General features: G+C 44.2%; 2 protein-coding genes and 1 long non-coding RNA gene across 3 annotated transcripts in view; all 3 read right to left on the reverse strand.

Annotated features, from left to right (window-relative positions):
• LOC114603887 (kynurenine/alpha-aminoadipate aminotransferase, mitochondrial-like) overlaps window positions 1-5,411 on the reverse strand; it is a 22,487-nt gene extending 17,076 nt beyond the window's left edge. Inside the window, exons 1-2 of the mRNA XM_028743342.2 lie at window positions 5,311-5,411; window positions 506-635 (exon numbers count right to left, since the gene is read on the reverse strand). The gene's annotated coding sequence lies outside the window, so the exon portion shown is untranslated. The remainder of the gene's footprint in view (window positions 1-505; window positions 636-5,310) is intronic.
• A 5,803-nt stretch (window positions 5,412-11,214) lies between these two features.
• On the reverse strand, window positions 11,215-31,516 carry LOC114604287 (kynurenine/alpha-aminoadipate aminotransferase, mitochondrial). Its single transcript, XM_028744292.2, has 13 exons — window positions 31,444-31,516; window positions 29,816-29,984; window positions 29,221-29,353; window positions 27,257-27,331; window positions 22,761-22,970; window positions 20,973-21,038; window positions 19,301-19,383; window positions 18,330-18,426; window positions 17,212-17,273; window positions 15,579-15,643; window positions 13,981-14,087; window positions 13,753-13,854; window positions 11,215-13,228 (listed from the first exon to the last, which is right to left on the reverse strand). Exons 1-13 carry the CDS (start codon window positions 31,508-31,510, stop codon window positions 13,187-13,189), a joined length of 1,278 nt encoding a protein of 425 aa, XP_028600125.2. The 5' UTR covers window positions 31,511-31,516; the 3' UTR covers window positions 11,215-13,186.
• A 3-nt stretch (window positions 31,517-31,519) lies between these two features.
• LOC144328881 (uncharacterized) lies at window positions 31,520-37,979 on the reverse strand. Its single transcript, XR_013394232.1, has 3 exons — window positions 37,730-37,979; window positions 31,875-31,947; window positions 31,520-31,538 (listed from the first exon to the last, which is right to left on the reverse strand). It is a non-coding gene; the product is annotated as an uncharacterized LOC144328881 (long non-coding RNA).
• Between the last annotated feature and the right edge of the window lie 33,930 nt (window positions 37,980-71,909).

The following is a 71,909-nucleotide window of genomic DNA, read 5'->3' on the forward strand; positions in this document are numbered from 1 at the left end:
TCAGCTCCACTCTGCCCCTCTGATGTATAGTTCCAGGAGTGGTCCTACTCAACCAGGTACTACAAAATGAGCATGATAATTCTACTAAGTGGAAACATAGTTGAGCTAAGGTGAGTGTAATATTTTCTAGACTAGCGATGTGGGTCATCGTAACCAGCCAGGAATTCATTGCTTCTCTAAGCAGGCAAATCATTTGCGGATGAGAATCATTCAGAGTGTGGACTGCTGTTTTTCAAGTGGCAGTTTGCCACCACTGAAGTGGCAAAATGTTTGTTCACCGCAAAAGAGACGGGCGATTCCCTCTCCCCTTGACAAAATGTGAACTGGCTAGGGGGGATTATGTCTCTCTCCCTCCCCCCCCCCCCGTTTGGTGTGTCCCCAACCTATTTTCATGGGGAATAAAGGGACATCCATTTGGCTTAGCCTTGATGTAAATGAAATCAATATTGTTAGTTTCTAAATAAATCTTTAACACAAAAAAAATTAATAAAAGTATGAAACTTACAGTCTGCAGCTTGATAAAGGAAAAAAGGGCAGGAAGACCAAATGCTCCAACAATAACAAAAAACAACTTTTTTTCTTCAACCCTCAGGCACAAAGAAAGAATAGTAGCAATGCCGAAAGCTGTTCTTCTCCTAAGGTGAATATAATATAATTGTGTATTTCTCATAGCTTCCTTCAAAACCATAAATCTCTAGCAAACTTTGTCCAAGTACTTAATAATTTACCAAGGAAAATCAGTTATGAAAATTTAGACTCTGGACTTACATCAGGAATAGCTCAGCCTTTCTCCTTATCTCCTCTCAAAAGCTAGTTGGCTCCAAGTGTGAAACAGCAGCCCCTTCAAGCTCGTCTACCCAATAGTTCACACAATCTCCACAGATAAAACTGACCCAATGCCTATACATTGACTAATAATGGCACCAATTAGGGTGCCATTGCAGAGAGAGAGCCCTTTCTCTGACTGCTGAATAAGAGATAGTTCTTTTGATGCAAAACAGCCAGGCAGACCTCAGCTTCAGATCTTAATAGACAGACAGAACTATGTGGAAGGAGCTGCTTCTTTGAATAAGCCCCTAGTTGTTTGGGACTTTATAAATTAGATCTTCATAATACCTTCTGAAAGACAGGTAAATGACCATGTGTATTCCTGCATATGAGGGACGCGGGTGGCGCTGTGGGTTAAACCACAGAGCCTAGGATTTGCTGATCAGAAGGTCGGCGGTTCAAATCCCCGCGACGGGGTGAGCTCCCGTTGCTCGGTCCCTGCTCCTGCCAACCTAGCAGTTCGAAAGCACGTCAAAGTGCAAGTAGATAAATAGGTACCGCTCTGGCTGGAAGGTAAACGGTGTTTCCGTGCGCTGCTCTGGTTCGCCAGAAGCGGCTTAGTCATGCTGGCCACATGACTCAGAAGTGTACACCAGCTCCCTCGGCCAATAAAGCGAGATGAGCGCCACAACCCCAGAGTCAGTCACTACTGGACCTAATGGTCAGGGGTCCCTTTACCTTTACCTATTCCTGCATACAAAGGTGCTCTCCTCATTCAACCCTTGAAAAGTGTTTCCCGCTGCATTTTACTTAAAAAAGAGAGAGGAACTTGGCATCTTGAATGGCCAAAGCTATGGAATGTTAGCTTAAACATACTGTTAGGATCCTCGGCGAGGTACTCTCCTTAAAGGTAATGAAATAAGCTGGGTGGCAGTAAGAATGCAGATCTCTCTCCCTTTTTAAGCCTTCAATGTATTGCTCTGCATCTTAAATAAGGACAACCAAGAAATCAGTAAGCTTTTAATGATGGTTCTTGATGAATTAGTAGCTTTTCTGAGAAAGAATCCAGTACCACCCCCCTCCCCCGTTCTTAAAACAACAACTTAGTTCTTTGCTTCTCTGGCAAGAGAAACCACAGCCTATGCTGTATTGAACTGCATGTTCTATAACTAATTAATTTGCTGAGTTCTTAAACAATTACTCTGTCTATCAAGCGCGAAACATGGCTGTATGCCCAGTCATGACCAACCTTTGATTCAATACTACTTAGCAATCATTTATTTGCTTTCTTAAGGTGTCCCAGGGGCCACTGAATAGGTCAGGACCTTCCTCCAATGCCAGGGATCCATTATCAGAACCTCCCCCTCCAATGCCTTGGCTTCCAACTTAGGTTGGCACTCTAACATCAGTAGGGCAAGATTCTGGGTAGCGGCGGGCGAAACAGTCAATTTTGGTTTCATCCCGTTTAAGTTAAATTCCCACATTCCCACCTCACTTTGCAAATCTTCAAAATACAAGAAGTTCCCATAAAAAGGTCACCTGCATTTTAGTGCAAAATTCTCCTAATAATGCATTTTTTTTTGTTTTCCCCAATATACATATTTTTGGCAAATTAATTTTCCCTAATAAAATTCATCTTTTGTATGTTATTTTCAAAAATATGTGCATTTTTAAAAATACACTTTACCCTACTATGTGCATTTCTGTACACATTACATGGCTGGGGAAATCAAACTGTAAAATTCGGAGAAGTGTGAATTTTGAAGGATGGCTGTGTTTTGGTTTGTGCATTGTTTTGGAAAGTCTAAAACAGGTAAGTTTCCCTTTAAATGAAAACTGAATCTACCCCCCTCTCCCCATCCTTGTGTCAAGGCCATTCCAGGTCATTCCAGGCAGCAACTGTATCCAAATACTGCCTGCCAAACTTGGAGAAAATTTAGACACTTGGGCTGCCTAAATCTTTCCCTCCCCTTACCTATTGTTTCCAATGTGGCAACCCTCCTCTTCCCTCACTCCCATTCTGCTAGCACCAATCTAGCAGAGATGGAGATTAAAGTGGTAGGTTCACCTTTGGGTTTCACTACACACCCCACTTAGCATTGCATTGTTACCATGTAATTTATCCCACTTTTCAGACAATTGTTGCTTTCCAAAGTGACTCGCATCAGTTTTTAAAAAGGGAAAGGAAAGAGAAAGATCCCTGCCAGCCAGCCAGCTTGCAAACCAGAAAGACGAAGGTATACAAGGGGTGGTGCACTTTAAAATGTTTGACATTTAAAGAAATGAGCTTTTGAGGAATGACAAGGAGAAAGGTCAAGCGTGCTACATGTTGAATTAATACATATCACCGAAGTGCGAGGGTGGGTGGAATATCCTATCAGACAATAAGTCCAGGGTCTAAACCAGTACAGGCTTACCTGCCTAGCCTGTATTCAACCTTTTGTGCTGCTTAGATCTTGTGCTCCAGTTTCCATTATCTAATCACTCAGATTCTGTAAATGAATGTTGCAGCATTGGGATGCTGGCACACATGCTTAGTTTATATCATTTATTATAAACTGGACGCATTTACAGTATTTTTTATAGTGGACATGTTTCTTTTCTGCTGTTTTTGGAGTCTCCTATTTTGATAAATGGGGATAAAACACATGAATCGCTACAGAACAGTTGAAGATGGGAAGTGTTGGATATTGTGCAGTGAAGACCTTGCTCATCGCTGCCCCTCCCCCACCATATCTTGTTTAGTACTAAATGCTGTATTATAAAATGTTTCAAAACTTTAGCTGACCTTATCTGGGACAAAGATATGGTCCACCATCAATCCTGATTACAGGACAACATTGAGAGAATTGCGGTTATACGAAGTGTTAAAAGTTAAAAGCCATCCATTAAAGTCCTAGTTTTTCCCCAGCAACAAAACATTACTGATTTCCTTTCACATAGTGTGAAAACAATGTTTTATGTTGCAACAAATCCTAGTAAAAAAAAATTAAAGCTATAGTAAACATGTCACGGAAATATATCTTCCTTGGGACAGTTGTTTTCCTGTGGACAGCTAATATAAATCATTTTTAATTGGATCCTGGATACAAAAGAAATACCCAGGTAATATTTATCTATCAGAGTTTTGACATGGTTAACAAATTTGTGGAAGGTCTAAACAGATAATATAGCATAAACATCAATACATAAAACAGTGATGGATAATGCTGTCTCAAGTGAGTGAATGTGCCTATTAAAATCTGAAGATGTTTGGATAATGGAGGCTACCTGATTGTCAATGCTTATTTTTAATTTGTTAAAACACACATCCCATTTGAATTTCATATACTGTATTCAGGCTACAATTCTATACTCAGTGATGTGTGAGTAAACACTATGGAACTCAATGGAACTTATTTTGAAATCAACTTCTGTAGGATTTCATTCCAAACTATGGAAGGGTAAGCTTTTGGTATTGCATGTTGTGGGGTGTAAGCTGCCAGGGCACTAGCAGCCTAGACCCAACTGCAACATTTGGTGCACGTTGCCAGAATAGGGTGCTGTTGGTCTCTTAATGTGGTTAGAGGCCACCACTGCTGATGGTCAAAAGGAGGCACAGTAGCTACTAGCTCATTAAAGGCAAAAAAAGTAAAGGACCCCTGGATGGTTAAGTCCAGTCAAAGGCAACTATGGGGTTGCGAAGCTCATCTCGCTTTCAGGTTGAGGGAGCTGGAGTTTGTCCACAGAGAGCTTTCTGGGTCATGTGGCCAACATGACTAAACTGCTTCTGGCACAACGGAACACCATGACGGAAGTCAGAGCGCATGGAAACGCCGTTTATCCTCCTGCAGGAATGGTACCTATTTATCTACTTGCACTGGCGTGCTTTTGAACTGCTATGTTGGCAGGAGCTGGGACAGAGCAAAGGGAGCTCACCCCGTTCTGGGGATTCGAACTGTCAACCTTCTGATTGGCAAGCCCAAGAGGCTCAGTGGTTTAGACCACAGCGCCACCCGCATCCCTATTAGCTCATTAAGGATCAGCTGACACAAATGGCCAATGAGATTCTATTTGGCATCATAATACCTCCAGTTCTGGCTTGCTTCCTTAGTCTAAGCAATTTATTTCAGGTACAGAGCAAGCTGTAATTGGACTATTCTAGCTGACCTCTCTGCATCCTCCCCTCCTTGTGACTCTGCTCTTCACTCATTAGCTTACCAGCTTACTTGGTCACCAAGCTACTTTCCATCTCATCGGTCTGTCACTTGCTTTATCTCCAAAATAACTACCTGCAGCAAATAGGAAGGTTCATGGAAGTTCAAAGGGGTAGATCAAATGGTACAGAACAGAAACGATGGACAGGTTACACAGCCAACGACTAATAGATATGGTTATGGTTACGGTTGTTGTTGTTGTTGTTGTTGTTGTTGTTGTTGTTGTTGTTGTTGTTATTTCTGTTGGGAGCCACCCAGCCAGATGGATGGGTAAATAAATAAATTTACATCTGACCCCCACCTACCACTGAGATGGGAATATGGCCCTATTGTTGAGAAATCTTACCTGTCCCCCATGAATAGTTAAAGGCTCAAGAGATTTGCACCAGGACAATGACATCTCATCATCTCATGTTGTCCTCTCCCATTCAACTTCTCCACCATCATTGCACCCTTTATTGCAGTCTGTTGAAACGTAGATTGCAAGCTTCTCAGCATACAGAGTTTGGTTGCTACTGCTGTTGTTGCTCCTCCTCCTCCTCCTCTGTAAAGTACCATGTACATTGATGGCATAATAATGATGATGTTTTGAGTTCTGACCCACTTTTCCCAGTGTTCCTATAGTAACCATGGCACAAGATTGGATCAGAGCTTTTCCTTTACATTGTTTTGTGTTTCTAAGTTCTGGAGAATTTGGTTTGCTGAAATACCTTCTTAACAACGGCATAAAAGTCCTTCAGAAACAACCGTACTCAAAGCAGCCAAAACATGATACTATCTGGTAAGGTGCAATCAAAATCCAGACTTTATTTAGCACAAGCCAATGATGTAGGCAACTGAACATGATGACAACCACCACTTGCTTTTGGAGACACTTCCCGTGGAAGCCAAAAACTTTTAATTGCTAATTATAGCAATGTGAATCAATCTTTTGCGATAAACATAGCAGAGCAGTTCACTCCTGACTGTGGGATTATTTAGTTTTCCAATAATAGGAGTACAAAACACATGCTCTCTGCCATTTCTCAGCACCAATACTGAAAACAATGCAACTAGAGTGTAATATAGTGCCTTTTATTTGAACTCAAATAAAACCTTACAAGCAATGGGAAATTGTACTGCGCTAAAATCTGTCCTCCATTTTCACAAAGGTTGTTCTCCCTTGCAAAAAGGGCTTCCATTTTCCTGCCCTGTTCTTAGGGAATTTTGGTGGGTGTGGGGTTTTGAGCTTACCTTATCATTGTGAGGTAGCTGTGTTAGTTTCTGTTATCACTGTGCAGCTGCGTGGAGTCACAGGACTCTGTTTACATTCCAGAGACATTCCATACTATTGGAAGTCTCACGGGAGAGGAGACGGGATGTGACGTTAGTGGTTTCTTGTTTCCTTTGTTCCTTTGTTCAGTTGCTCCCTGCTCTCACAGGGAGAGGATGTATATTTCTTTGCTCTCTACGTAGCTAGAAAATAAAGCATAGCAATGTAGCTCATACTATCTCATCCTTCCGCGTGCTGTTTTGATGCTCTGCTGGGACGGCGTGCCTGAGGCCTTATCAAAGGATCAGGGCATCAATTAATCGCCGGGAGGCGATTCCGAAGATGAGCCTTATCAGCTCGGTCGAACGGAGATTCCGACAAGCTGAAGGTGGTGTGTGGCTTAATTTCCATTAAACATTAGTCTACCACTCTGCAGCTTGTCTTGTAACCTGCATTTTCTGATCTGAAAAAGCCCCATGAGAGGAGTTGCCTCCTGATATTTTCCCTTGTGCTTTGACCGAAGCATGGCCTACTTGGAAAGGCTGCAGGGTGTAGACTGCTGGTGAGGTGATTTGTACAATGAATGAAAGGCCACAATCTTGACCACCTCAAAGTAAGGTAATCCCAACACCCATGAGAGTCTCACCCAAACTTTTATCTTTCCCTTTGCTATTTCTAACACAATTTCTTTACTCATTGATGGAGAACGGTTAAAAAATGCAGGATAATTTTTTGGGGACAGCACTTGTAGAAATTACTCTCCTGTAGTGTGCTGGAGCCTTGCACTAATGCTGTCATATCATGTCCCAGCCGACATGTCGCAACTGTGCTTGGTTGTGTCAAATGTCCAAAGAGTCAATCTGCAAATAAGTAAACAAATAATGCCTGCATGAACACTAAACACAACTTTTCTGTCAACACTTTCAGTCAAAACCTTTGTTTCTACGTGGTATTTCTTAAGGAAAAGGGAAACAGATCGCCCTCAAAGGACACGGCTCAGAGCGTTTTCACAAAGTTGCCTCTGAGCTTCTGTTGCATTATTTATGTTAACATTTGAGCGCTGCTCATGCAGGAAACAAAGCCGAGAAGGGGCATTTGTAGTGCGAATCAGTATTCTGGTCAATGTGTTTTTTTATATTGGCATTACAAACTTGAATGATACAAGAGCCCTTTAAGCCTCGTATGCAAGTCCAGAGGTGAAAAGAACAGGAGCAACTTAAAAACATTCAAAAGGCACGACTGCAGAGAACCATGGAAACTGGTCAAACGCCTAGGAAATGTAGATGGTGAATATTTACGTTTTCCCTCTCCAATGCATTTTGGGAATGTTGGAAACAGGCTGATTCACAGAAGGACCAGAGTGGGAATGTTGTGGCACAAAGCATTATAGCCCCGGCTGCCTAACTAGGGTCTTAATCCAGAATCAGGTTCTGCCACAATGGCACTGTGTGCAAACCTCACCTCCATTTAAGGCACAGCTATAGGTGTTCGGGCATCTGTCTGAATATGCAGACACCAAAGCGTGTGCTTTGGCAGAGCTTTGCATGCTCTGCACTTCCCCTCAATGTGCTCATGAGCGTGTCCCTTCAGTCCCCCGCCTTCTGCAGTTTCTACAGCAATTGTGACAATGATAAAAGCAGGGTCTCTGATCACACAGAGAAGTCTACTTCGTAGAAAACCTCTTCAGGCCTTTCCCAAGCAACACGGGGATGACTAGGGATGGAGGGAACCCCCACAATGCACACAAGGAAATTGGAAGGGGAGCCTGCAGGCACACACGCCCAGCTCCCATCTACACTTTCAGCGTTCTCATGTTGAGACAAACATCTGAATATGCTTTACGGAACTCTACTTTGACATATGTTATAAATCACGGTGAAAATGTTTGACTGCACATGTGGTGTGTCCCAAGGCATTTTCTTCAGTGCAGATCACATTTAGAATGTGGGGTTTCACTCTTAGCATTAAAAGTAAAGTTTGCAGATCATGCCAAAGAACACTGGGCGAGATCCAACCCTCTGGCACAAGTGGAGATTGCATGCCGGAGGAGAGGCAACAACGTCTCAGAGCATCCCCTCATGCTTTATGAGTTGCTGTTCTCCTCCCTGGCCTTTTGAGAGAGCTTTCAGCGGCCACCATTTGGAATGGGAAGCTCTTGAGCCACCATCCACCAGCAGAATCACTTGTGCTGGGTGAATTTCTGATCATATTATCTTCCTATCAAGCTGGCATTTTGCAGGCCAAAAATGTCATACAAATACACACAATGTTTATCATTTCGAAGCTTTATTCTCTTTTTATGGGATACAACTGTTGTAACGATTCAGCCCATGAAAGGGAGATTACAAAATGAGATCAGTTTAAAACAGATCCAGTTCTTTAGTCTTAAGTTCAATATTGCTATATGCAGGGTGCATTTTGATAACATAATAATTTATTTAGTATTATTCTTAAAAATTTCTACACCGCCCTTCATTCAAAGATCACAGGGCAGCTTACAATATAAAAACACAAAATTAGATAGCACAATACCCTCAAAGTATTGTTATTAATTAAGGGCTACAAATAATAATAACCAAACCCCAATAATTTGATAAAAACATAGCATGCAATCTATGCTATCATCTGTCAATAAAACTATCCACTACAAGCTCAGGAAAAATAATGAGGAGCAAACTTTGTTGCAAAGGCACATTTTCAGTTCAATACATATAGTTTCTAGTAGAAATATTTGCAGATTCCACCCCAAAACAGTGTCAGAAAGTAAATGTTGCAGGTTATCAGCTTGTGCGATTTTAGCTAAATTTTCTGCTCCATCCTTCTCATTAGTTAAAAGGAATGCCCCCATAATGATTACAGTGGTACCCCGCAAGACGAATGCCTCGCAAGACGGAAAACCCGCAAGACGAAAGGGTTTTCTGTTTCGGAGGCGCTTCGCAAGACGAATTTCCCTATGGGCTTGCTTCGCAAGACGAAAGCCCATAGGGAAATCTCCGGGGACCTGTTTTAAATTGCTGGCGGTCGGGAGCAAAGACTTTCGCCCACAGCCGGCCTTCAGAAGAGGTCCTGGACCTCTTCTGAAGGCCGGCGGGGGGCAAAAGTCTTTGCTCCCCCCCGCCTGCCTTCCCGGGACAGCGGAGACTTCTCCACTGCCCCGGGCGATCTTAAAATGCTGGCGGGCGGGAGCGAAGCGTTCGCTGCCGACCCCCAGCATTTTAAAATCTCCCCGGGACAGCAGAGAAGTCCCGCCCCGCTCGGGATGGCGGCGCAGAGCTGTCTGCCGTCCCGGGATCAGCGCAGCTCTGCGCGGCCATCGGGAGCCGGGGGCGAAGCCCGCCCCGCTCCAGATAGCCGCGCAAAGCTGCCTGCAGTCGCGGGATTGCAGGCAGATCTGCGCCACCATCCCGAGCGGGGTGCTAAGTCCCGCCCCGCTCGGGATGGCGGCGCAGAGCTGTCTGCCGTCCCGGGATCAGCGCAGCTCTGCGCGGCCATTGGGAGCCGGGGGCGAAGCCCGCCCCGCTCCAGATGGCCGCGCAAAGCTGCCTGCAGTCGCGGGATTGCAGGCAGATCTGCGCCACCATCCCGAGCGGGGCGCTAAGTCCCGCCCCGCTCTGGATGCCAGCGCAGAGCTGTCTGCCGTCCCGGGACTGCAGGCAGATCTGTGCCGCCATCCCGAGCGGGGCGCTAAGTCCCGCCCCGCTCTGGATGCCAGCGCAGAGCTGTCTGCCGTCCCGGGACTGCAGGCAGATCTGTGCCGCCATCCCGAGTGGGGCGCTAAGTCCCGCCCCGCTCTGGATGGCGGTGCAGATCTGCCTGCCGTCCCGGGATCAGCGAAGCATTCGCTGCCGACCCCCAGCATTTTAAAATCTCCCCGTGTCCCGGTGAGATTTTAAAATGCTGGGGGTCGGCAGCGAAGCCCTTGTTCCCCCCCAGCCCCCCCCAGCCTTCAGAAGCCCTTGTCCCCCCCCCCAGCCTTCAGAAGAGGTCGGGGGAGAGACTGTCCCCGGACCTGGTCTGAAGGCGGTTTCCCTTGGAACGCATTAATTGATTTTCAATGCATTCCTATGGGAAACCGTGCATCGCAAGACGAAAAACTCGCAAGAAAAAAACTTGCGGAACGAATTAATTTCGTCTTGCGAGGCACCACTGTATTTCAAATTGCAGAAAGCTTCTTTTGGAACCTGAGAAGGATCAGAGCCTTCCATAAAGGGAAATTTATAATGTCAGTAAAATACTTTTTACGGTCAGTAATACCAGTGGGGTTGATTTGACGTTTGATAACACAGACAGTTCGGTCTGTGCCAAGACCTATTTTATTCACTTTTAAAATATTTTTTTTAACTACCGCTAGTTGACTATGTCCTCTGTCTGCCCCTGCCTAGAAAATAACATTTATGAATCAGCACAAGCTTCCCAGATGTAGTCAGTCAAGACAATTCTTTCAGTAGACTGAGAAGATTCTGCTCTTAGCAACAAAACTGAGTCTCTCTTTGCTTCCTTTGAAAGAATTCTAATCCAATAATTGAAAATGCAAGAATAAATGGATTCCCAAGTCTATAGGAGAAGAATCCAATGAATATTTTAGGGGCACCCATAATTGCTCTAAGGATTCTTTTCTGAGAATTTTGCAGATCAGTTGAGATCAGAGGGGCCCCAAGGTTGCACTTTAAACCATGATCAGTTAATTATTGTTTTTATATTTCTCACTCACCCTTCACCATAAGGTCTCAGGGCTGGTTATAGCAATGAAAAATACAGTATTAAAATCAGTTAAAACAGTCAGAGATTGTTTGAGGACTTCGATATTAGGAAAGAACTTTAGGACCCCACTGGTTGCCTGTTCCGCCTTCAGTCTAACATGCTGAACATTTACTTTCCAATTGCAGATTTCAGGAAAGCAACCTCCCAGATAACAGATATAATCAATCCACTTAATCATGTGATCATAAATGCTTCATAAAGGCCTTAGATATTCTACCAAGAGAAGCGACTTTTCCCTTTTCAGAGTTAATATTAAACTTTTTATTAAAAACAACAACCATGAGACAAACTCACAGGCGCTTCTGGAACATCAGAAAATAAACAATGTCAATCTGTGTTGAGTAGTAAGGACCATTTGTTCTTGGCAACTGACAAATCATTTTAGTAGTGTGGCCATCATATATATTATCATCAAAAAACTAGTAACATTGAGAAATACTTTTAGCACGGTGGTTATATATTATGTAAAAAAACTGAACAGAAAGAGGGACAAATATGATGGCTATCATTACTGTAATCTGTATCATGTGGTTAGCAGAAGTAGCTTTCATCTTCATTTTTGTAGTTCAATGGATCTCAAACTTTTTTTGTCTGGGTCAGAATAAAAAATTGCTCATAACACACTGAAATTTTTATTGATAAGAAATACATTGGAAAACAAAAAGTAACAACTTCTAACACTGCTTGATTTTGAAAAAAATATCTATCCATAATCTGCAAATATAAATAATAAACAAATTATTTAAACAAATTATTTTGATAGTACTGTATACTATACCATACTTAAATGTTTAAATGTTTCTTTGATCGTCCTTGAATCTTCCCGCAACACTTGCCATCCTCTCCTGCCACACCAGTGAGAACCACTGATATAATTTATAGTGTAATCCTTTACATGTTTACTCATAAAGAAAGTCCTTGGCCCAACTTACTTTTGCCATTCCCATTTGGATTTCAGGGATTCACTGCCAAGTGGAAAGAGTTCAATCTTCTTGCTTTCCTTAGACAGATATCAGGTTTGCCATTCTGCATGGAGAGCGCAGCTATTTATTTGGAAATGGGTATTTGATCAGTTGAATGTAAATTCTGGGAGGATGCCATGAAATGGTGGCTGCAGCTACGCTTCTTGGCAGCTCCTGCTACTTCTCTCCTTATTACTCTCAGACTCTTTTCTTTGTCAGTGGATGAGAGATAGAGAAGATGCAGGGCACCTCTACTGAAGTTTGTGGGCTATAATGGTTTAAAAATAATTTCTCATTAAAATCTGGGGAAAACATGTTGATACACAAAAGGGGGTGTTGTTTTATAAACTATTTCAATCTAGCAAAAATTAGCAAGGCTCATTGAGGGCAACACTTCCGCCACAGCTTAATTTAGATCTTCCTGAATAACAAGAGCCAGTGTGGTGTAGTGGTTAAGAGCGGTAGACTCGTAATCTGGGGAACCGGGTTCACATCTCCGCTCCTCCACATGCAGCTTCTGGGTGACCTTGGGCTAGTCACACTTCTTTGAAGTCTCTCAGCGCCACTCACCTCACAGAGTGTTTGTTGTGAGGGAGGAAGGGAAAGGAGAATGTTAGCCGCTTTGAGACTCCTTCAGGTAGTGATAAAGCGGGATATCAAATCCAAACTCTTCTAACCAACATTCCAAGATGTCAATATACAGCCTCGAGCAGCTGATGTGATACTTTAGGAGTGCTGCTCCCCTGTCCTCTGTCTGACTGAGTCACTGCAGCACACTGGGATGAAGAGAGGGAGGTTTGTGTGACAGTGGCCAGGTTGGTATGGTGAATTGGCTCCACTGGAAAATTTACACTGCACCAACCTTGCCACTGTATCCCTCCCGCTCTCTGCAGCGACTCCGTTGGATGAAGCTCAGGTGAATACTGCAGCCCCACCTTATGATCTGCTATGGACAACCTGAAAACAGCACCACCACCATGAGGGGAAAGGTGTGCATTTTACATCATAGCATACTCTGCAGACCACAGATAGCCAATGGGATGCCCGCCAAATGTTGCACTACAACTCCCATCATCCAAGGAGCTATGGTGACTGGAGCTGATGGGAGTTATAGTCAAACAACATCTGGAGGTCCCCCACAATGGTTCTCCCTGCTGTGGACAGTTGGGAAACCCCAGTGTGTTTGAAAAAGCCGGAGTTTCTACCGTAGATTCTTTAGCTTATCAAGGATTTTTCGTTTGGTAAAATCATAAGGCTTCTTTGATGAGCTCAGCCAACCTCTGAAAACCCTGCAATAATAAATAAGAATGATAACTGGTTAGGATTGGAGCCATTCAAGTGTGGGTTCAGGGTCTGCCACACAAGTCTCAACAAGGCCCTATTTATTCTTTCTCTTCTGCCTATTTTGGCTCATGAGCACATGTGAGGGCATTACATGGGCATTCCAAGGAATGGGAAGATGTGCACTTTCCATACCTCCCCATCTCTATCTCTCATGGTCCAGAGCTAGATATAGGAGGTGTATACAGACCTTCTGTGGCATGATTTTGATTGGATAGGGACCTTACTGCTTTATTTCTAAATTACCTGATTTGGCAACATTCCTACACCAAACAGGAATGCTTTGAGCTCCTTCCTTTGAAGGTCAAACCCTTGGCCACTGTTCCCAAATGTCAGCTCCCAACCCTTCCTCTCTCTGAAGGGCCAAGTCTCCACAGACCTCAGGGGAGTCTGGCCCTAGTGACAATGATGACAGGAGGCAAATCTGACCAAAGAGTTGACAAGCTGGCAGGCACAGCAAGACTGCACTCACCTGATCAATCTGGCTTGGAGAAGAAAGCGAGAAGGAAGCTCTGACGTAAGAGCTGGGATCGGAGCTGTTAATGTTAAACGCTCTTCCAGGAACCAGCAGCACCTAGAGACAAATCTTTCATGTTCAGTTCATAAGCTTATTCTGCCTCTTCCAATATTAGACACTGTTAAAACTATTCCCTCTCTCCCAACATTATTTTAGGCCTAGGATAGTATAGATTTTTCATACTTGTTTCTCCAAAGCTTTCTTCATTATCAACTCTTGTGTATCAGAAACTCCCTTGATTTTCATCCATAGAAACATTCCAGCTGCAGGTGAATGCCAGTCTGCTAGGCCTTAAGAGACAGAGAGAAACAGTCAGGGAAAGGAAAGATGTAAGAACATAACTTTCGTGCCATAACGAAACTTTTCTTCTTTAACAAGTTTGGGTTTCTTTTACGTTCTGTGATGATTTACTGTAAGACTTATGAGCTGCTCTTAAGCCATCTGCTGTGCACATCTTATGTACTTCTCTGAACAAATGAGGGAAATTATGGACTTCCACCCTGTGTTACCTTCCTTCTGGCAATACACCTCTATCACATATAGAAAGGGTGATGTCAGATGGCAGTGGTAGTGCAAACTATTTACAGTGCAGAGCCACAAGTTCATGTCTGCCTCAATCACTAGCAGAATCCGGGAGTGGTTGTTTCCTGGATCTCCCCCAACATAAAAGTCTCATTACTTCCAGCCTTTTCCTTCCCTCTTTGCACCTTAGACCTCTGTGCAGGGTGGGCGACGGAAGGGGCATGCTTCCCTCCTGGCCAGCTTGGCCAGGAGCAGTGCTAAGGCTCCCCGCAGCATCCTCAGGTCCTTTTACCTCTTCCCCACTGGAGGTGGGGCTTTCCTCATCACCGGAAGAAGAACTGCTTCGCAAGATTTTCGGAGGCTCCCTGTAACATGACTGCCCCTCTGTTTCCTGTCCCTGTTCCGATGGCAGTTCCCTGACAGGTGAGGGACTTTTTTTCCTGCCTGAGGGCCACATTCCCTTCTGGGCAATCTTGTAAGGGCCACATGACACTAAGGATGGGACATGAGGCAAAAGTGGGCAGGGCAATGGATATAAATTCTACCATAGGCTAGTACAACGCTGTACAGTAGGCTAATACACTCACACACTTTTTCCTATCCCACCTCCAGGGAATGAAAGAGGCATTATCAGAGTTGAAGGACACATTCCAGCCAGGTATAAACACCCGATGAAGGTGCAAAAAGGGCTGCGGAGGAGTGTGGCCTGGAACATATCCAGCCCCCAGGTCTGAGGTTCCCCTACCAATGGCATCAGTGCGGGATTTACGTATAAGCTAAGCAAGCTATAGCTTGGGGCCCCACTCTCTTGGGGCCCCCCCAAAAAATTTAAAGGGAAAAAACCTGGATGCACATTTCCAAAATTTAAGCTAAAAAACAAATAAAATAAAACCTACATACAGCAACAGTGTTTTGTGTTGTGTAGGCACCTATGATGTAAGTAATGGGCCCCGCCTGCTAGCCTGCTCCCTAAAATATCACTGGTTTGCTCATTTCTATATCAATTACTTTGATAAAATACATATTTTGTTATGTGCAAATGGCTTTAGATACCTATTAGGTCCATAAATTACCATATAGCATATATTCAACACAAAAACCAGTGATAATTTGTTGTTGACAAAGGACAGCTGGGTGTATAAAGGGCCCCATTACCTTCAGTAGCTTAGGGGCTCATCAAACCTAAATCCGGCCCTGAATGGCACATACAGGAACAAAACAATTGGTTTACAGTTCAAATATTACTCTTGTCTTCAAACCTTTTAGCCACTTATCTGCTGCCACAAGCATCACATCCCGCTGCTTTTTGTAAAAGTCCACCACACTGGAATACAAACATCATTGGGGGAAAAGCCATTTCAACAAGAGAACTTTTGCATCATTAAAACTCTGATGGCAAAAACGAAGAGTACGAGTTTATAAATGAAACAGAAATCTGTTACAAACCGAGGGCTGGAGTGTACACAAAATGGCGACTGCAATGTGGAAGCTGGTTTTAGTCCCTCGCCATTCATCTGCGTGCAGTGGCTTATCACACAAAATGAAATTTCTTGTCAGTGCTTTTTAGGGGCAGGCAGGTGGGAGATAGTGGTGATTTAGAGAAAAATCCCTAAATCCAGTGGTGAGTGACATGTAGAGAGTCCTCATGGGGCACATATGTTAAAACTACATGGCTGGTCTTTGTGTATGCATATCCTCTTTGGTGCCATAGATTTCAATAGATGTAAATAGCGCATAGGTACACATCACCGTTTTGAATGTTTAATGTTCATAGCATTAAGTATGCAAATACTGGCGCCATGTAATACTGTGCTCACACTCCACCCCCATCCCTGGTAGGTCCCTACATATGCTTCTCACTATAGTATGCTATTAACAAGTGTGTGTGTCTGTACTGGGGCAAGGTGAGGCTCTTCCAATGGTACTATTAATTGGCCAGTTGTAAAATAATACAGTGGTACCTCGGGTTAAGTACTTAATTCGTTCTGGAGGTCCGTACTTAACCTGAAACTGTTCTTAACCTGAAGCACCACTTTAGCTAATGGGGCCTGCTGCTGCCGCCGCGCTGCCGAAGCCCAATTTCTGTTCTTATCCTGAAGCAAAGTTCTTAACCTGAAGCACTATTTCTGGCTTAGTGGAGTGTGTAACCTGAAGCGTATGTAACCTGAGGTACCACTGTACATGTTTTATGTTTCCATGGAAGTTTTATGTTATTTAAGTATTTTTATCTTCCTCTTCAGCAAAAAAAGGTTCCCATGGCAGCCTATGTAAGATTAATAAAAACAGTAACAAAAAAGGCAACCTTGCCCGCAAATAAACTTACAATTTAAAAAGACATGACATAAAAGGAAGGGGGGGAAAGAATGCAGAAGTTGGAGGACACCGTCAGTTCCTGGAGTTACAAAGCTCTTGACCTGGCCAGCTCTAATGGAAATTCATGGATAGATAGAAAGGAAGAGCCAAATGAAGCTGGTCTCGCAACACAGCTACTGGAGTATATGCTCTTCGATGCACAAAATACAGAAAGTAGGACCAATGAAGTAATTATTTGCCTGCGCTAGACACTGCACACAAATTGCTTTGTGAGGCAAACTGGATGACACTAGCTGTCTTAACATCCCTAGCCTTCTTGGCAGTTCCACGGTTCCTTAAGTTTATAATTAGCCACTCATGGAGTGGCTTATTTCTTGCCCTCGTTCCAAAGGTCATGATGTACAGCCCTGCCTGGTATAAAAAATGCAGCAGTTCTGTCTGATAATGTTAGAAGTAGAAGCCTGATTCTAATCATGTTTCCTTGAAAGTCTTAAGCATGGAGCCTTGGGCTACTGGAAAATAGCCCAACGTGAAAACAAAATGACAACAACATAGTAATGTAAAATATACATGCATTACCCATCTACGTGGTCCAGGAAACCTTTTTGTCCCCACTGTTGAAGAAGCTGGGCTATCATAAGCTATGGAAGTAAAGCTTAGAGTAAATATCTCATCAAACAGAGACTAATAAACAAGCTAGAATGCCTAGATATTAGAAAACCTGCATGCCGTGCAGTGAAATCCTTTGCCAGTTTACTCAGAAGTAAATCCAGTGGGCCTTACTGTCAGGGAAGTTACGTAAGATTACATCCAATATTCCCTTTAACCTCTTTAATTTATTATTTAGTTATTTATTGCTTCACATTTATGGCTCACCCTTCTTTCCCAAGTGGAGCTCAGGGAGGCTCACACCAATAAAACTACATAACTCCGAACAACATTATATTACAGAGATTAAAGCCAGCATGGTGAGCCTGTTAGCCTGATACAGCTATTCTTATCTCTCTCCAAGGTTTTTGATCTCTATAAATCTGTATGCCCAGTTCTTAAGGTGTTCCACAACTACAGAATAACCCTGTCAAAGTGATTAGGCCCAGTGCTGCCGTATAAGTTTTAAGCAGTGTTCATTTGCCCAGAAGCAGAGACTGCATGTACCGCTCCCTTGTGTGTTGCCATTTCCCTTTCCACCCTTCTCAATTATGCTGCTAACTCAAAGGAATAGAAATTGAATCGACAAGGGGCTAGTTGCAAAAAGCTCTAGTTCCCATAACATTCTGTGTTGTTAATTAATACCACAGATTCCAAACGTTTAAAAGGTCTTTTTAAATTAAACTCAACCCTCTTAATTCATAATTACTTTTAATAATAAATTAAAAGTAGTGCTAATACGTGACAATTACACTTATTTATCTACACACACGCATGTGCAAACTTTGTGAAAATTATGCTGAAATTACAAAAAAGGTGGACAATTTTACATAATGGTTTTCTCATTGGTTGGTATCCAATTTGTGCAATGTGAATGTTCGGTCAGCGTAAGGATTTCTGCTTGCACAATTGCACAATGGAATAGTCCCCCCTCTCTCCCAATGCACCCCACAAATCTGCACCCCAGGAGCTGCCCCAACCCTCATGTTGTTACAATGACGCTTTCCACAGTTGTTGCATATACTTTTAGAAACCTTGTTGGCTTTTACCTGCGTGAAAGTACTGGTATGCATTGTGGAAACCTGAATATGGAGAATAACTCTGTCGATGAGAGGCTTGGGACCAGTTAGAAACCCTATCCTTAGTCTATGTAAAAAAACAACAATTAATTCAAATTGTAACATTTCATCATTTAAATATGTAATTACAATTCAATGCATTTGTGCTGGAATATCTTCCTTTGCTCCTGACATTTATCGTGACTTTCAATACATAGAAGAGAATTATGAGAGAGGAAGTAGAAGGAAAACGAGACAATACTACAGAAACTGGAGAAGAACCTAGGAGTTCAAGCACCTATAGCTAAGGAACTTTTGACAGCTCAGGTGAATGCTTAGCATTTGCTGTACTTGCACTCTCTAGAAAAGAGCAGAATCTAGTTCTCAGTAACTGACAAGAGGGAGGACAGAGTGGCAGATGGGGGGGGGGAGTAAGTGAAATAAAATTAATGGGGAAGGCAAGAAGCAGTCTTTCTTTTATGGTTATAAAGGTAAAGGGACCCCTGACCATTAGGTCCAGTCGTAGCCGACTCTGGAGTTGCGGCACTCATCTCGCTTTATTGGCCGAGGGAGCCAGCGTACAGCTTCCGGGTCATGTGGCCAACATGACTAAGCCGCTTCTGGCAAACCAGAGCAGCGCACGGAAACGCCGTTTACCTTCCTGCCAGAGCAGTACCTATTTATCTACTTGCACACTGACGTGCTTTCGAACTGCTAGGTTGGCAGGAGCAGGGACGAGCAACGGGAGCTCACCCCGTTGCGGGGATTCGAACCGCCGACCTTCTGATCGGCAAGTCCTAGGCTCTGTGGTTTAACCCACAGCGCCACCCGCATCCCCTATGGTTATACCAATAGTTTAAGGTTCTTTCTGCAGTCTGTGGCTGGAAAACCCAAGCTCAGAACCCACATCATTGCATTTCCATTTTGGGGCATATGGTCAAGAAAGGAAAAACCGATATTACCCAGATGAGAGGATCTTAGAGAAAGAGTCTGTCCTGATAACTCGACCATCAATATCCATGGAAAGAAATGTTGGTGCCCAAGGCTTGTGGAAAGAACACAAAGGTTAGTTAGTAAAAGTTAACACAAGAATTCCAGTGCTTTATAAGCAGAAGTATAAGAGGGGTGTATAATACATTGTGGAAGGTTAGTTCTACTAAAAGTAGGCCCATTGAAATGAATAGATCATTACTAGCTTAAGTTTATTCATTTCAATGACTCTACTCCAAGAAAAAATTAGTTGGCTCCAACTCTTAAAACGTACACAGTTTTTAACCTATTTATGCAGCAACACAGACATGCCCCTGATGTCAGAGTCCCACATTCTTTCTCATGCCTTCATTGTCAGAAAGCATCTTGTTTGTCTGCATGAGAAATGGCAACGTTTGAAGTGACGGCATTTCCCAGCTGCTACTATGGCCATTTTGCTTTTCACCACTTGCCAGAGCCATTGAATTCAGTATATGGTTGGAGATTTCTTCTTTCCAGTTGTCAGGAGCCAAAAATAAGGGTTGTGCCAATGGTGAGAAAATCCCAAATGACTGGGCACTGACTGCAAATACCACCAAGCCATGGGCTTTTTGTTGCTAGAAACCACTTTGGAACACGAGGATGGACAAGTTTTACCCATGCAGGAGAGCTAGTTGGAAGACTGAAGCCCTTTCTGTCAGCTGGGTGGAGGATAAAGGCAACAGAGGGATGATGCCTGTCTGTCTGTCTGTATATCTATCTATCTATCTATCTATCTATCTATCTATCTATCTATCTATCATCTATCTATCTATCTATCTATCTATCTATCTATCATCTCTCTCTCTCTCTCTCTCTATCATCTATCTATCTATCTATCTATCTATCTATCTATCTATCTATCTATCTATCTATCTATCTATCATCTATCTATCTATCTATCTATCTATCTATCTATCTATCTATCATCTATCTATAACTATCTATCTATCATCTATCTAATCTATCATCTATCTATCTAATAGGATAGATAGGTAAGGAAAAGGCAAAAGACACAAATGATGAAGAGAGAAAGGAAGGGGACCAGAGGAGGCAAAAAAGTGAAGGATAAGGAGAAGAGGAACTGAGGAAGAAGAGGTAGAGAGAGATCCCAAACAGGATGTGCTCTAAGCTTAGACAGGAAATGGTCTGAGCCTCAACAGGAAGGAAGGAGCTAAGTATTCTGTCACGAGTTCTGAGTGTTTCTGTCTGTGAGCTGCAGGAATAGCTGTACTGCCCACTTCAAGACCTCTGTCATCCACGGGTGAAAATATGTGTATTTTGTATACAAAATAAAAAGGCTCAAGAACGTGAATTTGTGCATTTCAAAAAATGTTTATTGATGTGTAAACAAGATGGAACAGGCTCATGAATAAATGTATGTTAAGCTGATATGAACCAGAAATGGACTGATCTGTCCATCCCTACTTCCAAAAATGAGGCACATGACATCCTTTTATTTTTGCACTTTTGCAAATGCCATGATGAGAACATAACTTTCCGCTTAGTGGGGAAAGAATAGGGAAATATCATTTCAAAATACAATCAGTAATGTGGTATCAGCAGGATGCAAGTTAGAAGAGATAGCAAAATCTATGCTAGCGCATAGCAGAATTGAAAACTCACCTTATCAAACTGAAGGAAGTAATATGGATCATCTTCTATTATGAGGAAATCATATTGTCTTGCAAGCTGAAAGGGGGGAGGGAACAACAACCCACTGACACATACGTGCAATAAAATATTTAATCAAATCAGAAACATTCTGTTCCCCAAATGGTTCCCCTTTAAGCCATTACACCATCACACAAAGTAGTCTTCAGGTGTGTCAGGTGAATCCAAACTTTGTTTCAAATGGAATTATGAATAAGCAGTGGAGATTTTTGCCCTGATCCTAAGATCTGTGTGCATTCTCACATGCACCCGCATCTCTTGAAAATGCTGGGATTCTAATTAATTCCAATGGAGAGAGGGCATGCAAAAGCATATGGATGCAGGTTAGCACTTTCCATGGAAGCTAATTAAGAAAATTGGTCTGGGTAGCAGCAATCCATATACGCTTTCAGGCTCGAGTGGCTGGAAGTGAGGAGGATCAGAGTGCAGTATGCCAGACTCTAAATGAGTGTGTTTAATGCTTTAATCACAGATTTAAAAGTATATCTGTTAATTGGGCAAGTCATTAGCCACATGCAACAGATTTCTTCTAAAAATTGTATTTGCTAGAGTACATAAATATGGAACTTAAAAGAGGGAAAGAAAACCCTTTTTACATCTCAACCACATTGGCGCCACAGAACATGCATTTCATATATTTCTGTCCCATCTTTGAGGATGATCCATCACCAGGCAATTTACAATAAACATGTTAAAACCAAAAACAACTGAACAAGTGTGTGTGTGTGTGTGTGTGTGTGTGTGTGTGTGTGTGTGTGTGTGTATATGTATGTAACGGATTAAAAGCATATATGGGGGAGGGGTCAGCAATAAGATCAATACAACTATTGGAAAAAGAAAAGTTTTTAGGGACTGTTTAAAGGCAACAAGAGAGGGAACCAAGCACAGCTATTGGGAGAGGGAAATCCACAAGTGTGGAGCCACTGCTGAAAGGGCGCTGCCCCTTGCACCTGCCAGCGTGGTTAACATGGCAGGCCAGAGAACGACGTTTCTCAGTTTGATCTTCAGGCCCAGGCAAGTTCTTATGGATGTGGTGGTGGTGGCTGGGCTTCAAATGACCTAGTCCCAAGGCATTCTAGTCTTTAAACACATTACGTACCTTGTTGAACTCTCCTAGAATTAAGAAACTGATGTGTTTACAATCATGACCAAACAACACATCTACTGGCAGCACTGCCACTTTTATTACTCTCAGAAATCACATTAAGTCTTGGAGGGTTCATTTGGGGTCTGATTTCCACATAGATGGATCTTAGCAGCAGCAGCGGCGGTCAGCAGTGCTTTCCTGACATGACATCACATCACGGCTGCTGTTGTGGCTTACTGAGAGGAAGGGGGTAAGACAGCAGGAAGATTGGCTTGGTGCAAATGCCCTGGTGGAACCAATTGGTGGAACCAATGCATATGGCATTCCTATGAGTGCATTCACTGCACTGATCTCTCTGCTGCCCCCCAATGCCAGGGATGGGAGATCAGTTAAGTGTCCCTCTCCACCCACCAACCACTACAGATGAGAAGATTTCTGTATCTCTGTGAAGAGAATGTACCAAAATCCACTGACCTCTCCCAAGAGTCCCTGTAATATAGAGGTCTGTTCTCCACTATGTTCTTTATTAGTCAATATTTTGCTAGTACCTGAGACATAATATCCAGCAGGTCCGTGTGATATGTGTGAAACCACCTTCCCCACTTTTTTTTTTGCTAGAGCAGTGACATTAAATGCGCATTTAATGAATATACCTGATAGATATCTTTTTTGCGGTCTGTCGTCAGTGAGGCTCCAGTAGGATTGCCACCGTTAGGAATTGTGTAGAGAAATTTGGGGAGGCTGCTGTTAGGTTTTTTGGCATCTTCTGGGCTCCACCTGGAAAGAACTTCTTTCAGGGCTTTTGGAATAATGCCATGTTGGTCACTGGGAACATTGACAATGTTGCAGCCCAACGGCCTCAGCTGGTTTATAATAGAAGACAACAAGAATGAAGAGCATTTACTTAAGCAAGACATTTTGCATCACATGCAACTACTCTTGCTACAGTATTTTAATGGGGCCTATTTACCATAAATTGGGGGTTGGGAGCATGTGGCCCTCCATATGCTGTAGGACTCCAACACCCATCAGCCCCAGCCACCATGGTCAAAGACCAGAAATTTCTCAAGGGCCACAGGTTCCCCATCCCTGCCAATCAAAAAATGATCTTTACACTGCCTAATTCCCATATCCCACCAGCTGTCATGTAAGGGAAGCCTATCTTTAAGAAAGCAGATTAATTAAGAATCACTGACAGCTCATTCTTGACTAGCTGATCACCTTTCCGGGTTTACATTTTCCCTCTTTTCCTCCATCTTTTCACAGCTTGATCACACAGGGTATCACACTCTGTTTGCTGCATATACACTTGGTGTTGGGGAGGAGAACACCATAAAGCAGGCAGAGGCAAACTCCAGCCCTCCAGATGTTTGGGACAATTCCCTTCATACCTAGCTAACAGAAGCAGTAGTCAGGGATGATGGGAACTGTAGTGCCAAACATCTGGCGAGCCGGAGTTTGCCTATGCCTGCCATAAAGTATATAGTGAAACCGAGGGTTTAAATCACATGGAACAGACCATAAAAAATAGGATGGCATCCTGTGAAGTAGTTTCACTAGAGCAAGGAGTTTAAATCTGCTCTGGGGGTTCCTTCAGCCTTCTGGCACAGATTTGTGGATGGCACAGAGAGTGAGCAGGGAGAGGAGGAAAAAGGGAAGTTCTCTTGCAGAAGCAGAAATCCTTTGTAGCACTTTGTGGTTTTGTGGAGCTTGAAAACTTGTTGACCCGTTCATGAGCAGAAGTTGGTCCAAACCTTAATCTTTAGCTTACCTTTTGTAATCATTTGTCCATTTAAAAAAAAAAAAATCAGTGTATATGGCAATACACTTCCTAAGCAAAAAAGACACAAAACATTTCACACCCCCACATCTGCTTCCCTTCTAAAATATTACTGTGGAGTGGTGGGAATGAGAAAAGCAGCGGCAACAAGAGACCTATGTGAGCAAATGCAGCTTACTGAGATTTTGTTGCATATGGGGTGTAAACAATGAAGTAGGGGAATCACAGAAATTGTGTTTTGAGGAAGCAATTGGAGAGACATAGAGATGGTGCTACATATGTATTCTGAGAGGGCATCCCTGGAATAAGGTGTTGTGAGGGAGAATAGACAGAGATCGTCAAGAAACAGGAGATCTATTTAGAACAGTTGAAGGTGCTATGCAGTGGTGAAAAGTCTGTCTCGCTGTGTTCAGTGGGGCTTACTCCTAATAGATGTGCACAGAACCGCAGCCAAATGTGTTCATGTATCACGGAAGAGCTAATCTGCATGCTTACTGGCCTTTCTGAGCATTTTAGCATATCCTGCTATACAACTGATTTGCGGTCTGGTCGTACTCAGTTTCGGAATGAACCTTGTACCACCAATTTTTTTCTATGCCCAAGAATGGAAGCTTTTATAACTAAAAATAACAAGCTCGCCACCACAGTAGTAATGAGAACATCTATGAAACAAATGAGACAGGGGTGAGACACAGAAACAACATAAGGGTTGATTTACATGCCAGAGCAACCATATAAAAATCTCTATATAAACAAACAAAGCACACCAAGCAGTTCATGTGGAGAGGTTCCCATTTCAGGTTTTGTGAGTTTTATCGCATCCCTTCCAACAATTGCAACAACATGGAGACGCAACTGTCACACATAACCTGGCTTGTATGGTTGTGCCACACTTTAAATGTTATAGATTGGCACAGGGAACCTCAGGTCTTCTAGGCATCTCTATCTGGCCCTCAGAACATTCCCTAGGCCACAGTTTGGGCCTGTCTGGAACATGACCTTGAATTTTAATGCTTCTTGCTTGTCTGGATGGAGGTTAGACAGTGGTGTGTGGCAACTGTGTGTACAAACCTGTGTCCATACTGCAAAGGTGAAATTTGCACGTTACTTCATTCACTTTTGCCTCTGGCCCTGCTCACCTCTGGCACCCATTATAGATGTATACTTAACACTTTTTAAATGTACAACTTAAGAATGCGATACACAAACGTAAGAGACAGCTGAGACCCAGAACCGGACGCAGTTTCCTCTTAAGTGTAAAGTTTGGGAGCAAAGCTGGGTTTTCTATCACATAATGTGAGGAGCAGCTCATAGTCTTATCTCTCATTCCCGATCGGGTGAAACTGCCGGAACCATAAATAACTTGCCTCAACAAAAGAAAGGATAATTGCTCCAAAACGCAAGGTATTCAGAAACAGGCCTGAAATTTCAATAATGCTAATGGAGCAACCAGAGGAAAATACAAAGGTGTGGGCAGTTATAGCTGAGGTTTAAAATAAAGAGTCTGCAATTTCTCTTTCTGCACTAACTAGCCCTTCATTTATTAGGCCATAAATGAAATGCAGCTGCATTTAAGTTTTATACTGGGCCCCCCCCGGAATGGATAATGAAAAAATATTGCCAACAACACACTAAGTCGAACCATAAATCATCCAGACACCACAATGATTTGCAGAATCAGGGAAGGCTGAACTGTTGTATGTAATATTGACAGGAACAAGATTTATCCCAGCGTTTCTCTGCATCTACGGCTATTATACATTACTGTATTTCATCTAAACGCATGAGGCACGTGCTTAAAACTACAGAGCCGCAAAGCCAGTTTTTGCACATGAAAGCTCGCCGTTTAGTTATCGCCACACAATCCCCTCCCATGAACAGGAATGTGTGGAGAAGCCAGATGTGATGCTAACAGCATAGGCCTGCGCACATCTACTCAGAAATACCGTATTTTTTGCTCTTATAGACGCACCCGACCATAAGATGCACCCAGTTTTAGAGGAGGCAAACAGGAAAAGAAAAAGTTCTCTCCCTCTTTGCTCAGTGCCTCTCCAGCAAAGCGGGAGGAGAAACGGAAGGGGCTCTGTTTCTTCTCCCACTTCACTGAAGGGGCGCTGTGCAGAGAGGGAAAGCTGCGCAGCGCCTCTCCAGTGAAGTGAAGCCAGGAGCGCAAGAGGGATTGATCCCTCTTTCTCTCCTGGCTTCAGCGAAAGCAACGTGAAGCCTCCTGAGCGCTGCGCTCAGGAGGCTTCAGGTAGCTATCCATGAAGCCAGGAGAGAAAGAAGGATTGGTGTGCACCGATCCCTCTTGCTCTCCTGGCTTCAGCGAAAGCTGCGCAGCCTGCGTTCACTCCATAAGACGCACACACATTTCCCCTTACTTTTTAGGAGGGGAAAAGTGTGTCTCATAGAGCGAAAAATACGGTAGGTTCTACTGCGTTCAATGGGAAGTGGACACAGGCAGGAGGTCTGTGGTGAAATCCCCAGCATCTCTGACCAGGGCTGGGAAATTGCTCTGCCTGGGGACTTCCGGGTTAGCGCCATCGTCTAATGGCGGATCGTCTAATGGTGTCTCCAGTAACCATGTCAGGGTTTTTAAAAATAGTAATAGCAGCCAAAGGGGTAGATTTCACTAGGACTGCAGTGTGTGGCAAGGGGAGGTTTAACCTTTATTAACCCACTGTGAATGTGATGAAATTCTGCCGCCACCACCCCGTGGTTGCAATTATGCCTGAAAGAAAATCTTCCATTGGGATGAATGGGTGACTCCCTCCAGAGGCCAATAACAGCTGCTGGAAGGATTTTCAAAAGAAGTATAGCAGCAATGATGGGGTTAAACCTCCTGATCCTATGTGCTATCGTCTCAATGAAAATTACTGGAGTGGTTTAATAATAATCAATTCCTCTTCCCAGGGTCTGTTGGGAATGTAGCTCTGTGAGGAGAAAGGGACAACTCGCAGCACCCTTAACAAAACTACAAAGCTGTGGCTTTTACAATGTGGTTTCGTTGTGCTTTAAAAGGTTAGTGCAGATGTGGCCCGTGCATCTAGAGTTCAGGAAAGGGTTAAAAAAACCTCTCTAGCCCGCTGTTAAGCAGCAGTCAGAGTCAAACCAAGGACTCAAGCTTTACAGCTGCTAATATAATGTCTTAGTCTGTTTTAAGTGCATTATGCAAATATGACCCTAGATGGTGCTAGTGAGCTAACGCAAAATTCAATATATTTTTAAAAACGTTTTCTCAAAAAGCATTTTCACAGCGTTTTTTTTTAAATATATGTGTAGATTCCACCCCACTTGTTTTTAAGTGAAGATCCGAACTATACCAGCACTTGCCACTGTCATAGGTTTCCAGAATGATGGAATACTCACAGCTGCCAGTGTCCCGGGATAGGTGGGCGCATCTAAAAGGACCGTGTCTCCAGGATTAATCAGCATTTCAAATACCTACATGTTTAAAATATATAACATATATTATTGCAAGACTTTCTGTGTACCATTAATATTTCTCTCTACTTCTTCAGAAAGTGCCTTATGGTAGTAAAGAGTTAGCTATTTTGTAGACCAAAGTTGATTCTAAGATGGAAAAAAAGTATTATAGGAAGTAGAGAACTGTTCGTTGGGTGAATTATGGCTAAATTTGTGGAGGGGGGGGAACCCTCAAAAATATACATTCACCCTTTCAATAATGTCCAGGCCAGGAAAAAAACAACAACCTTGCATAACACATTACAAATGAATGCTAATTAAATGGATAGCAAAGTTATGGCTCATAAAGTCCTACTCAACTGTGCTATCACAGTCCAATTTTGTGCTCCTAAGAATATAAGTGGCAACAAAATGGACCGAAAAGCCAGAAAGCAGCTCCTTATTTATATTGCACAAAATGCTCATTTCATGGTGTACTTTGCCTGTTTCACAGGTTGCTGGCCAAAGCAGTACATGTTCAGCAATTACATGCAACCTATTAATTAAGAACAATTAATAAAGAACAATTTTATCAGTTTCAAAACTGCATAGATTATGATGTCAAATGCAGCAATTCTACTCTAAAAACAGCAATGTGGAATGGGAACAGCCTCCTGAGAATGGGGCTTGTGTACTTTTATCTAACTACAGATGTGCCTAGGACATTTTTGGTGCTTTTACATATAAGAAATGATGCTGGTGATGTTCTTAACTTGGGTAGCTGCAGACACCATCACTGTTCTCCTCCTCCTCCTCTGCCTGGGTGTTTGTAAGCCTGGGTGGAGTCAAGAGGAGGACAGACAGGGCTGGCCCAAGGCATTTTGCTGCCTGAAGGAAAGGGTGAGAAATTGCCTCCTCCCAGTCCCATTCGAGGTTCAAAAGCTCAGCAGACCACTGAAACTCCAGCGCACCCCAAGGCAGTGGCTTAGTTAAGCGGCTGCAGGACAAGTTGCACAGCACATGCACACAACACAGGGCTTGCTGCCCTGCAATATTTTCCACCTAAAGTGCCACCTCCATGGCAGGGCCAGCCCTGAGAACAGAGCAGCTTGGATCAAACAGGCAGGCTAATACTGAGTTGAAGAGGAACTATTGCCAGCAAAAGATGTGGCAGTTTGGCTGCTTTTGGTTCTTCTTCCCTTGCCTTTAGGATATCTGAAAATGGAGCCTTGCCTAATTTTCAAAGAAGTTCAAGATGGCTTACCCCCCCCCCCCAAAAAAAAAAAACAACCCAATGAGAAAAATAATAAAATCTCTATTAAAATCACTGATGTTAACAAATCACAGGGACCAAATTAGAGGAGATGAAGGAGACCCATGATCTGGAGGGAGGGAGCAGGCAAAAACTGGAACAGGGTCATGGTGCTGCAGAGGGGAACTTAAACTTCCCTCAGTGCTATTTTCCAGATGCAAGTCACGCACACCAAAGGTCCTATTTGTCCTGCTTGTGAAAACATGCAGGTTGTTCTTGTCAGATGTATCTAATCTTCTTCAGCTAGAGGTCTGGAAAAGTGGCATGGCAGACTTCCCACAGTGCGATCCTAAGCATGCCTACTCAGAATTAAGTCCTGTTGGATTCACCTGGGCTTGCCCCCAGTAAGTGGAGTTAGGACTGCAACCTCAGTTGGCAAAGGAATCCTTAGAAGATAAGAATTCAGGTAAAGCTGAGTTAACCGTTTAGGAGGTAAGAACTATGCTGACACCATATTAAAAGTACATCTGTATGGATCCTAAGATATTATGTCAATATTAGTGTGTTTTATCTGCCAGCCAGTAGTTGAATCTTTGCAATGCAAGGTAACAATGCACCGCATTGAGGAAAACGGAATAATTCTCATAACCTTCAACATATATTGCTTTTGTCTTACTTTACTCAACCCTTCTTGACTGCCGGTGGTGACACACAACTCCATTTGCCCCTTTTCAGGCTGATACTCAACAGTTGGAGGGTTGTGAAGATTCTTCTGCAAATCCTTCAGCCAGGATAATAGCTCTGGAATGCTAAGCAAACATTTCTCTTTCAAACCGTTGCATCAATAAACTCCTCATAATAATGTATTACATGTCCCCTTTCAAGATTCTCATCCTTTATTGATCTAACTTTAGATCTTGGTTGAAAATATTTTTGCCTCAAGCAATTGGGAGAGGAAGAACAAGAATGGATGCAGCTGCCTGGCCAGAAATGTTAGCCACCACTGTCTTACAGCCTGGTGCTGCTTCAGGTGCAAGGGACACCCTATCCAAGGCCTACCCATAGAGCTGCCACTTCCATAAAAGCTTCCCTGTTCCCTTGCTACTAGTATAAATTTTCACCAGCAACAGGGAAGAGGGTTCCTGTGGTGGTACTCTGTGCACTTGCACAAAGGAGCATGGGACACTGTGCCTCTCTGGCCAGGATTTATTTGCAACCCTCCTCTTGCTATTTCAAAAACGCTACTTGGATCCACGAAATCTGTAAAATACCCTGCAGAGGCTGAATACTGGAGAGCTCTCTTCATCAAGTCTTCCCCAATTTCAACCGTTGTTCCATCTCCAATGGTAATGCTAGCAGTTTTGAAGGGGAAAGTATTGGGGTTTGGTGCCCCTCCTGCCAGAGAAATCAGCGATGGAGGAGACCTCTGCATTAATTCAGCTAAAGTAAAAGAAAAGCAAAAAGAGAAGAATGAAACTGAAGATCCTGTATCAGCAGATGCTTCCTTTTAACCCCTCCTCATTTTATTTATTTAGATTTCCTACATACTCTATCCCAGGCTGTCTGGGCAGGTAACAAAAGTAAAATGCAGAAAAATGGAAAAACTGTATAACCAAGAAGCTCATTCAAATATAAAAGAAACCTCTACAAACATCAGTAGAAAGCCGGGGCCTTCTGCATATGAAGTGTTTGAATGAGCCATGACCTCTCCCTAGTGGTGGGTGGGGGAACAATTCAGAAAAGAGTGTGTTATGGGCTCCACTGGTGCGGAGGAAGCCAAGTCCTGTGAGCAACCAATGAAACAGCTGGGTATATGTTTATCTTGTGGAGAAGATCAGGTGAAGGCGATGGCAGCAGTCTCCAAATATATAAAGAACTGCCTTGCAGGAGATGGAACAGACTTGTCCCCTGCTGCTCTGAAGGGCAACCAATCGTTGAAAACTGTAGGGATACAGATTTGGGCTAAGGAGCAGGAGAATGTCAGAAGAGTCGTCTGCTGATTCGGGCCCATCAAGTCCAACTTCCTGTTCTCAGGGTGGCTAACCAGATGTTTTCAGGAAGTCAGCAACCAAGGCATGAGTGCAACAGCACTCTGCCCATCAACTATTCTCAGCAACTGGTTACAGTGGTACCTCGGGTTAAGAACTTAATTCGTTCTGGAGGTCCGTTCTTAACCTGAAACTGTTCTTAACCTGAGGTACCACTTTAGCTAATGGGGCCTCCCGCTGCTGCTGTGCGATTTCTGTTCTCATCCTGAAGCAAAGTTCTTAACCCGAGGTACTATTTCTGGGTTAGCAGAGTCTGTAACCTGAAGTGTCTGTAACCCAGGGAACCACCGTATACAGAGGAAGACTTCCTAAAGATAAAAGCCATACAACAGCGGGACAGAGGAAGTAATGGGCTCTTTGCTGGGGGTGCTAAGCAGTGGTTGGATGGTCATAGGAATGCTGTAGTTGCGTCCTGTGTTGTAGAACCTGCACTGAGTAGTGAGTTGAACCAGGTCTCTTCCAACACTGTCAAATGATCCTTTGATAGCTCAGGCCAGGCTTTCCCAACCTGGGGCCCTCCCAGCTGTTTTGGACTACAACTCCCAGTACTGGCTGGGGCGGATGGGAGTTGGAGTTGGATACCTGCAGGGCCCCCAGGTTGGTAAAGGCTGGCTCAGAGCATTGTTTAGGGCATAAGGGTGCCTGTGTTGGCCCTTCTGTTATTGCTCTGTCAAACCACATAGGCTGATAGTTTAGTGAGCTCATTTATATGCTGCCCACATAAAGTGGCAAGGAGGTCAACTCAGCTGGACTCTTGCTTTCTACACCTATACGGCTACCTATCACAAAATCATACGAACAACCTAAGGAAAATCAGAGGTTCTGGTTCGAGCGACAAAGTATGTACTTACTGAGGAGCCTTATCGGAGATGCTGTTCTTGCAGCACTGACTGCGGTAATGAATCGTGAGTAATTCATGCCTAAATCGACTTGGCCTCCAGATAAACTGGACAATGGTTAAAATACAAAGCAATAAAAAGAAACAGTTTTTTTATTATGCTATTTAAAAACATCACTATAAACACTCTAAAAGAGCACTGACAAAATCTATGGCACTAGTTTTGCCAGTGGGACATTGATATGTAATGCATTGTTTCTGTATAAGCTGATCTGATTAGCTTTGCTTATTGAGGTTTGGCTGACTACGAAAAAAAAAGGGGGAAGCCATACAGGTAATAGATCTTTAGCTTAGTTCTGTTTATTCAAAATTCCTAAATATTCTCATGCCACTATGTGGCTCGTACTGATAAGAGAAAGAGTAGATGTCATAGCATAAACATACCAAAACACTCCAATTGAAGTAGATGTGTCTTAAAGGTGCTTGACGTGAGCTGGATCTTGCCCTTTGTGCTCAGCTGCATTGGAAACACATAAGAGTAAAGCAATGTTATATAAAATTAGCAAAAATCAGTTACAATACTACACAAAGGAAAGGTTGGTTTAAGAGTGGCTAATTTGAACGTTCTTAAAAAGCAAAGGTTTTGCCTTCCTTTCTCATGCTTGTTTAGAATGTCCAAAGCTGAACCTACATGATGCATCTATGACTCTCCCATTTCCTGCCCCCAAACATCTGAAGCCACGCTAAGACAATAGATCTCTCAAATCCCCTGAATTGCTGGTAAACAGATGGGCCTGTTTTCAATATCAAAGTTTCCTTCAGCATGAGAGATAAATAAGGTGGCATATTACTTGGTAGTATTGCACTGATTAGTATGATATTCTCTCCTCTTTCTATGGTTAATTCTTCAAAAGTCTAATCAGTTCTACAAACACCACTACTCGGTCAGTGTCTTAAAGATGAGCCACACAACCCCCAAATTGGTTATCAGCACACACAAAAGTCAAACTACACTTTAATTGGCTGTGCAACAGAGTCATTGTCCAATTGCTTTTCTCTTGCGGTTAGATCAATTTTTCAACACGCGACTGATATTTTTGTCTGTTCGCTTCATCAAACACTGAGAATTGATCCGGCTGTAATTAAATGGAGGCTTTCCCACAAAGTCAGAAGTAATTGGCTTTGAATTTGCTGCATGCTCAGATCTCTTACATGAACCAGATCTCAGTTAAGTCACAATTCAGCCCCGCTTTAAAGTAAGTAAATCAGAGTTTTATCAGTGAATTGAGAAGGTAGAGGACAGGTGACAGAAACTGCATGTTCTGCTTCTTTCTATTTTATCAATCTGAAAGCAGTTGAGGGATAACTGCGACCTTCATTTCCCCCGTTACTTCTAGGCAGAAACAAAGATAAAACAGTCTTAGAGGCATGACAACTGTGCAATCTTTACAAGAACCCGCCTTTGTTTCTTTAGCTGTATATATTCACACTGCAAGCAGTGGTGGGATGTCACAGCACATCAGAATGGAAGAAAAGATTCTGTCTCGAGAATGACTGCTCCCCGCTTAAAACGGGGGGCGCCCTTTGCATGGATGCGCGCAGCCCCTAGATCTGGAGCGGCTCCATCAGCATAGGCTTGGCTTTGCCTTCCCTCAGGTGGGATACCTGGAGGTCTCCGCCTACCTCAGTCAGTTGTCCAATCCCACCTGGGGGAAGCGTTGCCAAGGGGACCAGGCCAGGTAGGGGAGGGATTACCTGCCCACACAATAGAGGGAGGATCGAGAAAGAACAACAGAAAACTGTCTTTCAAAATGTTTTCAAACAGTGTTATGCCTGTCTACTCAGAAGTCTGTCCTACAAAGTTCAATGGGAGTAAATTCCAGGTGTGAACAGCACAGCAGCCAAACTGATTTCCCCTCCCAATTTCCTAGCTTTCTACCTTCAACACAACCACATATTCTAGCAAAAAGATACTTAACCTAATGTTTGAAGCTTCCCTATTGTAAAAATAAACCAGGATCCATTTAGTTAAAATGTAACAATGAATCCGTGTGCATGCATGTGCTGAGAGAATCAAAAGATTCAAAAGTGCTTGGATGCTGAGCGGTCTCTTTTATTGAATTCATAGAAAATAAGTCTGTATCAGCTGAGAAAACACAGTTATGTTCTACTATCTGCTTTACAAACTGCAAACAATTTTATGGAAGTAGTTCTTTATGCTCCATCTCCTTGCTGAACATTTTTCCTTTGTACATAAAAATTATTCTACGTATTTATGTTGAGGGGCGGGAATTAAAATCCTCATTTGATTATTCACTGCAGCAGCAAATGATCTTCCATATAGCAACGATTTCCCTGCTGCAAAGAGAGTATCCCCACCTCCACCCACAATAATCCAAGACTTGTTACCATACAGAAGGACTGTATTATCTAATTTTGCATCCTTCCTATTTAGAGTTGACAAACAGGTTTGTGTGGGAAGCTGGCATGGGAAAAAAACAACTGTGTTCACACAGAACAAGCAAGAGAGAAAGGGAATGTATTCACAAGACTGATACTGACACTTGAAAAAAACACTGTTCCAAGTAGTTGAGTACTGGAAATCTACTGATCAGTTTGAAGGCATGCAGCTTCTTGTTTCCTAGAGGTTTAAACCTGGTGCATGTATAGTGAGGAAGTCCCTCCAAAGTATCCCTACTTTGGTAGTTTAGACCACAGGTGTACCTAGGCTCCTTTGCAACCTTGGCAAGGAGCTAGTAGCGCCATCTGACTGGGGAGGGGGCCCCACAGGGCTGCTGTGACAGAGCCAGAGTAGAGAGGTGCGATTTTAACATCCTTGGTGGGGGCCAACCTAACCAACCCCTAGGTCAGTGTTTCCCAACCTTTTTTGGGCAAAGGCACACTTGTTTCATGAAAAAAATCTCGAGGCACACCACCATTACAGCCCCGTGACGTCAGCGCGCAGCGTCACGCCGGGAGGGACATGAATTGCTAGCAAATTACATAATCACCTCCTTGAGGGCTGGCTCATCTTCTCCGAAGGCAGAACCCCATTAATTAACAGCACAGACTCACACCATAGCCAAGACGAGGGGGGAAAACCTCAGTCATGCACAGTCATGCACATGTGGGGGCTAAATGAGGACGAAGACCGGGCAGAGAGCAGGGTTCAAATCACCCCACCTGGCCAGGACAATCCCTGGGTGCTCCCTTGGGCCACTCGCCTGACCCACCTCGCAGGGCTGTTGTTGCGAGGATAACACGGGGAGAACCATGAGCGCCCCCGGGAGCTCCTTGGAGGAGAAAGCAGGCGATGAATGCAATGCACGAAATATATGAGAGGCGACCAGGTTTTGCAGGTGAGGGGCCCCCGCCAGCCTCCGCTTCCAACACCCGGCGCAACGACGCCGAAGTTTCCCCCCGGGCTCGGCTCGGGGAGCAGCGCTGCTCCCCCCCGGCTCCCCTTCGCCCTCCCGGCCCACCCCTTGGGCCACTCGCCTGACCCACCTCGCAGGGCTGTTGTTGCGAGGATAACACGGGGAGAACCACGCGCGCCCCCGGGAGCTCCTTGGAGGAGAAAGCGGGCGATGAATGCAATGCACGAAATATATGAGAGGCGACCAGGTTTTGCAGGTGAGGGGCCCCCGCCAGCCTCCGCTTCCAACACCCGGTGCAACGACGCCAAAGTTTCCCCCCGGGCTCGGCTCGGGGAGCAGCGCTGCTCCCCCCCGGCTCCCCTTCGCCCTCCTGGCTCTCTCTGCCGCCCACTGGGGACCCCCCTCACCTGCCAAGTCCGGAGCGCCGGTGGAAGTTGCATGCATGCATGCAGGGCGCCGCGTTGCCATTGCATTGCACTGCACTCCATGCAATGCCTGCACGCATGCATTGCCTTGCACGCCCGCCAAGGGGTCTCCCCGCGGTCCGATGCGTCCCCTCCGGCGCGGATGCAGCATTGCAAAAATAAAACCCCCCCGACGCAGCCCTACCTGGGGGGCAGCCTCCGCCTCCACCGCTCCGCGGGGATCCCCGGCCTCCATCCTGCCGCCCGATCTCCGCGGGGGCGCAGGCAGGCTGCGCGGGGTCTGCGCGGAAGAGCCCCTGCCCGCCCGGCCGCCGCCGCCGCGCTCATTCCATGGCCGGGAGAAGAGCGCTTCAAACAAAACGCCCGGCCCGCCAGGCCACACTGGGAAACGTAGTTTGCGCACCCCGCGGGGGCGCGGAGCCCAAGGGCGAGGGGACTACGGATCCCGGCAGCCCCCGCGCCGGGGACGGAGGGGGAGAGGCCGGGTGCAGGGATGGAGGGACGGGTGGGCGAGCGAGTGAGTGGCAGCCGCCAAGCCTTGGCCGAGAGCCAGGAAGGGCCTCCCCGGAGGAGGAGGAGGAGGGAGGCGCAGAGCGGGAGGGAGGGAGGGAACCCCAGGGGTCATCTAGTGACGGCGCCCCAATCGAAAATTTGACTTAAAAAAAATAAATCTTTCAATTTTTTAATTTTTCCCGCGGCACACCAGGCAACATCTCGCGGCACACTAGTGTGCCGCGGAACAGTGGTTGGGAAACGCTGCCCTAGGTACACCCATTTTAGACTGCGATTCCTTGATCCCTGTAGTAGTAGATATGCGTGGAGAGGCCAGGAATGCTTCCAGGCAGAGGCTTACTATTGCAAACGGGGTGTTAGCAATAGCTTCTTCTTCTTTTTTAACGGTAGTGGGCTTTTCCAGAAAAGGTAAATCTGGATTAAGTAAGGGAAAAATACAGGCTGCCATTTTTATGTCAACATTATGTGGTGTCTGAAAACAATGTGCCAGAATGAGGGGCACCACCTCACAATAAACACCTGTCTGGAAGGTTCTAAGAGCAGCAGAAATACAGGTTACTCGCAGGCATACAGGACTCCCATATGCCTATGTAGCCAGGCACTGTGAAGAATGGTACCTGTTCGTCATACTGATGTTTGTGACTGGCTGTAGCACCCGCACCTGTGATGGGCAAGCAGAAAGACTTCAGGAAGCCTCTGTAAATATGACTGTGGGGCACACAGGGCTGCTTGGCTATAAGTTTGGATTTTGAGGGCAGAAAACATCCCAGCAGGACTCTGTTCCACCTTGCACTTTCTAGAGCTGTGGTTGCCCCCAGGGGGGCAATTTGATTTTTAAGGGGGGCAATTCGAGAACGTTTAGACCAAGTTAATGGTCTTCTAGGCTTCCTCCACGTGAATAGGAGTTTGCTTTTTAAAAAAAATAATAAGTATTATATGTCACGGGTGCAGGGCAGCAGGATTTTAGAGATGCTTAGGTGGGGCATAAGGGACGCGGGTGGCACTGTGGGTTAAACCACAGAGCCTAGGACTTGCCGATCAGATGGTCGGCGGTTCGAATCCCCGTGATGGGGTGAGCTCCCGTTGCTCAGTCCCTGCTCCTGCCAACCTAGCAGTTCGAAAGCACATCAAAGTGCAAGTAGATAAATATGTACTGCTCCAGCAGGAAGGTAAATTGCGTTTCTATGTGCTGTTCTGGTTCGCTAGAAGCGGCTTAGTCATGCTGGCCACATGACCCGGAAGCTGTATGCCGGCTCCCTTGGCCAATAAAGCGAGATAAGCGCCGCAACCCCAGAGTCGGCCACGACTGGACCTAACGGTCAGGGGTCCCTTTACCTTTACCTAGGTGGGGCATGACCATAAAAAGGTTGGGAACCACTGTTCCAGAGGCTCTCGAAAGGGCCTTTTGGTATTATCTGCTATCTGATCCATTTTAGCTGAAGAAGCATCCTCTGCTATTAAGAAGAGACCTCCTCCAGGCACCCACGACCCTTGACCTGTACCACTTTCCCTTGGCGCGCTTGCCCATTCCTTTCCCATTCTAACCATTTCCCCTCCTCCCTGTGCCGACTCTGCTGCAGGATCCCCACCCGGAAAGCATGGTCCACGTGATTAAAAAGAGCGTCTCTGAACATGCGCAGAGCGCGCGCCGTCGCATTCCCACAAGGGGTAAACAGAAGCTTGACAGGCGGCGGCGGAGAGGTTGAAACGTCAGCGCTGGCTTGCTTCCCCGCGCTAGTTTAGCAGCAGCAACAACAACAACGCCAACAGCCGCTGCTGCAAAGCGTCCGGGATCCAGCAAGTCTGGGATCTGCGTGACGCGCAAGGGGCGTCCGCTCGCCAACCTCGCTCTCCAATGTGCTGCTGCTCGGCCCGAGAGGGGGCTGCCAGCTCCGCGGTTGTGCAGCCGGCAGGGAGAGGGGGAGCTCCGGCAAAGCGCAGCGGCGGAGCGCGGCCGAGTCGCCCGGCCCGGCGCCATACTAACCTTCGCCGCCAATGCTCGCCGCTGCCAACCGGGCCCTGGCGCGCCTGACGAAGGAGCCGCCGCGCCGCTGCCGCCGGGCTTTTCGGGGCCCGCCTCTCCGTCGCCAACTGCGGCCTGCAACGCCGAGAAGCCGCTTGTCTGGCCTTGTCCCTGGCTCCCCTTCTGGGCATGCACGCGCGCAAGCTCGCTTCCAGGGAGCCGACCTTGATACGGGCGCGAAGAAGCGTCAACATATCCCCAACTCAAATAATGCGGGTGGGTGGGAAGGAAGCCGCTCCTCCCTTTGACTTCATTACCCCCCCCCACACACTTTCTGTATACTTTCCAATTAAAATTTAACACCACGCTAAAAAAACACACCGAACATTAACAGCAGAGTTGGATCTGGACCAGGAAAAGGAAAGTTTTTCTTTCGGCTGCTTAAAGCTCACTAGCAAGAATCAATGTACGCCGGCATGCTGTTGAACATGTGCAGAGTGCTACCTTTCTCTCACTGTCGCTAAAGCACACCCGGGCCCAAAATAAAAGGTGTATGCTACTCGTATGCTGTTGAACACGTGCAGAGTGCTGCCTTTCACTATTGTCGAACCACACCCAGTCCCCAAACAGCCTAGATAAGCGTTATTGGCTTCCCGAGAACAGATGGTGTAATTTTTTGTCACAGTATACATTTTATAAGATGCTTGCAATGTGTTTTATTTAATTGAATTCCCTTACACGTTTAAAAAAATACCTGTACAGTACGCTTTAAAACAGATATCCGGTTAGCTGATCACTCTAAAACCCAAAGGGAAAGCTATTAAATGTTTCAACATTTAGAATGAGTGGAGCATGAAAGGTTAAAAAGCTGGACATTCCTACCATATGTATTTATGTGTGTTCACTTGAATTAAACATTTTTATCACCAGTTTTTGTTCCAAAGTGATGGGGGGGGGGGGGAAGAAAAGAAAATTGCCAATTTTCAAAGGGATTATGTGCCAAGACTTTACCCAAGGCAGTTTTTAGGATTTAATTTCAGTGCTGTGCCAGCAGGCTCTCAGTCAAGTCCTGTGATACGAAAACGGTTTTTGTTTCTGTTCTTTTAAAGGCATATAGTATGTGACCTAATTCTGCAGGAGATTTCAGGTTGCCTTCCTATGCTCTGTTTTTGCACTCTTGCTTAACCTTAAAATAAGTCATGTAATTTTGCATCGTGTCTGATAGTCCATTTGTGGTCTAATTATTTGTTCCCTTTGACCGCTAGATGTCGCCTATGCACCTTAGTTTGGAAGTGTGTGTGTGTGTGTGTATGTGTAAAAAGACAAGTTCCAAGCAGAATTGTGTCAGCTTATTCCATTTGATAGTAATTGCTTCACTGCAGGCAGTTTGTGAAATGGGAAGGAATGAGTCCCGCCTGAGCTATTACCAGGCTGAATTTCATTGGAAGGGTTAACTCCAGTCAGGAGCCATTAGCAGTTAGCGAAATAACTAAATACAGAGTATATAGAATGTGATATTGTTAGATTGCCTTCACAAATGTGTGCATATGTAAGGCTTGCTTTGACATCAGCAAGGAAGTGATAGATGGTAAGAGAACAAGTGTTATAGCATTATAAAGTCAAGAGAGTCCTGGAGTCATGTGACTGCTGGTGCTACTAAGCATTTATTCAGTATCGGAGCCGTGTGCTAGGCAACGCTCAGCACCCAGCTGGTGTTCTTTAATAGGAGAAACATGTGTATGGTCATCTTTAGCTGTTCATTGGGTTCTCTTTTAGCGGTTCTGCTGTGCAGCACAGCATATGAGAGCCACCTGCGAAAAGCTGTTTTCGCCTTTCGAGGTGTGTGCAAGAGCACAGCGAGTGGTCCTGTGACTTGAAGGTCTAATGATGCTATTTTTTTTTAATTTTAAAATTTAGACGTGTTGTGTTAAATTTCCATAGACTTTGTACATCGTGGCCCATTTGCAATAATGAAAATATTTTTCCATCCTGAAATTCAGTAATCTGTGTCCTATTTCTTCAAGGAAACAATAAAGGGCTGCTATTTTATCTCGGTTCTGAGTGCGTACTAAACTTCCTTTAACCATTTTATCCATGATGAGGAAGGTTAATTAAATAAATAATCCCAGTACAGTTTAATATTTTCATACACCTGACACATAATATTTTTTTGCAGCCCTGAAAGATAGTATGTTAACTTACAATCTTTTTTTTAAAAAAGCAATGATTTTCTTGATATTTCCAGGAAGAGAAAAAATATCTCTGGCATTTCCATTAACTACCTCCAGTTATTTTCTTGATAGATGTCTGCTACTTGTTTTCAGAATGCATAAATGCTTAGCCTTCATACATGCCTCATAGAAATGCTTGCTTGATTTCCAAGCTAGATTTTTTTTTTAAAAAAATAAAATCCTATGAACTATGATACCATCTGAGTGATTATTATATAAATGCTCGATTTTAAATATAAGTGCTCGATTTTAAATGTTTAAGTCAGCTCATTTGGAAGTACAGACCAACACTCAATACAAAATCAAAATAAAGTAGGGTTGCCACTCTTTTTGGGTCCGTGGGCTCATTTGCAAACCAGCAGAACTGTTGCTGGGCACCACGTGATGCTGCAACTTTCCACTCTCCCTGAAATACGACTAGGACCTGGGAGACCAGCGTTCAAAACCCTACTCAGCCTTGAACCTCACTGGATGACCTTGGGCCAGTCACTGCCTCTCGGCCTAAACACATGTTGCAGTGGGGTTTCAGTGGGGAGGAGAACCATGTACGCTACCCTCAGCTCCTTGGAGAGAAAGGTAGGATATAAATGCAGTGAATCATAAATTCATCCATTCAGTTTCTATACCACCCTTCATCTGAAGATCTTAGGGCAGTTCACATGATAAAAATACAGGATAAAAGAAGAAAATAAAGAGAACAAAAACCAATCAAATCAAAACAACCCCCCCCCCAAAAAAAACCCCACCCCACACATTTAAAATGCTGTATCAATCAGCCAAAGGCTTGTTAGAGAGGATGTATAATGACGAACCTCCCTGGGAGAGCGTTCAACAAATGGGAAGCCATTGTAGAAAACACCTGTTCTCAGGCTGCCACCCTCTGGACCTCTCATGGAGGAGGCCTATGAAGCAGATGAGGATTGCGGGGTCTGGGTCAGTTCATGTGAGGAGAGATGGTCCCACCCTATGATTAGGCTTGAAAACAAGCCTCTTCTTGACTAAAGATGGCATATTCCAAGCCTAATTTCAACAGGGGGTTGCAACTCTGGGCTCTTGGAAAGAGCCTCTGCTAAAACGCAGCTTGGTTTATGATTAAGTATAACACTTAAAATAACTTTATCAGCTTTGTAGATGATTAAGCCCACTGGATACAGTGGTACCTCGCAAGACGAATGCCTCGCAAGACGGAAAACTCGCAAGAAGAAAGAGTTTCCCGTTTTTCGAGGTGCTTCGCCAGACGAATTTCCCTATGGGCTTGCTTCGCAAGAAGAAAGCCCATAGGGAAATCTCCGGGGACCTCTTTTAAAATGCTGGCGGTCGGGAGCAAAGCCCTCCTGTCTCCGGAGCTTGTGGGGCGGGAGGTGGGGAGAAGGGCTTTTCTTCCCACTGCCAGCCTTCAGAACAGCCTTCTGAAGGCTGGCGGTGGGAAGAAAAGCCCTTGCCCCCCCCCCAGCCTTCAGAAGAGGTCGGGGGACAGACTGTCCCCGGACCTGGTCTGAAGGCGGTTTACATAGGAACGCATTGATTGATTTTCAATGCATTCCTATGGGAAACCGTGCTTCGCAAGACAAAAAACTCGCAAGAAGAAAAAACTCGCGGAACGAATTAATTTCGTCTTGCGAGGTACCACTGTACTGTTACCTAAACCTAATAGGAAAGTTGCTTAAGTCGGTTGAGCATGAGATGCTTAATCTCAGGGTCGTGCGTTCGAGTCCTACATTGGGCAAAAGATTCCTGCATTGCAGGGGGTTGGACTAGATGACTCTCATGGTCTTTTTCAACTCTGTGATTATATTCTATTCTACTAGCCATGATGGCTTTGTTTTACCACCACTATTAGAGGTGATAGGCACCTGAAATACCAATTTCTGGGCATCCCAGATGGGCAGAGTGCTCTTGCGTTCAGGTTCTGCTTGTGAGTTTCAAATGAGAAACTGGTTGGCCTGATCCCGCGAGTTGTTCTTATGTTCCAATTAAATGTGCATGGGATCATTTTTGCAACCATGGTAACTAAAATTTAGCACAAATTGGAAGGGTTTTAAAGTGATTTTTGAAGGCCAACTGAACTTATCACCCATTGAATTTGTCAGAGAAACAAATTTAGTAATTTTTGGGTAATGTGACGCACTAGTTTTTCATATAAATGATTCCACCCACCCAGGAGGAGCCATCAGTTGTACGATACCTCATATGCAATATAAAGAGCTACAGTCAGGAACATTTCACCACATATTGAGCTATTTGTCTAGAGAGCATTTACACTAAAGTATGTCCTTTTTCATAGTCTCCTTTGAGCACTTAACATTGTCATTGCTCATACTGTAGTTTCTTTGTTTCATTGATATATATATATATATATATATATATATATATGTTGCATTTGTTGTTTTGTTTTAAGCGGTATACAAATATATTAAATAATAATAAATATAACAAACCACTCAAAAACTTACAGCAAGCTGAAAAGGCAGCAGCATTTGGTAATGATTGTGTTGTGTCTACCTGCCCTCGATTCATCCGTTTGCTTCTCTCTAATTTGTGTTTTAACTGATCAGTTTGTCATGGCAAAGGCTTTGGGAGGTGATTCCTGGAGAATGGTTAGTGGATAGAACAGAAGTTATATTTTTTGGAGTGAAAAGCAAAACACTGTTCTAGCTTGTAGAGCACATGGGTCACAATCCAGACACTAACTTTTGACATGCTCAAGGGCTTCTGTGCATCCAGTGGGACTTCCCCCATTATGCAACGTGACAGGCAGTGTGGTATAGTGGTTATAGTCCTGGACTAGGACTTCAGTTCCTGGGATTCAAATCCCCCTTTGGCCATGAAGCTGACTTGGAGACTTTGCGCCATCATCTTGCAACCTAACCTACCTCCCAGGGTTGTTGTGAGGACCAAATGGTGGGGAGAGAGAACTATGTATGTCACTTTGATCTCCCTGGGGGAAAGATGGAATAGAAACACAAATATAAATTACTTTTATTATTATTATTATAAAGTAAATAAATACCACAAACTGGTTTCTGAAATTCTCCGTGTTTTTGCATACAGGATTCTGTTTAGAGAAGCAAAGGACACATGTTTCTTTGGATTATTGCTATGAGCTGCAAACTCAGGAAATGCCAGGGTAATCAATTCTCTCTCTTAGTTTTGAGATTGCAAATAGAATTGCTGCAGCTTGTCCTCTTTTCATTTCACCTCCAGTCTTCGTGGTGTGGCTGAAACCTTCACAGCATTACTACAGAGATGAGGAGCATTCCCTTGCGTGACTGGTTCAGTCATATTTGATATTTTATATCAAATGTAGGCCCCTTCATAGATCACTGCCTTGCCGTGGCGAAGGGGCTTGAAGAACTCAGAGAAACTATGAACTACGCCGAGCAGGGCACCCAAGATGAACAGGTCATAGTGGAGAGTTTTGACCAAACATGATCCACCTGGAGGAGGAACCGGCAAGCCACTCCAGTATCCCTGCCAAGAAAACTCCATGGACAAAGACAACAGGCATATAAAAGTCATGACGCTGGAAGATGAGCCCCTCAGGTCGGAAGGCGTCCAACATGCTACTGGGGAAGAGCGGAGGACAAGTACAAGTAGATCCAGAGCTGATGAAGCTGCTGGGCCAAAGCCGAAAGGACGCTCAGTTGCGGATATGCATGGAAGCGAAAGGAAAGTCCAATGCTGTAAAGAAAAATATTGCATAGGAACCTGGAATGTAAGAACCATGAACCTGGGTAAGTTGGATGTGGTCAAAAATGAGATGGCAAGAATAAATATTGACATCCTGGGCATCAGTGAACTAAAATGGACGGGAATGGGTGAATTCAGTTCGGATGACTATCATATCTACTACTGTGGACAAGAAACCCGTAAAAGAAATGGAGTGGCCCTCATAGTCAACAAAAGAGTGGCGAAAGCTGTACTGGGATGCAATCTCAAAAATGATACAATGATCTCGATACGAATCCAAGGCAGACCTTTTAACATCACAGTAATCCAAGTTTATGCACCAACTACTGGTGCTGAAGAAACTGAAATTGACCAATTCTATGAAGACTTGCAAGACCTTATAGAAGTGACACCAAAGAAGGATGTTCTTCTCATTATAGGGGATTGGAATGCTAAAGTAGGGAATCAAGATATAAAAGGAACAACTGGCAAGTTTGGCCTTGGAGTTCAAAACGAAGCAGGGCAAAGGCTAATAGAGTTCTGTCAAGAGAACAAGCTGGTCATCACAAACATACTTTTCCAACAACACAAGAGACGACTCTACACATGGACATCACCAGATGGGCAGCATCGAAATCAGATTGATTATATTCTCTGCAGCCAAAGATGGAGAAGCTCTATACAGTCAGCAAAAACAAGACCTGGAGCTGACTGTGGCTCAGATCATCAGCTTCTTATAGCAAAATTCAAGCTTAAACTGAAGAAAGTAGGAAAAACCACTGGGCCGGTAAGATACAATCTAAATCAAATCCCTTATGAATATACAGTGGAAGTGAGGAACAGGTTTAAGGATTTAGATTTGTTGGACAGAGTGCCTGAAGAACTATGGCTGGAGGCTTGCAACATTATACAGGAGGCAGCAATGAAAACCATTCCAATGAAAAGGAAATGCAAGAAAGCAAAGTGGCTGTCCAATGTGGCCTTACAAATAGCGGGGGAGAGAAGGCAAGCAAAATGCAAGGGAAATAGTGAAAGATACAGGAAATTGAATGCAGATTTCCAAAAAATAGCAAGGAGAGACAAGAAGGCCTTCTTAAACGAGCAATGCAAAGAAATAGAGGAAAACAACAGAATGGGAAGAACCAGAGATCTGTTCAAGAAAATTGGAGATATGAAAGGAACATTTCGTACAAAGATTACCATAATAAAGGACAAAAGTGGTAAGGACCTAACAGAAGCAGAAGACATCAATAAGAGGTGGAAAGAATACACAGAGGAATTATACCAGAAAGATATGGATGTCTCGTACACCCCAGGTAGTGTGGTTGCTGACCTTGAGCCAGACATCCTGGAGAGTGAAGCCAAATGGGCCTTAGAAAGCACTGCAAATAACAAGGCCAGTGGAAGTGATGGTATTCCAGCTGAACTATTTAAAATTTTAAAAGATGATGCTATTAAGGTGCTACACTCAATATGCCAGCAAGTTTGGAAAACTCAGCAGTGGCCAGAAGATTGGAGAAGATCAGTCTACATCCCAATCCCAAAGAAGGGCAGTGCCAAAGAATGCTCCAACTACCGCACAATTGCACTCATTTCACACGCTAGCAAGGTTATGCTTAAAATTCTACAAGGAAGGCTCAAGCAGTATGTGGACCGAGAACTCCGAGAAGTGCAAGCTGGATTTAGAAGAGGCAGAGGAACCAGAGACCAAATTGCAAACATGCGCTGGATTATGGAGAAAGCTAGAGAGTTCCAGAAAGACATCTACTTCTGCTTCATTGACTATGCAAAAGCCTTTGACTGTGTTGACCACAGCAAACTATGGCAAGTTCTTAAAGAAATGGGAGTGCCTGATCACCTCATCTGTCTCCTGAGAAATCTCTATGTGGGACAAGAAGCTACAGTTAGAACTGGATATGGAACAACTGATTGGTTCAAAATTGGGAAAGGAGTACGGCAAGGCTGTATATTGTCCCCCTGCTTATTTAATTTATATGCAGAATACATCATGCGAAAGGCTGGGCTGGATGAATCCCTAGCCGGAATTAAGATTGTTGGAAGAAATATCAACAACCTCAGATATGCAGATGACACAACCTTGATGGCAGAAAGTGAGGAGGAATTAAAGAACCTTTTATTGAAGGTGAAAGAGGAGAGCGCAAAATATGGTCTGAAGCTCAACATTAAAAAAACGAAGATCATGGCCACTGGTCCCATCACCTCCTGGCAAATAGAAGGGGAAGAAATGGAGGCAGTGAGAGATTTTACTTTTTCGGGCTCCATGATCACTGCAGATGGCGACAGCAGTCACAAAATTAAAAGACGCCTGCTCCTTGGGAGAAAGGCGATGGCAAACCTAGACAGCATCTTAAAAAGCAGAGACATCACCTTGCCAACAAAGGTCCGTATAGTTAAAGCCATGGTTTTCCCAGTAGTGATGTATGGAAGTGAGAGCTGCACCATCAAGAAGGCTGATCGCCGAAGAATTGATGCTTTTGAATTATGGTGCTGGAGGAGACTCTTGAGAGTCCCATGGACTGCAAGAAGATCAAACCTCTCCATTCTTAAGGAAATCAGCCCTGAGTGCTCACTGGAAGGACAGATTGTGAAGCTGAGGCTCCAATACTTTGGCCACCTCATGAGAAGAGAAGACTCCCTGGAAAAGACCCTGATGTTGGGAAAGATGGAGGGCACAAGGAGAAGGGGACGACAGAGGACGAGATGGTTGGACACTGTTCTTGAAGCTATCAGCATGAGTTTGACCAAACTGCGGGAGGCAGTGGAAGACAGAAGTGCCTGGCGTGCTCTGGTCCATGGGGTCACGAAGAGTCGGACACGACTAAATGACTAAACAACAACATCAAATGTAGGCAACTTTGACTGTATCAGGAAAAGAAAACATCCAGTTGCAAAGGTTTGTGCCAAAAGTAAGGGCCAGGACCTTTAAGTCATAATATTCAGTTTCACCATTTTCTACCAAATATATAAGCACTGCTTCCCCCAACCCCCATTCGAGAGATCCATTTTAGGTTCACTATAATTGCTATCTTTTACTTCAGGCTCTGTATACTCTAGCTATCAGCAGCATTTCTATTAGACAATGAGCCAGGAAAGACTTTTTTTCAGATCAAATTTTTGTCTTTATGGTGAAGCCAAAATTGGATGGAGCAAAGATCAATAATGTATCCTGCTAATACACTAAAATATAAATGAAATGAATCATAAGAAATGAAATTACTTTTCCTGACAACCTAGAGATAAATACTGTCCTACAAACCTACTGGCCTGTCAATTTGGATTTATTTTGTTAGTGATCCAGGAATACTATGCAAACCGTAATATGTGAGGCCATCATCTTTCAGTACTGGAATAGTTCGAAGCAAAACAGATTGTGGCTTAGGTTGTTGATAATCAGTAAGTAGATATAAATAGAATTTCATAATGAAATACGGTTCGGTAAATTTCTTCCATTGGCTCTGCCTGATCCCACGACTCACAACAGAAACATATATTTTAAAAACAACGAAGATTTTTCTAACAATGCTAGCCATAATATACTTATCCTCCGTGTGGTTGTATACTCTTCCTAAAGTTGTCCAAGTTGGTGGCCATCACAACAACTTGCAGTAGCAAATTCCATAGTTTATGCACTGTGTGAAGAAATGCTTCCTTTTGTGTGTGCTGAATCTCCCAAAGTTCAATACTTGTATTATGGGAGTCTTTTATAATAATAATAATAATAATAATAATAATAATAATAATAATAATAATAATAATAATAATTTATTATTTATACCCCGCCCATCTGGCTGGGCTTCCCCAGCCACTCTGGGCGGCTTCCAAAAGAATATTAAAATACTATAATACATCAAACATTAAAAGCTTCCCGAAACAGGGCTGCCTTCAGATGTCTTCTAAAAGCCTGGTGGTTGTTCTCTTTGACATCTGGTGCGAGGGTGTTCCACAGGGAAGGCGCCACTACCGAGAAGGCCCTCTGCCTGGTTCCCTGTAACTTGGCTTCTCACAGTGAGGGAACCGCCAGAAGGCCCTCGGTGCTGGACCTCAGTGTCCGGGTAGAATGATGGGGGTGGAGACGCTCCTGAAGGATAGTCCTTATCTGAAGGACTATCCAGTCCACACCAGTTTTAAAGGCTAAAAACCATAGGAAGATGCCTGCAGTTCCTAGTTCACATTTAGCACCTGGATAGCAGATGCTCAAGTCACCTGGTCACAGTATTTCTTAGCCACAATGGGAAGGGTGAGGAACCTTTGGCTCTCCAGATATTGCTGAACTGCATCTCCCATCAGCCCTAGCAAGCATGCCCAATGGCCAAGGATGATGGGAGTTGTAGTTCGAGGGTAACATCTGGAGGGTCAAAGATTCCAATACTGCACTATGGTGAAATGCACTTTCTTTTCACATGTTAATCTACAGTGATACCTCTGGTTACGAACTTAGTTCTGGAGGCCCGTTCTTAACCTGAAACCGTTCTTAACCTGAGGTACCACTTTCGCTATTGGGGCCTGCCGCGCGCCGCCACTGCACGATTTCTGTTCTCATCCTGAGGTAAAGTTCTTAACCCAAGGTACTACTTCTGGGTCAGTGGAGCCTGTAACCCAAAGTGTTTGTAACCTGAGGTGTTTGTATTCTGAGGTACCACTGTATATGAATAAATCAGCATAGGTTAATTTTATGTAGATTTGTGCCCCCCCCCCTTTAAAGCTATACATTGCCACTTATACTTTGCCCGAAAAGATAACCCCCTAAGCCACATGGGGCTTTTGTGAGAATTTGAGAAGTTGGGTGGGAACAGGCACCATGGGAGTAGGGATTTGAAAGGAAGGAAGTCTGTAGAGCAGAGCTTTCCAAACCGTGTGTCATGACACGTTAGTGTGTCGGCTGCAGTGTGTAGGTGTGTTGCACAAATGCTGGAAAGGAGTTAGTTTAACCTCCGGTTTGCTAGTGAAACCAGAATTAACTGTGTCGTGATATGATGCATGTCTAAAAAGTGTGTCGCCAACATGGAAAGTTTGGAAAGCTCTGCTGTAGAGAGACAAAGGCGTTCCAGAGAGTTCAGGAGCGATCTGGGAAGGCGAGTTAAGGCAATTGGTACCACTAACCTGCTTCTCTCTGATATGAGGCTTCCATAGAACAGATGGAGCTCTGCCCTATGTTAAAACAACAACCCCTCCACGCTCTAATCTCTGGGGGGTGTCTCCAGACTGCTACTAGTTTGTGGGAGGGATTTAAAGACATACAAGAAAAGTAGTTTTACACAATTAAAGCGGATTAAAGCAATCTGTCGCCCCAGTGCAACAAAGCCACTTAAAAATAACAACTGACTTTTTATCATGAGGGAAGTGAACTGTGAAAGGTACAGCAAAGTACGAGATCAACAAATGGTTAATGGGATGACCCTGCAAAGTAGATCAAGATTGCCTAGCCTCACCTAAGCGTTGTGCAAGCAGACCAGGATTAATGCTCAATACACAGGTCATGTGATGGAGCCCTGGCTCACTTTGATATAATGGTAGATGGAAATAGAGATTGGAAGAAGAAGAATTTGGATTTGATATCCCGCTTTATCACTACCCAAAGGAGTCTCAAAGCGGCTAACATTCTCCTTTCCCTTCCTCCCCCACAACAAACACTCTATGAGGTGAGTGGGGCTGAGAGACTTCAAAGAAGTGTAACTGGCCCAAGTCACCCAGCAGCTGCATGTGGAGGAGCGGAGACGCGAACCCGATTCACCAGATTACGAGTCTACTGCTCTCAAGCACTACACCACACTGGCAGGGGAAATGGCATTTCCTCTGGAATTTTGTTTCTTGGAGGGAATGCTTCACATTGCTCCATTGCAATGCTGACCGTCCTTACTGGAGGGAAAGAAGCACTAGGAGACAACTTCTGCAAATTCAAATAGATTTTGTAATCTAGTTTGAAAGAAAGAAAGAAAAAACTTTAGGTAGGAACCAGCCTTTCATCTTTATTTTCTGTTTAGGAATACTACCAGAGGTCTAATACAGTTAATTAGTAACGAATTCATTGTCCCCTCAGGGAACCTGAAGCTGTTATATGTAGAACCTTAAAACATCTGCAGGAAGCCAAACACCTCAGAAATTTTCAGAGCTCTGAGGCCAGCACTATGGAAAAAGAGGTGCCTTTTCTATGCCAGCTTTGTGGGTTTTTAATCGTCTAACTGTCAGACTTTAGAGAGAATAGATCACACTTTAGAGGCTAGATCATTACCATTGAAGTAAAGGCAATGGTGACTTAAAGAAATCTAAAATGTTGCGAAGCTAAAATGAGAATAAGAATCCAGCTAGTCTGAAAAATGTGAAGGCAGATCCTGAGGTTACTGGTAACTCTGCCTTTTAGATTTACTTGTCCAAACTGTCAGCTGAAAGCGAGAGAAGGGAGATGGCTAGATAAGGCCCAGTTTTAAGGGAAATGCCTCACTGGGTGATAGATGCATATAAAGTAGGAAAGAGAAAAATGGCTTTTGAAGACAACAAATGGAAATGCTGAAATATCATGGGAACAGAATCCCAGAGAGCTTTTCAAGAGCCTGTCTGGGTAGCTGAGAGTATCCCTTTGGTAGTGTTGTCTCATTCATGCATCAGTACTAATGATGTGGAACGTGGAGATGTTGGCAAGGCTGGCTTCAGGTGTGAGAGGGCCATAGGTGAAGTGCCTTCTAATGGGCCCTCACCTGGCTGCAGAGGCAGTCCTCTAAGCAGCACTGGGCAACTGGATCCAGCCACTCTTTTAATGTCCCACAATGACCTACAGTGATGTCAGGGGTATTGTAGGAAATTAGAAGACGGCTAGATCCATCTACCTGGCCCTGCCTGCAATGCTAGACTAGGGCACGCATCAGAACTGAACCCTTCCAGTGCCCTGGAGTCCTAGGTGCTGATTTTTGGTGGTTATTTACCAGTTTTTGAAATTCTGTTGTCTGAATTTTTATTTTTTCATTTTCTATTTTACATATACCAGTGAAATAACACGAACATATAATCCCTTTTGAGTCCTCCCTCCCGCATTGTGGATTGTAATATAATGATTTCCCCCTCTGCATCTCTCTCATAACTCTATTCCTATAAATCCTTTATCATTCCATAGTTCAGAATTTTGCTACAAGTTTTCTGTCAATGTATGTAGTTGTTTACAATAGTTTTTCAAATAGATTATAAACTTTCCCCATTCTTTATTAAAGACTTCCTCTTCCTGGTTTCTAATTCTTCCTGTAAGTTTTGCCATCTTGGCATAGTTCATCAGTTTTTTCTGCCGTTCTTCCTTGGTCAGAGTTGTTTGCACTGTTGGACCCCTCAAAATAAAAAAAACCGTGCTTCCTCCAAAGCTCTTGTGATGAGTGAGCTGTTCACGGAGCTTGCCGTTTGCTGCCATTCCGCAGTAACCTGGAAGTCTGGATTGTTAGAGGTATTGGTTGGTTGCTCGAGAGCAATCAGGCAATATGCTTCAATAAACTGTTTTAAAGCTTTCTTATTGATGATAAAACCCTTTAGAATGCAGGGCGCCTCTATTCCGTGTCTTGCTCATTCACTGGCAGAATATGTGAGTGGGCGGTCCTTAAACCTTCCCCAGCAGAGTAGTTTCTTGACGCCTAGTCTGTGCCTCCTGTCTCTGCGTGGAAGCCTACTGTGCAAGGAAGATGTGGGTAACGGAGGACCTCTCTCCTCCCCGCTTTGCTCAGGCAAGGTGTCCTGGCACCGCCTTGCCTCCTCCGAGCCCTCTCCTCTCCACTAGAGGCGTGGCTACCTTCCTCCGCTGAGGAAGTGCTCCTTCCCACAATCTTGGGGGCTCTCTGTAATACATCCGGCTTCTCCCCTCTCCCCCCTGAGCTGATGGCAGTTCCTTGACATGGATGAATTTTTAATCTGAGTGAGTTTTGGTTGGCCATAACAACAGCAGCAAGCCTTGCATATTTCATTTACATGTGAAGTCATTGGTAGTAGGCATTGTCATTTTCAGTGTTTTGACATATCATTAATGTGTACATTAAAACAACTGTGTGAAACTGTTCTTTGCATCCAACAATTATTGTGAGCAAAAGCTTTCAGGGAATAAATAATACATAGTGCATGAGCACTTGTAGTAGTGCTAAGGCACCTGCTTTGAAAGCCAAGGGGTATTGCAAAAAGCTAAACCATCAACACAGTTGTTGCTATTAAGAGGCAACAAAAAGTTGCCTGCAAGCGGAGAGCATCGTCCCACAATCCAAATAAATTTCTTCTGGAACCATCATGTGTACTTGACCAAGCCAGAAACAAAGCCCATTAATGATTTCCATTAACTTAAATGGGCCAGGCCCAAAAGAGCGAAAATGAAAACTGGGAAGGCGTATAAACCCGAGGGAGTTGGAATTACTAATCACCTTGACTATGGTAGTTGATTTGCAATACTATATTCTCTGTAGCATAGCAAATGCATTGCAAAGTGATTTTGATCTTATGTGTTGCTGTTACCCTGGAAAAATGACAGTCGGCAGTGGTCTGCAGTGGAAAAGATGCTCTTCATTTGTCTAACAAATAACCCATTCTGGGTTGAATTTGTTCTTTAATGAACAAAATGTTGTATGCTCTGTGGTTTTCAGTGACAAATTAAAAGCAGGCAGCTTGATCATCAGCGCTTTCCTTAGGTTTTTAAACAAGTTCATGTTTTTTCTACTATAGCTGAACTTAGAGCCGTGCTTTCCCAAAACTTTTGATATGTAGGGCACAGGGTTTAAATTGGAGGCAACCTTCTTTTTACACACACACTTTCTCTCCTGCCCTGAGTCTGCAAAGCTGAAGGGAAGCACATTCTGGCCTCAGCTGTAGGCCACTGGGCCACCAAGAGTCTGAACCTGCTACCTCTCAGGAAGAAGACCCACTGGGCCCCATCCACCAGCCAGAGAAGGGGCAGCTTGCAGGGTGCTTGATTCCCTCCTCCTTGGCTAAAAGAACACTTGGCTCCCTTGCCATTTGCTCCGGCGCTACAGAACTCAAGGGAGGCACTCACTAGCGCCTGCAGTTGGCGAAGGGTCTGAAGGCTGCTGACATTTCCATTTCAATCTGCATTTTATTAATTGCTGTGTCCTGATGAAATGCCACTGCTCATGCTGAAGTGGGTGTGATGTAGATTTTAAATGGATAGTTTTACATGTGATGTCTCTGGTGCAATTATTGTGTATACCGCCTTGTAAGATAGTGCCCCTGAATGAATGAATGAGTGAATGCAGTGCTATTTTTCTAGAAAAAGAGGTGCTGGAACTCAGTTCCGGTGATTTTCTGCTGAAAAAAAGCCCTCTGAGTGAATGAATGAAAACAAGACATTTTAGCAAGCTGATTGTCATAAAGGTATTTTGAATTATTTTCTTTCTGTCCTGCAAAACTGGAAACAGAAAACCCCTCCTCAGCTTTAAATGCATACACCATGTGATACCAGTGGGCACATTTCTAGTAAATGATCAACAATCTGTGCAAGCTTTTGCCCTTTCTACCTCAGTTTTTTTGTGCGAAGAAGAAGAAGAGTTTGGATTTGATATCCCGCCTTTCACTCCCCTTCAGGAGTCTCAAAGCGGCTAACAATCTCCTTTCCCTTCCTCCCCCACAACCAACACTCTGTGAGGTGAGTGGGGCTGAGAGACTTCAAAGAAGTGTGACTGGCCCAAGGTCACCCAGCAGCTGCATGTGGAGGAGCGGAGACGCGAACCCGGTTACCCAGATTACGTGACTACCGCTCTTAACCACTATACCACACTGGCTCTCATTGCAAAGCAAGCTTTAGTTACATTGCAAAGCAAGCTTTAGTGCGAGCTTTAGTTACAGACTGCACTAAGAGTACAGTGGACTTATAGACTAAACACATTGATTTTTGAAATGGTTTCTTTCCTTCTCATTTGAAATCCCTTGCTTTGCAATGTAGATTCCAAGCAAAGAAGCAAAGGCAAGGAGAGGTTTTGATGTATGCTAAGCCTTCCATTAGGATGTGCCTCATGGCCTACGGGATTCAGTCAGTTTCATCATTTTTTAAGCTGAAGCAATTGCTTCCTTCAAATATGTTGATGGAGTGGTGCAGGACCATCGATTGTTGCAGCCTGGAGACTATTTATCAGGTTTGAAATTTAGTGATGTATATTTAAAACTACAGAATGCCAGGACGCTTCACAAAACAACACTCTATAGATGAACATGGCCACGTCTGGGTACCTGGCTGAGGATTTTGAACTGCATCCAGACAAAGCAGCAGTAGAAACAGATGAGCATCCTGACAGGTAAGATACTAAATATAAAATGATGGCAAAACCAGAGTCAGTTGAAAGGGAGTTGAAGCTGTCCTATCAAATGGTAGGAAGCAGAGGAGACAGTGTTAAAGGGGCAGCCTGAGGGGTGCTAAAGGCATAGGTGGAGGTTGCAGAGCTGCATGGGTTAAGGCCTTGACCCCTGCTGCCACTATGCTCACTGGTCAGGCTGGCTGCAAATTTGATGAGCATCTGAAGTGGCCCAACATGTGTGGGCAACTTAAGACAAGAGGGAATAATAGGCGACATAGGAAGCTGCCTTAGGAAGTCAAGCCTTTTGTCTACTATTATCTACCTGGTGTCATCCTTATCACTTGTCTCTGGTGCATGAAGAGGGGCTTTAAAATGCTCATGGAGCTACAGAGGCTCCCCTATTTCCTTTCCTTGCTTTTGTTGCAATCTGGACCCTCTACAGTGGTACCTCCGGTTACATACACTTCAGGTTACATACGCTTCAGGTTACAGACTCTGCTAATGCAGAAAGAGTGCTTCAGGTTAAGAACTTTGCTTCAGGATGAGAACAGAAATCGTGCTCCGGCGGTGCGGCGGCAGCAGGAGGCTCCATTAGCTAAAGTGGTGCTTCAGGTTAAGACCAGTTTCAGGTTAAGAGCGGACCTCCGGAACGAATTAAGTACTTAACTCGAGGTACCACTGTAATGTGGTAGCATTGCAGAACAACTGAGAAAACAGGATAAATCCACTACCGATGAACTAATTTTTGTGTCAAAACATGTTGCAGAGTAAGGTAAAGGTAAAGGTACCCCTGCCCGTACGGGCCAGTCTTGACAGACTCTGGGGTTGTGCGCCCATCTCACTCAAGAGGCCGGGGGCCAGCGCTGTCCGGAGACACTTCCGGGTCACGTGGCCAGCGTGACAAAGCTGCATCTGGCGAGCCAGCGCAGCACACGGAAACGCCGTTTACCTTCCCGCTAGTAAGCGGTCCCTATTTATCTACTTGCACCCGGGGGTGCTTTCGAACTGCTAGGTTGGCAGGCGCTGGGACCGAGCAACGGGAGCGCACCCCACCGCGGGGATTCGAACCGCCGACCTTTTGATCGGCAAGCCCTAGGCGCTGAGGCTTTTACCCACACCGCCACCCGCGTCCCTCACAGCACCACTTCTAATAAAACACCAGTATGGTTAAAGAGGTTCAAATTAAATAGTACAGATTAAATAGTGAAGTTGGTTCAATTCAGTGTTCATGTTCATTCACAGCAAAGTATTCCATAGGTGTGCAATTTCTGCCCCTCATTCCAGAAATTTATTTTAACGGTTTAAAAGTATTTGTGGTATTCAACTTAGATTAGACCTGCTGAAACTAATGAACGTGGCTAAGTTAGGCCCATTCTTTTCAGTAGGTCTACTCTAAGTGAACCTTAGTTGAATACCACCCAGCATTTCAAAAAACTCTAAGCTTTGTACAGCCTAAAAAACAGACAATATACCATTAAAATATTAAAACAAAAAACACAGCATAAAACCGATAAAACAGCAATATAGGAACACATAAAAGAGACCAAAACAGAGATTCAGAGGATTCAGAAAAGCAAAACAGGCTCCAGGCTTAAGGGTCTGGGAAAGACTGGCCATATAAAGAAGGTACTAGCTGTGAGATGTCAACACCAGTAACCGTTTTGAGGGTACGTCTTGTAAAGAGAGCACATTTATTTCTCCAGCTGGAGCGGAAAAAAGAAAACTATGGCAAAGGTGCATTTATATGTTGAACAGTAAACCTGGGGCTATCATTAGGACTGGGAGATGCAAGTTGAATCAGCAGGTATTGCTTAGCTGCTGGTCATTGTGCATTAAAGCCACAATTGTGATTTTATGACTGGCCAATGAGTGCTATTGATTCGAGGGCTAACAGCATAATTACAGCAATTCATATTTATGACACCCTTTTACTGCACATAATTACCAGGCAATAATGACATGGTAGATGTTGAATGGTGGTGACCCACAGATGATTCCAGTGGCCCCATAGCATCACATCGAAGACCTGGAAAGTCTCTCCACTAATGTTTTCAAGGTCCACATATTCAGGATGTATTAGGAAGCAGAAAATCTTTGTGGACTCCTTTTAAAGTGGTATTTCCATCTGAAAGAAATAGAAGATTATACAGTCTTGAAGCTTAATCATAATAACAACATTATATATATATATATATATATATATATATATATATATATATATAGGCATTGCTTAATGCAAAATGCCTCTGAGCAACTTAGCAAAAACATAGAATATCACACATACATTTTTAAAAAAACACATAAGCATTATAAAACATGCACCGCCAACAAAACTCCACTTTAAGCAAAACTCCGAAGCAGACACAGAGTCTCCATTCAGCAAATAACAAGCCCAATAGTAAGCCACCAGCTGAGAAAAGATGCTAAACGCGTCTTTAAAGATGCACCAGAAAGCAATAATTACACAAAATAGATGAGCTTGCCGCAAGCCTGCCCCATTCACAGGCCCTCTCCATGGCAACTTAGCAGCAGAACAATAGTTTTCAAATTGTGTCTGGGGAACCATAGGAATCCTTGGAAGCTTACCAGAGGTTGTACAATGAGAAAATCAGCAATGGCAGATGGGTTTGTGACCTGATGGCCGAATAAAGAAACAGACACAGAGGCTGGGTTGAACTAGGGACACAATGAAGATTAAAAACCCATAAAATCCCTACAGAAGAAGAAGAAGAAGAAAAACACCACCACTGGTATTGGAGTGAGCCTTGACCTCAAGTAATAACCGCTGCCCACATCAAATGGGCAGTTTTTGCGGGGTCATGTGCAGCCCCCCCCCGATCGTACACGGCTCCCTAAAATACAACCTGGCTTTGCCCCTTCCCACGCTGGATACCTGGAGGTTCCTGCCTAACCTCAGACAGTTAATCAATCCCGGGGGGGGGGGGGAGGACATTGCCAGGGGAGTTGGCCAGGTAGGGTGTGACAGCCCTGCCCACACAATAGAAGGTGGAAATTATCTGGGAGTCCTCAGTCGGCTCCAGAGCTTCTCCCACCCTGCCCTCCCTCAGTTATGCCTTCTTTTGCAGGTTAACCTCTTATCCACAGGTATGCGGGTGCTGCTATGCCATTGGTTGCTGTTAAAGGACCAGGAAATAATTTCCCTGAATTGGCAGGTTTTGCCTTCCCCGTAGCAAAAGGTCACAACTTTGGTGGTTTCAGGCCTTGGGCAGAATCCTTTAGTCTATCTTCCGTGTGTGTGTGTGTGTGTGTGTGTGTGTGTGTGTGTGTGTGTGTGAAGTGGTGACCCATGCCCCCCCCCCCGTGGCAGCAATCCCAGGGTTCCCCATTAAAGGGGTTGTTTTGAGGGGAGTCATTGGCCGTACGCCGATAGGTTGTCAGTGGTCTCCCCTGCGTTGCGGCGAAATGGGGGGCAGGCTCTCTGCTTAAACATACGTTTTCCAGAGTCAGTCCAATCCCCACACATTTTGGATAGCCCTGATGTTCCCCAGATCCCTGACTGGGGACTGGGAGGGATAAACACCCAATGCCTAAGCCAAGGTCTTCCTACATCTGAATCTTTAATAAAGTTGTGGCCAATTTTAATCCCATAGCACGTTGTCATGAGTCACTATTCCACTAGGGAGTTGCCTGGGGTTGGGGGTGTGTGTCTCTGCCCGTCCATGCAAACTGCAGCCACTAGGGCAACCAAAACCCCTGCCTGCAGGAACCTGAGGCATGACTGTGTCCCACCTGCATCCCATTCCCAGGCCGTACCATGAAGTTAAGTAGGAAGGCCTATGTCGCTCCACACCCCTTTCCCCGGGGTCCCAGGGCTGATGCAGCAGTTTGGCCCCCAGGGTGGTCCTTATTGCATCCCAGAGCCCAGAGATGGAAGCCTGTCACCTTTAGAGGAGCCTAAAGGGAGTCACCAGGCTGAACACACAGCCGTTCATCACTCCACACCTCACTGCCAAAAGTTAAGACTGTTCAACCTAGTTAACAATACAGTAAACCATCTAGCACCACCACCAGCATGGAGTAGGTGAAAAAAGCCAGCCCACAAACAAGGTGGATCAGCAAACAATTCCTACTTAAGCCTCCACACATCCATCAAATCAGACTGAGAGGAAAGGTGAAGGAAAGGAAAGGAAAGGAAAGGTGGGTGCTGCTGGAAGGAGAAGAAGAGGGTGGAAGGTGGCTGCTCAGTCCTTCAGTAGGGCAGCCTATCTCACCCCACACTATGCACCAAACATGTGTCTGACTCCAGAGCAGGTCCGGTCTACCCAAGAGGAAAGGTGAGGTACCAGGGCAGCAGATCCTGCTGATCTTGATTCCCCCCCCCCCCGCTCCATGTTCCTTTTTTTTTTAATAAAAAAAAATACATCTTCATTGGTTTAAAATACAATCATACGATAAAGGTAAGTACAACAAAGTTAAGCACAAAAAAACCCCACAAGAATTCTCCACATCAAAAAGTACAAAAAGAAGTTTAAAAGTAACAAGAAAAGAAAAAGAACAATTAAAAGTACCAGATATTTATACAACATCATGTCTTATCCAATAATGTCTTCTGCAAAAAGCTTCCATTGCACTTTTTTATTGTCTTGATTTTATCACAAAGTTTATTTTATATCTTTTTCCATATATTCCTCTAAGATTTTTTCCCATTTATTTATTATACACATTTATTATACATGCTCCGTGTTCCTGATGTAGATCTTCCTTCACCCCTTCTTCCCTGGCAGGGAGAGGGGGTGCCATTTGGGGGGCTGCTTCAGGTGCCAAGATGTCTTGGGCCAGCCCTACTCTAGAGTGTCATGTGAGTTTCCCCTCTCTCTCTGCTGTCTGGCTGCAACTTTGCCCCCCCTCCTCGCAGCTGATACTGAGGTGGAATGGGCAGCAGAATGGGCCTTCCCAGAAACACAGCTTGTTTCCCACTGTTTATTCCTCCCAATGTAGCATGAACATAAGAAATGGCCCAATAGCATGTCTGACTGTCCAGCTCACTGTTTTCTACGCTGTCTGTCCGACGGAGAGCTAGAGGGCTCTCATTTCATCCTCTTCCTGAGCATTTTAGCTGGAGATGCTGGAGCAGAACTTGACACCACCTGCATGTGGAACATATGTTATTCTCCTGAACGACAGTCTCTCCTTCATAAAGAGGCATGAGATTTCAGGGTGTGTTTTGGCACGCACCATCCGTTCCAGCAAGGTGGTGGTAGGGATGGGGAAGAAATTTGATTCACGTTTAGAGGTGAAGCTACCTGATTCACACTTGCCAAAACAATATGTGAACCAAAGCACAGCCTTCCTTTGAAATTCACACGTCTTTGAATTTTTCACTGCATTTCTCCAGCCAAATAGTGTGCAAAAAATGCACATACTATGGTAAAGTGTACATTATAATGCATATATTAGTGAAAATAATACATAAAAATACACTATAGATTCGCAAAAATGTGTATATTAGGCAAAATTGCACACACAAATATGTACATTAAGAGATGGTGACACTTAAATGCTTATGAATTTTCACATGGCCTTTTCCTCCATAAACCAACATGGAAATATTGAGAACTTAACTTAAAACTGGAGAATTGAGAAATAGAAATTGATGAATTTGTCCATCCCAGGTGATGGCAAGGTTCATTGGGCTCTGGGATCTTCTATAATATGCAGGAACTCAGGGGTACTTTGGCCGGTCATTCAATCAGGAAAATGTTCCATGCAAGTCAAAAATCTAGGGGGAAAACACTGACAGAAAATGTGAATTGATACAGAGGCTGGTGAACAAAGAGGCTTTTATTTCTCAAAGTAAATGTCTACAAGGTATGTTAGAGACAAGATTTTGGCCTTCAAACCGGGATGAGGAAATATGCTTTGATGGAGGGGAAAGAACTCATTGCTTCCTTGGATATAAATTGTATTGCGTTTGGGATGGAACTCCATATCACATCTTTATAAAAAGCTTTGTCTTGCAAGAGCAACAGTTTGGGAAGAGTGTTCGCTGTTATTCTATTCTTTCTTTCTTTTTCTTTTAAGGACATTTGGGTTGCTAGTCTAAGAAACCAATGAAAAGCAACCAGGTGTATTTTAATTAATTGATTGACTGTTTTTATGTTCTTTGTATACTGTGTTAGTTTATGATGTTAGCTGCCTGCGGCCAGGGATGGAGCAGTACAAATAAATAATAATAATAATAATAATAATAATAATAATAATAATAATAATAATAATATATTTATTGTCATTGCCCCCTCTCGGGGACAACGAAATTAATAAAAAAAATTATTATTCTTATTCTTATTCTTATTCTTATTCTTATTCTTATTCTTATTCTTATTCTTATTATTATTAAATGGTTGCCATGTGAGTCACTTCTGGAATTCTTTAGCTTTTTCCATTGCAAGAGCATCTAACCTTTTGTAATCAATCCGTTCAGCAACAGTGCATCTGGGTGTTGCCATTCTGTTGCTATAACTATTCCTGCTGCCAGCATTAAACGCGAGAGTTATTGATGGGATTTCATCTTATTACCCTCATCTGAAGCCCAGAAGGGCATATAAAGGAGATAATACCACCTGCTGGCTTGCCAGGCAAATATGTAACTAGCAACTTGATCCCGGAGAATTTTCATTTTAGCAGATTATCACAAATATCGGAATGCTTTGTCTAAAGAGGTATATACTGCCAAAACCCTGGTTTGAAACAGTTCCTCATTTTTATTTCCCTCCCCATAACTCTGCAGATTGTTTGGACAATGGCGTTCTTTTGTTAAGTGATTTTGGCATTCTGTGTTGTGTTGGGTCTTCAAAGAGAAATTGGCTGCTTATCTTTCTGTGATCATTAAGGGCAGGCTGTGTGGTTTATACACACAATTGACAGTTGTCGTCAAGGGCTGCTTAACTTGTCAGTGATATCAATCCTGCATTTGGATGATCTCACAGGTTTTGTTTTCAATGCTAATTCTGTTTCAGTTATGTGATGCATGTACTGGTTAGGAGGCTGGCAAAATTAGAAAATCTCATGCAGGATGCACCTCAGATACTTAGAATCTGAGCTGTTACTAATTGGAAGCTAATTGGGCATTTTTAGGAGCTAGTCAAAAGAAGACAGAATCAAGCCTGTCTCTTTCCATGTGTACAGGATGTTCAGGGTTCCAGTTTCTGTGCCACTAACAAATTGGCAAAGAAGGGGAAGTGCGCATAGCTCAGTGGTAGAAGACATACTTTGCATAGAAAAAGTCACAGGGTGAGACTGTGTACACACCATACATTAAAAGGAAACTGTAGCTCAAGGGTGCTGGGAACTGTAGGTCTGTGAGGGTTCTTATTTTGAGCAGGGAGATTGTGCTTTAAATATATAGTGTGCATGCTTTCTGACACCTCCAGTTGAAAAGGTTCAGGTAGCAGATAATACGAAAGCCCTCTGCCTGACTCTGCCAGTCAAAGAAAACAATCCTGAGCTAGATAGACCTGCTCTGTGTGTGTTCCTAAGGAATTTGCTTTTGCATGGATACCAAATTTGAAAATGTGGATGAGGGAGAATTGACACCCCCCCCCCCAGTTTGCCATCTACTGCTACTGCTGTTGCAATGATGCCTGCACCAGCTGCTCTCAACCAAGGAGTAGCAGAAGTGGCCACTATTTTTGTGGCAACATTCAAAATTCCCATTGTTCTAGGTGCATTTTGCGACAGGGAATTTCATTAGTGCAAGCAGTTTCTGAGCTCTGGGTACAGTACTGTACCTAAGATTTCAGATTAAAACTGCAAAAGGACCTTTTCCTGCCTCCCCACTTCCAGCTACTCTCTGAAGACTGGAGAAGAGACCCTCTTAAGAATATTAGAGGGGCAGGCAGGGGAAGGATTAGACCATGTGAAAAATGAACATAATTTAGCTGTAGTTCATTCATTTTCAGCTTTGTATTCTTGTTATAAAAAAGCGTGCCTAGATATTCTGTTGTTGCGCCCATAACCTAGGATCAAGGTGCCATTTAGCTCCTAGCTTTCGTATCTCAGTTTCTAACACTGTGCTGCGGTGAGTTTCCTATCAAAGTCATATGTTATGGTGTGCGCATGCATGCAGAAGTAAACTAACTAACTAACTAACTAACTAACTAACTAACTATCATCAGAACAGCAGTGGCAACTGCCAGGGATGGATGCTGAATATCAGAAGTGGAAGAAAGATTGTTATGAAAGAAGGTTGTTTCCCTCTCAGTATGTGAGTTGCCTCTGGATCAATATCTTGCTGTAGAGGTTTTCAACCTTTTTCGATCGCCCTCCCTTGTGGAGTGTTCCCTCAGCCTCCTTTCCTCTCCCCTCTCCTCGGGAGTGCTCCAAGCAGCCACTGCTGCCACCCCTGGACTCTGAGCTGCCCCGCTGCCCCAGAGGTGCCTCCTTACACTGCCCCACAGGGGCCTAGGACTTGTCTGTTTGTTCCGAACAGCAAGGGCTGGCAGACTGGTTGTCTGGGCTACCTCACCTGCTTGCTTGCTTGCTTGCTTGCTTGCTTGCTTGCTTGCTCTGAGGCTGCATCAGCTCCTGGCAACCAGCACCCCCTGGCCAGCCCCAGCGGCACCATTCACCTGGGGAGCTTGTAGGCAGGGCTGCTGCAACAAACAGCTGTGCAAGCCTTTGGGAGGCAGAGACGTGAGAAGGCATCAGAGGAGGGAGGGAAGGAAAGAGGGACTGAGGCCAGTGTTGCCCACAACACCCCTGACCATCATTCACGGCACCCCAAGGTGCCATGGCACACTGGTTCAAAACCACTGCCTTGCTGATTTTACATTTATGGTGTATTCATTAATTCTTTAAAATTGGATTGCTTTGAGTATCACAGAACCGGGCCTTGCCTAATACAAGGACCAGTGGGAATTATGACAGCAAAAAACATGAAGAACTATACCACCTCATTTCACATCCTACCCTATCTCTCCCTTGTATTTTATTTTAAAGATTGATACTCCATGTATCTTCTTCTTCCCTTGGTTTTCTCATCCATGCTTGAAACCTGGAGTGTATTCCCCTTGGAGCAGGTATAGACAAATCATCAAATTGTAGAGTTGGAAGGGACTATGAGGGTCATCTAGTCCAACTCCCCGCCATGCAGTTATTGCTTTTGATGACACATATTACGTAAGTAATAGATGGTTGAGTTAAACATTTAACCAGCTGCTAGCTTTTCTCTAGTAGGACTAGCCAGAACCTATTAAAGCGTCTCTGACTGGTTTTCAAGTGCCGTTTGTTTCATGATGGCCAAAGTCTACTCTGTGTATGAAACGGGTGGTAAAGCTAACAGTGAGCCATATGGGGAAAACAAAACAAAGCAACATGTGCAAGGGATTCAAATGGAGCAAGTTGCACCAGGAATACACATATGGACGCTGATTGCTGTGATCTAACAGAGTCTCATAACACAATCCAAAGTCTGAGTGCCAGCAATGTGTTGTTTTCCAAGTGGTATAATTCAAACACCATCATTCTGGGACACTGCTGATAAAATGACGATTTAAGTGTTTGCACTCATGCAAACCGTAGCCATTGCATTTCACCCATTGCTATTCCATTGGTTTCAAAGTCCGTGAATTGTGCCATGATGGCTCAGTTTGCTTGCCCAAAAGTCCTGTTGCTGTTGTGCTGCAGGCAAAGCAAGCAAGCCTGGCTTGTCATGTTGCCCAAACCTGGGCCATGATTTGTTGCTCCCAAGCAATCCATGAGTGGTAAGCCAAACGCAAACCTTTGTTACTGTTTGTGCTTTGTTTGGCAAAAATAAACCACCAGTTTGGGTTTGGATGAGACAACAAGCAGAGCCTAGCTTGTTTTTTCTGTGGTGTATCTGTCTGCAGAAGTGGAGCAGTGTGAGAACTTTTGAGCGGCTTGTATTAGCACGCTGCTTATGCACAGTTTGTTTTAAACTATGGTTTAATGTGATGTGCTAACCAGACCAGCCTTCTGTATGATCAGAACCAAGCTATGTACATATATCTACTTGGAAGCAAGTCCTATTAAGTTCAGTTGAACTTCCTTCCGGGTAGGTGTGCGTACAGGATTGAAGCACTGCAATGTGTAAATGTATGGTTGTATGGGTATGATTTGATACAATTGTGTTGTTTAAAGACTAGTGGGAGTACTTTGCAGCTTGTTTTCTTTGACTTTCTAGAAAGCCCAGTTATCACTCCAACCTTGTACACCCTGAAGCACTCTGCAGTAATTATGTGGCCCCTGTGACAAGAGAGAAGCCGTTATTTGCAAAACGGTATGCCATTTTGAGATACTAAATCACCACAATATTTCTGTAACTTGGGGAATACATAATGGGATTCAGCATCCTATGCTTCCTAGTCTTTTATCTTCATTTTGTGCACTTGGTCACTTCAAAGACCTTGCTTGAACATCAAAGGATGGCTTTTGAAGTCTCCAAAGGTATGAGCCAAGAGCTAATAGGATTTTCTCTTCCACCTCCAGGGGATTTGAGTAGACTGTCATGGTAGAATCATTCCTTTTAGCATTCTAATAACCAATCCCTCAAGGAAGCTCTCTGCATCAGAAGACAGCAGTCACTACCAAAAAGGCCTCATTAGTTTTCCTTATAACACACAAAAAGAGAAAGATCAAGAGGGCCCTGTCTGGAGAGATTCTGACACATAGGCAGGCCAAAAGAGTGAACTTCTTGTTTTGAAGCAAATGTCTGTGCCTCTACCTGCCTGGAGTTTGACTCTGAGTTAGCAGGAAGTTGTCTGGGTGGATGTGACTGTCTTGAAAACTAAGGACATGCACAGTCTGAATTTAGCATGTTTGTTCAAAATAAAATTCCATTCATTTCCATGGCATAGGTGCACACTGAAGGGCAGTTCTTGTATGTTTCAGATTTTTGTCCTCCAGGGACCATTAAGGGAATGCAATCAAACTTTTAAGTACTGCTATACAAAAAGAAAAAGATCAAGAGGGCCCTGTCAGAAGAGATTCTGACATATAGGCAGGCCAAAAGAGCGAACTTCTTGTTTTGAAGCAAATGTCTGTGCCATCTCTCAATTTCGTATATTCATGACCGATTAGTTAGGTTCTTGCACTTCTTTCTTCTTTAGGGCTGTGTTCCCCCTGCTATTTAACTGGAAATAAATTCCACTAAAATCAATGGGACTTAGATCTAATTAAGCACAGTTTAGCATTAGTTAAATATATTTTAGCCACAGTGTGTTAGATGTTTCTTAAAAAACCTTCTTGCACAAAAAACTGAAGCAATGTGCAAAAGTTTTAATTAAAGATGGACATGCTTTCCAAAGTGATTTGATGTCCCTTTTGGCTCTGTTGTGTCTTGATTTGAGCAGCTGGCATTACTTCACCTTCAGATTATGAAATGTGAATCCTTAACTTCACAGCCACCTGTGCACTCTCATCCAGCAGCTTTGGGGAAATTCTTTCTTTCTTAAATATTTTTTATTAAATTTTACACAGCAAATTTCAATTTAAACATATCATTAACCTTCACATTTAGGATTCTCAGAATCCCTTGACTTCCCACCGCCCTTCCCTGGTTTCCATTGTCAATCCCTTTTTCCTTCAGTTTATCCTATTTTCTCCAATTTGTTAGAAATATTATTAACCATTTCCCATTGTATTTTGTACATTACAAGTAGTACTCTAATCCTGCCAAAGTTTTTAGTTGTTCTTTTAAATACATTATAAATTTGTCCCATTCCTTCTTAAATTTCTTCTCTTCCTGGTCCCTGATTTTTCCAGTCAATTTCGCCATTTCAGCATAGTCCACCATCTTCATCAGCCACTCCTCTCTGGTTAGAACTTTGTTATTTCTTATCCATATCACCATGGGTCCATACTGGAAAGCAGCAGCAGCAGCAGCAGCAGCAGCAATAACCTCTTAGTGCTGTATTTTCAGTAGACTGATTAACCATTAAAATGATGAAAAAACCCAAACTTTCAGCATTACCAAAATGCTCATCAAGCCACCACTCTCACTCTGGCAGGGAAGACCAATACAGTCACACCTTAATTCATCTTGACTTGTATCCAGATCGTGGCAGTTGCATTTAGGCTCCATTGACCGAAATAGATTCGTTCATTCATTGAAAAGAAATTAACTCTTTCTATTGAGACTAAGTGTGAGTAACTTAGTCTCTATCTAAAAATGATGTGATTTTTAGGGTGGGGAGGGGGCATGGGTCCATGCCACAAATAGCTGCCTTTCTACTCTGTCTCTCAATTTCCCCCAGCTGTGCATAGATGGATTTTTAACAACAGAACGTCCTGGTGGAGGAAATTATTTAGAGAGGAAGGAAATGAAAACATCATTTTTGGAGAAGCTTTATATCCATCTCTCAAGACACAGCTGTTTCAAATAGTTCATTTATGTCATGCACAATTTAAATATCCTTTGTTTTCCAAATGTTTGTGAAGATTTCATAATTATTTACTTTCGCCGAGTGAAAGGAAATCCAGCATATGTGGGTATCTACCATTAAAAATCTTGTAGATTAATTTCATAATTTTAAACTGTGGCATGTACTCAAAATATGAAAATAATAGCTCATTAAGGTCTAATTATAGCTAGAACTTGCAATATGGGATAAATAACACAGTATTTTTAAAAGAACTGAGCATATAGTTCTAGTCTGTCTTAGGCAGTAATCACACATGTATTTTAAAGCCCTTAAATGCACAATCCATTGAGTTCAGTAGTATTTACTTCTAGGTGTGTATATCAGATTAATGATCTCTTAGGAATCCCCACTTCAGTTAATATGCACTATCGCTGTAAATGAGTGGCGTTTTTCCTTGTTTAAAGTATCACATATACTTTGACCTAGGAATGGATGAATCTGACAATTGCAGTTTCTCCCATTTTCTCATTTCTCCCAATCTTAAATCCAGCCCTCCACGTTTCCACATCTGGTTTTTTAAAAAACAAAAACAAAAAACAAAAAAACCTAGTCCTCATGAAAATTCACCAGCATTTTAAGTGGGATTACCCCCCCCCCCATTATACATGCTGCCTAATACACACATTTTGCAAAATCCCCTAAAAGAATGCAACTTTGTACATTATTATTTTCATTTTGTACAGATTTTACCCCCGTACATGCATTTTTGTACACATTACGTGACTGGAGGACTGCATTACAAAATTCAGAGCAAAAACTGAGGGATAGTTGTGTTTCAGTTCAAGTATTGTTTTGGAAAAATGCAGATTAGGTAGGGTCACCTTTGATTGCAAAATAAATCTATTCCTCCCCATCTCAAATCTCTACTTCTGCCTTGGATGCAACATCATATAAGTGCAACAATGTCTGTTGGTTCACCAGTCTTTTGTTAGACTGACTGGTGTCTAGTGGTCAAGGACGATCCGTCAATGTTTCTCCAGGGGAAACTAATGGCAGCGAAAAGTCTCCTGATAGCTGGGAATCTCCTTCGGGTGTTTAGAACAAGATGGCCATTAGACCTTCGATAAAGAAATTCTCTTCCAGACTACAAAACAGGAGAAGAGAAAACCTAAAAGCTATTTGCAGTTTGTACTGGCATAGTAAGGCGGGGGTGGGGGGGAGAGAGCTGAGAGTTTTTAGCTGCAAATGGGGAGGCAGGGTGCAGTCTTGAGGAAAGGGTTGCACAAATTGCTCTCAGGGGATGAGACCCCCTCAGATGGAGTAGCTGATTATTCCCAGTGAGCTCTGACAGACACCATAAGTCTCCTGCGTGTGTCATCCAGAGGAAACCAATCTCAGTCTCACTGCCCTTGGAACTTCCCACTTCTCAGAAATAAGAAACGGATAACAATACGATGTGTAACCCTGCCTTTCCTGTTCGCTTACCACTCTGCCCCTAAATACAAAGCAATTCCCTTGTAGACCAAGCAGGAATTCTTGCCAATTTCTCTTTTGAGTGTCTTGTAAGTATCTTCCCTTGCTTGAGATAGAACCCCCTTCCCTTAGATCCTTTCACTCGCTTCTCTTCCGCCTCCATATCTAGTGCGGAAAACACCATCTTCTTTCTTTTAAAGCAGTCCACAGCTTGTCACGCCCTGTCTTTCACCCTTTAATGTGTACTTATCAGAGAGCCACTGCTAGCCCAAAGCATCCTGCTGCCTGAATTGGTACCCTGATGGTGCCCCCACCATCTGAAGCAGACTCAACATTAATAAAAATAAAAATTAAACCTTGTTGCACCACTATTGGAAGTTGGGCAATAGGGGCAGTACAGGATTCCTTTTGGTGTACCGACCTCCCCGCTGCACCAAGGATTCCCTGCCTGAGCTGCTTCAGGTCGTGGCGGATGTTCTCCTGGAGACACCTAGCTTGGTCGTCCTAGGGGATTTTAACATCCATGCCGACACGACCTTACAAGGGGCCGCTCGGGACTTCGTGGAAAGCATGGCCTCCATGGGGCTGTCCCTGAATAAGTCTGGCCCAACCCATAGCCGTGGACATGCCTTGGACCTGGTGCTTACCTCTATGGATGTTGGTGATCTGACACTAGTTAAAAGCGAAACGAAAGAAGTGCCATGGTCAGATCACTTCCTGGTGCAACTGGACTTCTCTGCGACCCATCCCCTCTGCAGGGAGGTGGGACCAATTCGGATGGTCCGCCCCCGCCACTTAATGGATCCAAATGGTTTCCAGAGAGTAGTAGGGGATGCTTTATCCCATGTTGATGGCCTTTCAGCTGATTCCCTGGTGGCCCGCTGGAATGTGGAGTTAACCAGGGCTATTGACTGTTTGGCTCCGAAGCGCCCTCTCCGATTGCATGGAGCCCGGACAGCCCCGTGGTTTTCCACGGATCTGAGGGCAATGAAACAATCGTTGAGACGGCTAGAGCGCCGGTGGCGGAGAACTCATTCCGAATCTGACCGGACACAGGTTAGAGCTCAACGTCGAGCCTACCAAGTGGCGATAGCGACGGCGAAGAAGAATTTCTTCACCGCCTCTATTGCATCTGCAGAAAACAGCAGCAGGAGACTTTTTCAGGTGGTTCACAATTTAGCGGAACCACCTGCAACATCGGGGCCCAGTACGGGCCACATGTTCTCCTGCAATGATTTTGCAAAGTTTTTTGCAGATAAAATCGCTCAGATTCGGGAAGAAGTAGACTCCACCGTGGGAGCAGGGCCGGGGCGGGAGAGTGCTAGAGTTCTGTCTAGTCAAGTTGAGTGGGATCAATTCCAATCTGTTACCTCCGAGGATGTGGACAGGCTGCTTGGACGAGTGAAACCAACCACCTGTCTCCTGGATCCTTGCCCATCCTGGCTTATAAAAGCTAGCCGGGAAGGGCTGGGCGATGGGCTTCGTGGGGTGGTGAATGCTTCCCTCCGTGAGGGAGCCTTCCCAGACCCGCTGAAAGAGGCGGTTATTAAACCGCTTCTTAAAAAACCATCTTTAGATGCGGCCACGATGGCCAACTATCGCCCAGTCTCAAATCTTCCATTCCTGGGCAAGGTGATTGAGCGAGCGGTTGCCGAACAACTCCAGGCACGCCTGGAAGAAGCGGACCATTTGGATCCCTTCCAGTCGGGATTCAGGCCTCATCATGGGACTGAAACTGCCTTGGTCGCACTGGTTGATGATCTCCGGCGGGCTAGGGACAAAGGTGAGAGCTGTTTCCTAGTTCTGCTGGATCTCTCAGCGGCGTTTGATACCATCGACCATAGCATCCTTCTGGACCGTCTTGAGGGGCTGGGAGCTGGGGGCACTGTTATACAGTGGTTCCGCTCCTTCCTCCTGGGCCGTGTTCAGAAAGTGGTGATGGGGGATGAGTGTTCAGACCCCTGGGCTCTCACTTGTGGGGTGCCTCAGGGTTCTGTCCTCTCCCCCATGCTTTTCAACATTTACATGCAGCCGCTGGGAGAGATCATCAGGAGGTTTGGGCTGGGTGTTCATCAGTATGCGGATGATACCCAGCTCTACCTCTCTTTTAAATCAGAACCAGTGAAGGCGGTGAAGGTCCTGTGTGAGTGTCTGGAGGCGGTTGGAGGATGGATGGCGGCTAACAGATTGAGGTTGAATCCTGACAAGACAGAAGTACTGTTTTTGGGGGACAGGAGGCGGGCAGGTGTGGAGGATTCCCTGGTCCTGAATGGGGTAACTGTGCCCCTGAAGGACCAGGTGCGCAGCCTGGGAGTCATTTTGGACTCACAGCTGTCCATGGAGGCACAGGTCAAATCCGTGTCCAGGGCAGCTGTTTACCAGCTCCATCTGGTACGTAGGCTGAGACCCTATCTGCCTGCGGACTGTCTCGCCAGAGTGGTACATGCTCTGGTTATCTCCCGCTTGGACTACTGCAATGCACTCTACGTGGGGCTACCTTTGAAGGTGACTCGGAAACTACAACTAATCCAGAATGCGGCAGCTAGACTGGTGACTGGGAGCGGCCGCCGAGACCATATAACACCGGTCTTGAAAGACTTGCATTGGCTCCCAGTACGTTTCCGAGCACAATTCAAAGTGTTGGTGCTGACTTTTAAAGCCCTAAACGGCCTTGGTCCAGTATACCTGAAGGAGCGTCTCCACCCCCATCATTCTGCCCGGACGCTGAGGTCCAGCGCCGAGGGCCTTCTGGCGGTTCCCTCATTGCGAGAAGCAAAGCTACAGGGAACCAGGCAGAGGGCCTTCTCGGTAGTGGCGCCCGCCCTGTGGAACGCCCTTCCAGCAGATGTCAAAGTGATAAATAACTACCTGACATTCAAGAGACATCTTAAGGCAGCCCTGTTCAGGGAAGTTTTTAACATGTGATATTTTATTGTATTTTTGGCGTTTATGGAAGCCGCCCAGAGTGGCTGGGGAGGCCCAGCCAGATGGGCGGGGTATAAATAATAAATTATTATTATTATTATTATTATTATTATTATTATTATTATTATTCATATCCTGATTTATTGTTTGTTCCTATTCATTCCATAGTGCAGTATGAAGCAAGTTGCATAGCAGGGCTTGCCCTCATTCCCCACAAATATTTTATCCAAGTTGGCGCCCCAGATATGCATTGTGAGTCCCTTCACATTCCAGACAAACACATGGATGACATGGCGTGGCTGCTATATATATTGGCAATGGGGTGGGGCTGCCCCACATAGCCCTGTGATGTCCCCACATCTGTTCTTGGAGTGTGTGTGTGTGTGTGTGTGTGTGTGAACCCACCTTCACATTCTCCTCCTCTCCTAACATTCCCACCTATAGATTTACAAAATACTTTGCTGATACTGTTTCATTTATGCCTTGTTGGCAACATCACGCCAAATTTCCCTGCTTTTCAAGCAGATGCTTGGTTTACCAGGTTTAATCATTATTTACATGTCACATTTTGATCCATGTGGTCATATTTGCTCTCCCCTCCACCCTGAAGACTCAACCCATTCTCCTGAAGGGTGAGGTTTGTTCTTCGTTCATCAAATGGCACAAACAGTGAAATCCTAAGTACTTAGCAGGTGCCACATAATTTACTTAAGTATATTATGGGTCATTTATTGTTATGGATCCTAACAGTATGCTACATTATTTACGCAAGACTAGAAAGGAGAGTGCAGCCAACAGATAAATGCCTCATTGCCTTCCACAACCCATCATAGCTTTATTGGGCCAAGAGAAGATCATCCTGAAAGACGCATTGCATTCCTGGCCAGTTTTTCTCCCCCACTTCCATTCGTCTCTTGCTCATTTCAGCTGCAATCCTGCATGAGCTGTCCCTGGGAGTAAATGATATCAAGCACAGTAAGGCTTAAAGGTAAAGGTAAAGGGACCCCTGACAATTAGGTCCAGTCGTGGCCGACTCTGGGGTTGCGGCACTCATCTCGCTTTATTGGCTGAGGGAGCCGGCGTACAGCTTCCGGGTCATGTGGCCAGCATGACTAAGCTGCTTCTGGCGAACCAGAGAAGCACATGGAAATGCTGTTTACCTTCCTGCCAGAGCGGTACCTATTTATCTACTTGCACTTTGATGTGCTTTCGAACTGCTAGGTTGGCAGGAGCAGGGACCGAGCAACGGGAGCTCACCCTGTCATGGGAATTCGAACCGCAA

Source organism: Podarcis muralis, chromosome 9 (assembly GCF_964188315.1).
Source record: "Podarcis muralis chromosome 9, rPodMur119.hap1.1, whole genome shotgun sequence".
Lineage (NCBI taxonomy): Eukaryota > Metazoa > Chordata > Lepidosauria > Squamata > Lacertidae > Podarcis > Podarcis muralis.

What these genes read in the sequence shown, in the direction of transcription:
- LOC114604287 (XM_028744292.2), bottom strand. Translation starts at nt 31,510, where the DNA reads ATGAATTACTCACGATTCATTACCGCAGTCAGTGCTGCAAGAACAGCA. An exon ending in ATCTCCGATAAGGCTCCTCA is followed by an intron (nt 29,985 to 31,443) that starts GTAAGTACATAC and finishes CTTTTACTTTAG; the next exon opens with CTGAATTAATGCAGAGGTCT. An exon ending in AGCAGATAAGTGGCTAAAAG is followed by an intron (nt 14,088 to 15,578) that starts GTTTGAAGACAA and finishes CTGTCTCTTAAG; the next exon opens with GCCTAGCAGACTGGCATTCA.